The sequence below is a fragment of the Leptodactylus fuscus genome, chromosome 11 (assembly GCF_031893055.1).
Source record: "Leptodactylus fuscus isolate aLepFus1 chromosome 11, aLepFus1.hap2, whole genome shotgun sequence".
In the NCBI taxonomy this organism is placed as follows: domain Eukaryota; kingdom Metazoa; phylum Chordata; class Amphibia; order Anura; family Leptodactylidae; genus Leptodactylus; species Leptodactylus fuscus.
Window position 1 is genome coordinate 28,196,459 of NC_134275.1, and position 72,089 is coordinate 28,268,547.

The 72,089-nt window shown below is 44.0% G+C and overlaps 1 protein-coding gene across 1 annotated transcript; it reads right to left on the reverse strand.

Moving 5' to 3' along the window:
• Nucleotides 1-26,532: 26,532 nt before the first annotated feature.
• ADGRD2 (adhesion G protein-coupled receptor D2) lies at nt 26,533-53,556 on the reverse strand. The gene is made up of 7 exons (XM_075260863.1): nt 53,551-53,556; nt 52,541-52,810; nt 52,320-52,431; nt 51,083-51,202; nt 50,086-50,206; nt 30,334-30,442; nt 26,533-26,553 (listed from the first exon to the last, which is right to left on the reverse strand). Exons 1-7 carry the CDS (start codon nt 53,554-53,556, stop codon nt 26,533-26,535), a joined length of 759 nt encoding a protein of 252 aa, XP_075116964.1.
• Between the last annotated feature and the right edge of the window lie 18,533 nt (nt 53,557-72,089).

Consider the following 72,089-nt stretch of genomic DNA (forward strand, 5'->3'; position numbering starts at 1 on the left):
GGTCCAAACTGGGGTTTTTAGAGGCTCCCTCCACCATGAATTGGTCCAAACTGGGCTGGTTAGAGGCTCCCTCCACCATGAATTGGTCCAAACTGGGTTTTTTAGAGGCTCCCTCCACCATGAATTGGTCCAAACTGGGGTTTTTAGAGGCTCCCTCCACCATGAATTTGCCCAAACTGGGCTGGTTAGAGGCTCCCTCCACCATGAATTGGTCCAAACTGGGCTGGTTAGAGGCTCCCTCCACCATGAATTGGTCCAAATTGGGGTTTTTAGAGGCTCCCTCCACCATGAATTGGTCCAAACTGGGGTTTTTAGAGGCTCCCTCCACCATGAATTGGTCCAAACTGGGGTTTTTAGAGGCTCCCTCCACCATGAATTTGCCCAAACTGGGCTGTTTAGAGGCTCCCTCCACCATGAATTGGTCCAAATTGGGGTTTTTAGAGGCTCCCTCCACCATGAATTTGCCCAAACTGGGCTGGTTAGAGGCTCCCTCCACCATGAATTGGTCCAAACTGGGCTGGTTAGAGGCTCCCTCCACCATGAATTGGTCCAAACTGGGCTGGTTAGAGGCTCCCTCCACCATGAATTGGTCCAAATTGGGGTTTTTAGAGGCTCCCTCCACCATGAATTGGTCCAAACTGGGCTGTTTAGAGGCTCCCTCCACCATGAATTGGTCCAAACTGGGGTTTTTAGAGGCTCCCTCCACCATGAATTGGTCCAAACTGGGCTGGTTAGAGGCTCCCTCCACCATGAATTGGTCCAAACTGGGTTTTTTTAGAGGCTCCCTCCACCATGAATTGGTCCAAACTGGGGTTTTTAGAGGCTCCCTCCACCATGAATTGGTCCAAATTGGGGTTTTTAGAGGCTCCCTCCACCATGAATTTGCCCAAACTGGGCTGGTTAGAGGCTCCCTCCACCATGAATTGGTCCAAACTGGGCTGGTTAGAGGCTCCCTCCACCATGAATTGGTCCAAATTGGGGTTTTTAGAGGCTCCCTCCACCATGAATTGGTCCAAACTGGGCTGTTTAGAGTCTCCCTCCACCATGAATTGGTCCAAACTGGGGTTTTTAGAGGCTCCCTCCACCATGAATTGGTCCAAACTGGGCTGGTTAGAGGCTCCCTCCACCATGAATTGGTCCAAACTGGGTTTTTTAGAGGCTCCCTCCACTATGAATTGGTCCAAACTGGGGTTTTTAGAGGCTCCCTCCACCATGAATTGGTCCAAACTGGGCTGGTTAGAGGCTCCCTCCACCATGAATTGGTCCAAACTGGGTTTTTTAGAGGCTCCCTCCACCATGAATTGGTCCAAACTGGGGTTTTTAGAGGCTCCCTCCACCATGAATTTGCCCAAACTGGGCTGGTTAGAGGCTCCCTCCACCATGAATTGGTCCAAACTGGGCTGGTTAGAGGCTCCCTCCACCATGAATTGGTCCAAATTGGGGTTTTTAGAGGCTCCCTCCACCATGAATTGGTCCAAACTGGGCTGTTTAGAGGCTCCCTCCACCATGAATTGGTCCAAACTGGGGTTTTTAGAGGCTCCCTCCACCATGAATTGGTCCAAACTGGGGTTTTTAGAGGCTCCCTCCACCATGAATTGGTCCAAACTGGGGTTTTTAGAGGCTCCCTCCACCATGAATTGGTCCAAACTGGGGTTTTTAGAGGCTCCCTCCACCATGAATTGGTCCAAACTGGGCTGGTTAGAGGCTCCCTCCACCATGAATTGGTCCAAATTGGGGTTTTTAGAGGCTCCCTCCACCATGAATTTTCCCAAACTGGGCTGGTTAGAGGCTCCCTCCACCATGAATTGGTCCAAACTGGGCTGGTTAGAGGCTCCCTCCACCATGAATTGGTCCAAATTGGGGTTTTTAGAGGCTCCCTCCACCATGAATTGGTCCAAACTGGGGTTTTTAGAGGCTCCCTCCACCATGAATTGGTCCAAACTGGGGTTTTTAGAGGCTCCCTCCACCATGAATTTGCCCAAACTGGGGTTTTTAGAGGCTCCCTCCACCATGAATTTGCCCAAACTGGGCTGTTTAAAGGCTCCCTCCACCATGAATTGGTCCAAACTGGGTTTTTTAGAGGCTCCCTCCACCATGAATTGGTCCAAACTGGGGTTTTTAGAGGCTCCCTCCACCATGAATTTGCCCAAACTGGGCTGTTTAGAGGCTCCCTCCACCATGAATTGGTCCAAATTGGGGTTTTTAGAGGCTCCCTCCACCATGAATTGGTCCAAACTGGGCTGTTTAGAGGCTCCCTCCACCATGAATTGGTCCAAACTGGGGTTTTTAGAGGCTCCCTCCACCATGAATTGGTCCAAATTGGGGTTTTTAGAGGCTCCCTCCACCATGAATTGGTCCAAATTGGGGTTTTTAGAGGCTCCCTCCACCATGAATTTGCCCAAACTGGGCTGGTTAGAGGCTCCCTCCACCATGAATTGGTCCAAACTGGGCTGGTTAGAGGCTCCCTCCACCATGAATTGGTCCAAATTGGGGTTTTTAGAGGCTCCCTCCACCATGAATTGGTCCAAACTGGGCTGTTTAGAGTCTCCCTCCACCATGAATTGGTCCAAACTGGGGTTTTTAGAGGCTCCCTCCACCATGAATTGGTCCAAACTGGGCTGGTTAGAGGCTCCCTCCACCATGAATTGGTCCAAACTGGGTTTTTTAGAGGCTCCCTCCACCATGAATTGGTCCAAACTGGGGTTTTTAGAGGCTCCCTCCACCATGAATTGGTCCAAACTGGGGTTTTTAGAGGCTCCCTCCACCATGAATTGGTCCAAACTGGGCTGGTTAGAGGCTCCCTCCACCATGAATTGGTCCAAATTGGGGTTTTTAGAGGCTCCCTCCACCATGAATTTTCCCAAACTGGGCTGGTTAGAGGCTCCCTCCACCATGAATTGGTCCAAACTGGGCTGGTTAGAGGCTCCCTCCACCATGAATTGGTCCAAATTGGGGTTTTTAGAGGCTCCCTCCACCATGAATTGGTCCAAACTGGGGTTTTTAGAGGCTCCCTCCACCATGAATTGGTCCAAACTGGGGTTTTTAGAGGCTCCCTCCACCATGAATTGGTCCAAACTGGGGTTTTTAGAGGCTCCCTCCACCATGAATTGGTCCAAACTGGGGTTTTTAGAGGCTCCCTCCACCATGAATTGGTCCAAACTGGGGTTTTTAGAGGCTCCCTCCACCATGAATTGGTCCAAACTGGGCTGGTTAGAGGCTCCCTCCACCATGAATTGGTCCAAATTGGGGTTTTTAGAGGCTCCCTCCACCATGAATTTTCCCAAACTGGGCTGGTTAGAGGCTCCCTCCACCATGAATTGGTCCAAACTGGGCTGGTTAGAGGCTCCCTCCACCATGAATTGGTCCAAATTGGGGTTTTTAGAGGCTCCCTCCACCATGAATTGGTCCAAACTGGGGTTTTTAGAGGCTCCCTCCACCATGAATTGGTCCAAACTGGGGTTTTTAGAGGCTCCCTCCACCATGAATTTGCCCAAACTGGGGTTTTTAGAGGCTCCCTCCACCATGAATTTGCCCAAACTGGGCTGTTTAAAGGCTCCCTCCACCATGAATTGGTCCAAACTGGGTTTTTTAGAGGCTCCCTCCACCATGAATTGGTCCAAACTGGGGTTTTTAGAGGCTCCCTCCACCATGAATTTGCCCAAACTGGGCTGTTTAGAGGCTCCCTCCACCATGAATTGGTCCAAATTGGGGTTTTTAGAGGCTCCCTCCACCATGAATTGGTCCAAACTGGGCTGTTTAGAGGCTCCCTCCACCATGAATTGGTCCAAACTGGGGTTTTTAGAGGCTCCCTCCACCATGAATTGGTCCAAATTGGGGTTTTTAGAGGCTCCCTCCACCATGAATTGGTCCAAACTGGGCTGTTTAGAGGCTCCCTCCACCATGAATTGGTCCAAACTGGGGTTTTTAGAGGCTCCCTGCACCATGAATTGGTCCAAATTGGGGTTTTTAGAGGCTCCCTCCACCATGAATTTGCCCAAACTGGGCTGGTTAGAGGCTCCCTCCACCATGAATTGGTCCAAACTGGGCTGGTTAGAGGCTCCCTCCACCATGAATTGGTCCAAATTGGGGTTTTTAGAGGCTTCCTCCACCATGAATTTGCCCAAACTGGGCTGTTTAGAGGCTCCCTCCACCATGAATTGGTCCAAATTGGGGTTTTTAGAGGCTCCCTCCACCATGAATTTGCCCAAACTGGGCTGGTTAGAGGCTCCCTCCACCATGAATTGGTCCAAACTGGGCTGGTTAGAGGCTCCCTCCACCATGAATTGGTCCAAACTGGGCTGGTTAGAGGCTCCCTCCACCATGAATTGGTCCAAATTGGGGTTTTTAGAGGCTCCCTCCACCATGAATTGGTCCAAACTGGGCTGTTTAGAGGCTCCCTCCACCATGAATTGGTCCAAACTGGGGTTTTTAGAGGCTCCCTCCACCATGAATTGGTCCAAATTGGGCTGGTTAGAGGCTCCCTCCACCATGAATTGGTCCAAATTGGGGTTTTTAGAGGCTCCCTCCACCATGAATTGGTCCAAACTGGGCTGTTTAGAGGCTCCCTCCACCCTGCTTTCCCACAACTCTGCTGGTTAGAGGCTCCCTCCACCATGAATTGGTCCAAACTGGGCTGTTTAGAGGCTCCCTCCACCATGAATTGGTCCAAACTGGGTTTTTTAGAGGCTCCCTCCACCATGAATTGGTCCAAACTGGGGTTTTTAGAGGCTCCCTCCACCATGAATTGGTCCAAACTGGGGTTTTTAGAGGCTCCCTCCACCATGAATTTGCCCAAACTCTGCTGGTTAGAGGCTCAATCCACCCTGATTTTCAAAACAAATGTTGGTGCCAACCTCAACTTACTACAAGGGCCAAATTCACTGCTGGTGACAAGCTCTCCTCACTGCATGTGCCAAATACACATGTTTCAAGGTGTTTTCCTACTGTCAGAGAGGTGGTATTGAGTGTGTAAAGTGTGTAGTTGTTAGGCTGTGATGTTGGGGTAATAGAGGGTCTTTGGTGTGTTAGATGCCCCCAGACATGCTTCCCCTGCTGTCCCAGTGTCATTCTAGAGGTGTTGGCATCATTTCCTGTGGTGTCATAGTGGACTTGGTGACCCTCCAGACACGGATTTGGGTTTCCCCCTTAACGAGTATATGTTCCCCATAGACTATAATGGGGTTCGAAACCCGTTCGAACACACGAACAGTGAGCGGCTGTTCGATTCGAATTTCGAACCTCGAACATTTTAGTGTTCGCTCATCTCTAATCTCTATAACAACTGTTAAGAGGGGACTTTGTGCAGCAAGCCTTCATGGTAAAATAGCTGCTAGAAAACCACTGCTAAGGACAGGCAACAAGCAGAAGAGACTTGTTTGGACTAAAGAACACAAGGAATGGACATTATATCAGTGGAAATCTGTGCTTTGGTCTGATGAGTCCAAATTTGAGATCTTTAATTCCAACCACCGTGTCTTTGTCCGGCACAGAAAAGGTGAACGGATGGACTCTACATGCCTAGTTCCCAACATAAAGCATGGAGGAGGAGGTGTGATGGTGTGGGGGTGCTTTGCTGGTGACACTGTTGGGCATTTAATCAAAATTGAAGGCATACTGAACCAGCATGGCTACCACAGCATCTTGAGGGCATGTTATTCCATCCGGTTTGTGTTTAGTTGGACCATCATTTATTTTTCAACAGGACAATGACCCTAAACACACCTCCAGGCTGTGTAAGGGCTATTTGACCAAGAAGGAGAGTGATGAGGTGCTATGCCAGATGACCTGGCCTCCACAGTCACCAGAGATGGTTTGGGGTGAGCTGGACCGCAGAGTGAAGGCAAAAGGGCCAACAAGTGCTAAGCATCTCTGGGAACTCCTTCAAGACTGTTGGAATACCATTTCAGGTGACTACCTCTTGAAGTTCATCAAGAAAATTCCAAGAGTGTGCAAAGCAGTAATAAAAGCAAAAGGTGGCTACTTTGAAGAACATAGAATATAAGACATATTTTCAGTTGTTTCACACTTTTTTGTTAAGTATATAATTCCACATGTGTTAATTCATAGTTTTGATGCCTTCATTGTGAATCTACAATTTTCATAGTCATGAAAATACAGAAAACACTTTAAATGAGAAGGTGTTTCCAAACTTTTAGTCTGTACTGTGTGTGTGTGTGTGTGTGTGTGTGTGTGTGTGTGTGTGTGTGTGTGTCTGTCTGTCTGTCTGTCTGTCTGTCTGTCTATCAATATATATATATATATATATATATATATATATATATATATAGTTTCTTTTAATTTTATTATTATATTACTTATTTAATTTTTTTTTTACTTTTATATTTTACATTAAATCTTACATTACAGAGGGCAGCTGCATCATGACGGGTCCCATAGCTATATACACAGCACTCACTGAGCATATACAGCGTTCAGGAAAGCAGGGATGGTATTAAATGTTCCGACCCTCTCTAGAGGATAGATTTCATGCAGCTGCTTAATACCGCAAGGACATATGGGAACATCCTTGCACAATTAAGATTGAACCACCCAGATGTAAATACTCTATGGGTAGGTCCAGAACTGATTATTAATTTTTTTGCTGTAACAAATCAAGGTTCAACAACAAAACAAACCTCCATATTAACTACCATGATGCTGCAGTTTGTAGGAATATCCCATATGTGGCTCTAGTGTGCTATTGGACCTTAGAAACTAGGGACCACCTTATGGATTTTAGGGCTTTAATTTTAATAGGATTTTTTGATGTGCCATGTCAGATTTGCCATAGAGGCCATAGAGAAGAAAGCTAAAAAAAAATATATATATATTTTAACATTTTTGAAACTACTCATTTGTCTAGGTGTGTTTGACCACAGGTCTTCTATTAAAGTTATAAATGTTGGGTCATGAAATGGAAAAAAAAATAATAATAAAATGTGGGGCATCAGGGGCTGTATACACTGGCCAAAGCTGCTTCAGCAACAAGGAGAGGAGAGTACTACTTCCGCTGTTGATTTTGGGAGGCATTTCGGACTCCCTTTAGGCATCAAGGGACAGCATTTTCTCCGATCCAGCAACCTTCATGTCACCGATAGCGCATAAAAAGAACTCTAACAATGATATATGTGACTTTGCTGAGAAAGGTTAATATAATCATCTTAGGATGTATATGGCTTAGTTATTAACATGAATGGTATTTTATCATTAAAAGCGATATATAAGTGGAAAAAATGTGTCTTTAGGAATACATGAAAGATTTCTGATCAAGCTTGGTCCTCAGCTATAACACCGTCTATATATGAAAACCAGTTCTTTGTTAATTACCAGAAGCCATTATAAAGGTGTTGGGTACCCATACAGCAGTTTCTTAGTAAGTCGAGCCATCCTTAAGAGTCAAGGACAACATCGGCGGACTATCTCTTTGTGCATTCAAAACACACAATGTTACAGCATCCTCTACAATTACCATATTCAATACTGTAAGCTACATAACGAACAAAAGCATGAGAACCAGGTTCTGATCTAAAGACCTTTCCACATAGCTAGATAACAGCTTTGCACAAAAGTAAATAAATATTTTTCAGCCCAATTTCAATTCCCTAAGATTTAGCTAAAACATGGTCTGTAATACATCTAGAATTTAACCAATTCAAATGATCATGGTTTTTAAAAATATATTTTCTGGTTAGATGTAGCAGTTAAAATAACTAGTGAAAATTTCAAATTTCCCTCCTTTGCTATAAAATATTTGTAAATGTAATATAATATAAGAAATAAATAGATAAATTGAGAACTTCCAAATTAAAAAAAATCAGGTTCCATATCTACTATGTGTTTGAGAAGCTTTTTGCACCCCACTAGAAAGTTTTAAAAATTTATCTAAAAGGGTGTAGAAAGGATTCCAGTGCACCAAACCATTACAAAAGTGTTAATAGGGGTTTTCCAGGCAAAAAATAATAATAAAAAATTATCAAAAAAAGGTCTGTTAGTGCCATTAATAGGTTAATAAATACACCCAAATACCTTTAGCAGTGTTTTGAGTTATTTTTGGGTTTCTCTGTGAGCTCCTGGCATTTTCTGCATTTGTTTACATGGGTTTTCCTACAACTACCGTGAAGCCTTGCCCTTTACTCAGAGCTAACTGTCTTTCACTCACTCACACCCCCTCAGTGTTTCCCTAGCTAGCCCTCCCGCTACTAGCACTTCCTAACTAACTCAACCACACCACACCCACTTCACCCTAACTCATGCCGAGAAGACCTGGTCTGTCTTCGGGACAGGATCTTCTTGGCATGGGACTTCACTTGTTCACCACGCCTCCACAATATAACCACAGAGCTGTGCACATAAGATCCATACAGGAATACCAGTAAGTATGATGGGGTGGGGGGTTAGTATTGGTGACTGTTCGTTTCTGGAAACTGGAAAATAGAACGTCACTGTGCCTGTGGTGGGTGCCCCGGCAATCTAGGTAATTTTTGGTACAGTAGGTAATTTAGAAGGTAGTCGGGGAGGTGGGGGTAGATTTACCCGTTCCCTCTGGAGGCATTTTTCAAATACCACCCTTCCAAACGCCATAACTTTTTTATTTTTTCGCTCAGAGCCATATGAGGTCTTCTTATTTGCATGACAAGTTTTTCATCATGGTGATACCATTCTGTACAATATACTGGGAAACTAGAAAAAAATTCAGAATGGGGTGGATTTGAAGAAAAAGTGCATTTGTGCGACTTTCTTATGGGCTTAGTTTTTACAGCATTCACTGTGCAACCAAAATGACATGTCATCTGTTTTTTATGTTTGTGTACGATTATTGGGATACCAAATTCATATGGTTTATTTACATTTTAACCCCTTAACCACTTCCGGACCGCCCATAGAGTATTAATATCCGGGAGGTGGTTGCCTAGTTCTGACAGAACATCGCGATACGCCCAATCAGAACACAGCAGCTGCACGAGATCGTGCATATGCCGAAACAGGGACCCGGCTGTAACTTCAGCCGGAATTCGCAGAGAGAAGGCAGAGAAGTTTTATTACCTTCCCTGCCTTCTCGATCGCTGTGTATACAGTGCTCAGTGAGAGCTGTATAAACAGCTATGCACGCTGCCATGATGAGGCCGCCCTCTGACCCGGCGTTCACCTAATCCGCCGGTGTCAGCGTCTTGCAAGAGTTGCTGGGTCCCACAGGATCCAGATCAGCTCTGCAAGCTGTATATACTCCTGTAACTGGGGCTAAATGTCCCAGCCCCATTTGCAGGGGAAATTAGAACTCTAATACAAAAAAAAAAAAAAAAAAAGTGATCAGATGTCCACAAAGGTCTCTTATGACCTTATGGGGATATAATCTGAAAAATAAATAAATAAATAAAAAAAAGGGGTTTTTTTGTGTTTTTTTTAAATGTAAATACTATAATTAAAAAAATAATATGCCACTATTAAAGGTTATAGTCCCACCCCTGACAACACCATATAAAATACAAATTACCGTAACGGAGAGGAAAAACAATTTTATGAAGTTTTTCAGTAGCACTTTGTGTTAAATAAATTTTAAAAAAAAAAAAGAAAGAAAAAAAAAAGTGAAAAACAGACACAATTTCCCTCCTATTTTGTTTATATTTTCCTGGATACAAAAAAAATTAAAACACATTCAAAAATAAAAACAACATAAAAATAAAGCCATGTGTCCCTGAAAAAAAAATGCAGAAATTATTTGAACGAGACATAGAAAAACATTACAGCCCTCAAAACTGGACATACAAAAAAAAAAAAAACCTAAAATGTGTCTGGTCCTGGACCACAAATTGACCAGATACTGAAGTTGTTAACAAACATCCAAAACTGTGCCAAAATTGTATTTTCTAAAAGCCACCATATTCTGACAGCAGTAACTTTTTTATACTTACGGAGATGAATAGGGTGTCTTTTTTTTTTTGTGGGACCAGGTGTACTTTTTAAGTATACCATTTTGGGGAATTGCTATTGCTTTGATCACTTTTTATTCAATGAAAAAAATGGCGGTTTTGCACTTTTGATTTTTTTTTTTTTCTCGCTACAGCGTTTACCTACAAGAAAAATATTTTTATAGATTTGTAGAGCGGGCACATGGATACCTGATGTGTATGTGTTTCACAGTATTTAAATACTTTTATATGTGTTCTAGGGAAAGGGGGGGTGAACTTAGTTCAATTAGTTTTTGTTTTAAATTTATTTATTTTTTATGCAGTTATTAGACCCCCTAGAGTAGCCTGTAATAGAACATATTGACATGACTGTCATGACAACTAGATGCCAGCTTCAAAGCTTTCTCTGGGTGCCAGCATTCCACGGAAAAATGGCGGTGCCCATGTGCCACTGGTAAAATGGCACCTCTGACAACTTTGACCGAGGCTCCTGTGAGTTTAAAGCCTGCGATTGGTGTGACCCAAACTTTGTGCCGTATTAGTACACCGGATATCGGGAAGGGGTTAAAATCTTAAGATCACTTTATCCTGGACAACCCCTTTAAAACAATATGTTGGTATGCACAGTATTAAGATCGGAGGAGCTCTGACCTCTGAGACACCTGAATAGTGAAAGAAGTAAGGAGCAGTAGCCAATTGGCCTTTTTTCTTCCTGCAAAGCAGATCCTGCAAAGCAGAATTCTAGTCATGCCGAGAATTATAATACAGCTCTATTTTAGTCAACAGCTCTGTGTTGCAGTTCTCTGTACAGTGGATGGTCTGGAAATCTGCTGTAATGTGGCCCTTTCATTCTGCAGGTTGCTAGGATTTTGGGAGTCAGTTCCCTAAGAAAAACAAGTGATAATTAGAGATGAGCGAACAGTGAAATGTTCAAAGTTCGCAATTCGATTCGAGTAGCCGCTCAATACTTGACTGTTCGATCGAATATCGAACCCCATTATAGTCTATGGGGAAAAAATCCTCGTTAAGGGGAAAACCACTAATGACTTGTAAGTCTCCGTACGCCTATGTAGACACACACTCTCCCTAATGTGTATGATTATCCCCTGACCCTGGTCTATAGTCTCTCACTCTGCCAAATCAGTATCCCTGCGCTATGCTGAGGAGGTCCAAAAGACCGAAACAACGCTGTCCATAGCTGGGAATCTGTTCCTTTTGGAATAGAAATACTAATTTGGCAATAAACTCCGCATAATGTCAGTAGGCTTTTTAACTGAGTCATGCATGATGTTAAGGGGGCTGTCCCTAGAGGGCAGCATACAGAGGCACTGTTCTCCTAATTACATCCTGGAGAATAGATTTGCATATTTTTTACCCGGACAACATCCAGGCAGTAAAGTGCACGTTCACGTGGATGCTTGGCGTCTGGACAGAAGGAAGGTAAAATTATGTCTTCGTTGATGTGGAAGGAAGAGACCACTTTAGGTCTAGGGCACCAAAGGAGCTCTCAGCAAAGCTGAGAAGGCAGAAAAATCAGATGGTTGAGGATGGCTGGAGATCAATTCCAGTGGGCCAGAATCGCCAACTGCAGAAGCTGAGAATGGAACTGAGCAAAAAGAACTGCCTCAGAGGTCGAGACCATCATTCTCTGGACCCACATGCAGAACAAAAGAGTGCAAGGAGGCTCTTCCTGAAGGCGAGAGACACTAGACTGAAGAGGGAGAATCTTGGACTCTGGGAGGAGAACCTTGCCCTGGTTCATGTTGAGGATCATGCCCAGGAATTCCATGCATCAAGAAGGCATGAATCAAGACTTTTCCTTGTTGATGAGCCAGCCAAACTTGAGAAGAAGGTTCAAGGTAAACCACAAGGTGGTCAAGTTGTCTGATTTGGAGGGGGCTTTCACCATCAGGTTGTCCATGTACGGATACACAGCAACTCCCCTGGTGCGGAGTATGGCCATGTTAGCTGCCAGCACCTTGGTAAATACCCAAAGGCAAAGGTCAGTCTGAATGGGAGGGCAACAAACTGGAAATTTTGTGAACCTATCGCAAAATGAACAAACAGCTGATGGCACAGTGTGATGGGAATGTGAAGATAAGCATCTCGGCTGTCTATGCACAAAAGAAATTAGTCTGGCTCCAGGGATGCCACCACAGAATGCAGGGACTCCATGTGGAACTTGCAAACACATACGAACCTGTTGAGCGCCTTCAAGTCCAAGATGGGATAAAAAAAAAGCCATCCTTCTTAGGAACGGTGAAAAGGTTGGCATAGTAGCCCCACAAACTCTCTGAAGCAAGGACAGGGATGATTTCTCCCTGCGGCTGCAGAGTGGAGACAGTCTTGAATAAAACGGCTACTCGAGTGGAGAAAGAAGGCAAACTGGACAGAAAGAACGCAGTCGTCTCCCCCCCCCCACCCAAGAGACCCGGAGTGAGGTAAGGCTTTCATGGAAATAGTGGGCCTGAAGACCTTGGTGCGGCACTGCCAGGCAGGTCTGGGGTTGAAAGAGGGCTTCTTGGATCGGCAGTTCTGAGAAGACAGTCCTCCAGAGTTAGAGGTGGAGCCATGAAAGGAGAGAAAACGCTGAGAGCAGCTGGCAGAGGATACCTGGTGCTTGGGATGCCTCTAGGGAAAAAGAGATCTCTTTCCCCCAGTGGCCTCAGAGATAAATCTAATCAAGGTCTTTGCCAAAAAGACAGCCCTGATCATCCCGAGAAAAGGAAAGAGCCACTACCAGCTTCTTGGAGGTGGACTCTGTATTCCAAGAACATATCCAAACATATGGCGGATAGCCACTGCATTGGCAGCCACCTTGGCAGATTGGTGAGCTGTTTCCAACAAAGCATTGCATAAATACTTGGAAGTGTTCAAAATTTGTGAGACAAGCAGCTGGTTGTTCCGGAGAGCATCTTCATCTGACAAATTTGCCTGGAGCTGTTAGGCCCAGGTATTGCAGGCCTTGCTAACCCAAGAGCCCACAAAGGAAGGCTGCAGGGAAGAGCCAGCTACTACAAAAACAGCTACTACAAAACAGGATCACTAAGAGAGGCGGCGTCCGCTAAAGGCAAAATAGTAGCCTTGGAGATCTAGCGGGATCTCATAGGATCCACCACAGGATGCTCTAACCGCTTGGAAACACATTTGTCTGAGGGAAAAAGAACATCCAACTTTCTAGTAGAAAACAGTGGGCAGTCTAGGTAAAGCCACTGTTGCTTCAACATGTAGTCAAACGCCCCATGGTTGGGGAAGACCAGAGGAGCGCGGTGACTGATGGAAAGAGATGTCTTCTTGAGACACAGATTCAGGATCCTAAGATATCTGAAGAGTATCTCTAACCACTCATATCAGCTCCTGTGTAGCGGCAGATATAGATGTGCCTGGATGACACCTGTGTCGAAGTCCGTGGCGTCCCCAGGAGAAGCAGACCAAGCAGGGGGAGACAGGGATCCACCTGTCAGAGTGGAGCTGCAAGCCGAGGCCCTATCTGGGGATTCATCAGGTGAAGGGGAGGACCAGAATTTGTGGGAAGACTTCCTGGTCCTTTTGTGGGGACAGCTCCTAGAGTTGGAATGTGAACTAGGAGGATACACAGGAGGAACTCTAGAAGTTGCCGACAGAGCAGCGATCTGGGATGGCAGCCGTTCCAAAGTTTCCACTAAAGACTAGTTTAGTCTGGTAAGGTCGCCTATAGCTCGGGAGAGAGACCGCCCAATCCTGAGAGGGCTGACCTGAAGGTTCCTGAACTGGCTGAGGCAGGAGGCAGAGAGAGCATATGGGCTCAGACTGTCTGCATGGCAATCTCCTATTACAGCGGACACATGTATAAAACGTGGCAGAACCAGAGGCCATCGAGTGCACTGACTTTGCACATCCATTTATTACATGGATAGCTACTCATTTGAATGACCACTGCTTAATGTAACAATTCTTCCCAGTAGCTGCTGCCGCAGAGAATATGCTTGCACTTAATCACCCATATTGACTATGTATTCCTGTTTCTTGCAAAAAAAAAAAAAAAATTGCAACTTTGTACAATTTGCATTACCTTGGCCACTTTCCTGAAAAGAGGGAGTGATGAAGGCATGCAGGAGGTGGAACCATTACACACACCAGATTTACCATCGTTTACAACACAAAGCTGGCATGAATGACAGGGGAAACAGCTATGAGATAACATTTTCCACAGGCTCACAGCCCAGCAGGGGGTGCAATGAAGTCCCGCATAAGTAACTCTAGTCTTACAGAAACAAATGCATGCTACAGAGACATTCATAAAAGTGCCTGCAACTTAAGAGTTTTCTCTACTTCCTACATCTCCATCTCTGTTTACCACTCTACTAGGGTTCTCTGTTCCAACAACAATTAAGACAGACATACTCCTAAATCCAAACCATCCAGTTCTTTCTCCAAGACTTTCTTTGTGGTGCACAATTACTCTGGAATGAAATAGCCTGCGTAATCTAACTACTCAATTTCTAACTACTCAATTAAGTTTCGCTTTAATTTTAAATAAGACAAAATACATGAGCTGAAAAGTAATGCAGAGACAAAAACTGCACAAATTTGGTAAACAGTCGGAACAGATGCTTCTTATTCTACATAAGACATTCACTCTTGGCTTTCATTGTAAACTTTTGTTTCTAATTTTATGGAACAAAAAGAAAAGAACCCACACAGTATGTTTTACAATAAAGGTGAATTTTTTTTTTTGTTCTACTGGAATAAAGGAAATGCATGTAAATTCTGATAAGCGTTAATTTGGATACTTTATGTAAAAACATCCTACTAATATTATAAATGTTTGTGAGTTTGGATGTTTGTTCCTCAATCACGCAAAAACGGCTGAACGGATTTGCATGAAATTTGCCACACACATAGATAGGAACACTGATTAAAACATAGGCTACTTTTGTTCCCGGTAAATGATGTCGCTACACGACCTCAGTGAAGGAATTTAGGTTCACACTACACTAAAGGACCTGTGATGTCATCACAGGTCCATGAGCCATTCTCAGATAGGATCATTCTAGGCAGTGGACGGAGCTACATGCTATTTGGTGGGTGGAGCTATACAGCATGAAGGTGGACAGTGTGAAAGCTGAAGAAAATGGAGTCTCATAGAAGACCAGGAGACTACAGAACATGCAGGCAGTGTGTGGGCAAGAGGACTATATCGGGTGTAGAGTTTCAGTGACTACTACAGGGAATGTGTTGTTCTGCCTCTGATGGGGGAGGGGGGAGAACTTTGGCACATTTCAGCAACATCCATTCAGCCCTTTGTAACACAGAAACTGCTCAGTCAGGCTGCTTACACAACCGTAGTGGTTTCTGCGGTCCGCAATTTGCGGATCCACAACACAAATTTCACTATAAAAACTCATTCTGCAGACGTCCGTGCCCAACCACAAACTGCATCCGCAACGTTCCGTATGTATCAGGATCCGCAAAAAACAAAACACATTACAAAACACACATGTTGACATCCGCAATTGCGGATATACACGGATGTATGTTCAGTGTATATCCACATAACTGCATGTGCCCATAGACTTGTATGGGACAGTCCGTGCCGTAAAAACACGGCCATTACGGACATGCGGTATACTGTCCGGACCACGGTTACAGCACGCCACACTACGTACAAAATCTACGGTGGTGTAAGAGGCCGCATAAAAAACAGTGGGTCCGCAAATGGTCCGCAATTTAAAACCAGCATTTGTGGACCATATGCGTCTTAAACTACGGTCATGTAAGACCAGCCTCAGTCACATAACCAAACCCCTGTAATCACAATTGCCCAATGTAGCAGAGTTTAGGCAGCGCTGTAGCACGCCTCTATAGGCTCTCCATATGCAAACATGTACATACAGCTGGGTATCCTATGCATATGCAATGATATAGTAGTGCCGAGACGCGGGAGTAGGCTGATCGAACTGTGGCAAATTTCTGCAACATCCGTTCAGCCATTTCCAACACAGAAGCTGCTGAGACACTGACATAAGAACACTCCTCTAATCCAAATGGCCAGATGTAACAGAGCTCAGGCAGCGCTGTGGCACAGCTGAGTACGTTCTCCATATGCAGAGATGTACATACAACTGAGTATGCTGCGCATATGCAGCGATGTAGCAGAGCCAAGTTGTGGATGATCAGCCTGCTCCCGCAACAGTAATTGGCTAAATAGAAGCAGCTCAGCGCCAACACCAACACGCGGACAAAGTCGCGGGCAGATGCTAGTTCACATATAAATGTAAAACTGCATACTGAATAGTTGTTTTATTCCATATAGTTTGTTCCTGTAGTCATTTACAAATTCATGCATTTTGACATTATTACTGAAAATAGACATGGAATGGAATGGTACAGTAGAAAAATAGACAAACATACCGTTAGTATGAAAAGAACCGGTCCCACAAAGGCCCAGATAATGTCACTATGTGCATTCAACCAGCAGTGTGTATCTGCCATATACTTATTAAAAGAGGTTGCCAAGGTCACACTTACAATAATGACTGGCATGCCTGTAGAAAAGGAGAGAAAAGCAATTAATAACAATGGTAGATATCTTGTTTTTTGCATTCCTATAAAATCATAAACACAAAAATAATTCAAAGTGGTTCAGCCATTTAAAGCTAGGTTCACACCTGCACCTACTTTTTTTTTTTTTTTTTTTTTAAGTCTTATTTTATTAAATTTTTGCAAATTTTTTACAAGTACAACTAGAAAACAATATCAGAAAAGTAATTGAGAACAAAAATCCACAGTCTAAACTTGTAGTCGAAAAGCGTTAAACAACACTACATTCTGAGTCCAAGAAAAAGAATACAGCAATTATACAGAACAACAAAAATACACATATCAAATTGAGTATCCTGATGAATTGTTCTTTTATACAATCCGCTTATTGTAACCTAAAACAAAATACAGGGAATTGAAAGTTAAGGCACATAATCTCCGGGTAGAAGACAGAAAATATTAGGGGGGAGGGGGGATCAAAATGAGCAAATATAATCAGTATTTCCATCCACAGTATCCGACAGTGCAGTTCAACACTCAAATCTACACCTACTAAATATGTCTTCAGCAGGTCTAAGATTCAACAGACAAAGAGGTTTTCCTATATTGCAGCCACGGGGACCATACTTTCAGAAATTTATGATGCGAGAAGTTAGCCCAACTCAACAATTCTTCGAATCTCGCTACCAGATCCATGGTCGACAGAAATTGTGACATTGGTGGCGCTGAGGTCTGTAACCAGTACAAAGGAATGAGAGACTTAGCGATTTCTATCATGTGGGTCTCTAGGTTAGATTTAGAGGAGGTGAAAGTAGTTGACGGTACAGATAGGCAAACTAATGCTGGTGTCAGTGGTAATGTCTTAGACGTAACCTCTGAGATCACGTTTGATATTTGTGTCCAATATCTTTCAATCTTGGAGCATGACCACCAGATATGTGATATTGTGCCAGCTTCAATCCCACACCTCCAACAAAGATTTGAGGTAGCTAGGCCATGTTCAAAAAGCCAATATGGCGACCTATACCACCTGCTGAGCAGTTTGTAGTGCATCTCCTGCAACCTTGTACACGCTGTGAAACCATGGGAATGTTTTAGAACAAATTCTCTTTCCTCTTCTGAGAGGCTAATGTTAAGGTCTTCCTCCCATGAATGCAGGTATTTTGGACACATAGAATCCGCCATTGCCTCTACATACTGCTTACAAACTTTAAGAGAGCGCAATAGGCGTCTATTGGCAAAAAGAGCCTTTTCAATTGGGAGAGATTCTCTAAACAAGTTGGATCTATCAGGGATATTTTGGAGCACTTTACTAAAGTGTGCACAATGTAAGAAAGACAACGGGTAATTCGGGATCATATCCTGTAGCTCTTGTGGAGTGATCGGGGACGTTAAAGAGAAGAGATCTCCTAGTCGTTGGCCTTCTAATCTAGACCAGAAATCTTCATAAACAGAGGTATCTCTGGATATCAAATACGGGGTGAGTTCTGCTGGTAAAGCTTTTGTCGTTCTTAAATGAAGTCTAGTAGACATGTCAAGCCAGATCGTACAGGGTCCCAGTAAAAGTGGGTCAAAAGGAATCTTGCGAAACATCTCGCGAGTGGGACCTGCACCTACTTGACATTCAGAGTTTCTGTCCCCAAATCCGCTTGAAAAATGCGTTTTGGAAGAATGTTCTCTGGTCAGATGAGACTAAAGTAGAGCTTTTTGGGAAAAGGCATCAACATAGAGTTTACAGGGAAAAAAAGTGGCCTTCAAATAAAAGAACACAGTCCCTACAGTCACACATGGCGGAGGTTCCCTGATGTTTTGGGGTTGCTTTGCTGCCTCTGGCACTGGACTGCTTGACCGTGTGCATGGCATTATGAAGTCTGAAGACTATCAACAAATTTTGCAGCATAATGTAGGGCCCAGTGTGAGAAAGCTGGGTCTCCCTCAGAGGTCATGGGTCTTCCAGCAGGACAATGACCCAAAACACACTTCAAAAAGCACTAGAAAATGGTTTGAGAGAAAGCACTGTAGACTTCTAAAGTGGCCAGCAATGAGTCCAGACCTGAATCCCATAGAACACCTGTGGAGAGATCTCTTGATGGCAGTTTGGAGAAGGCCCCCTTCACATCTCAGGGACCTGGAGGCACTTTGTAGTTTGAGGCCCCAGTGGGTTATAGTCAGCCCAAACCTAATATCCCATATCATATATGATATTCTGAAGCAACGGGTGATCACTGTAAAGATACTGCTGTCAAAACTGTCTGTTTCATTACAAAACAGTAAAAGAAGATATGAATTACTGAGGTGACCCCCAAAAGGAGTTCAGTCATGCACATTGTAAAGATAGAGCAGAAGACAATATACTCAACTTCACACACATAATGAAACTACGAGGATAACAGTCATAGCTGCTGTTATGAGGGCCAACTACTAAGGGGGGGGGGGGGGGCATTTGCATTGTGATCTAGGGTGCAATTAGTGATAACTATGGATGATGGAAGGGGGATCTGGAAAACAGAGTGTACTTTATTACATAATGCCGGCATCATTGTAATTACTTTCCTCATACGCTCTGATGTCACAGTGTACACCATGATTTTTGTGTGCACATTATCTGTGCTACTCTTCCAGTCATGAAATTTACATCATTATAGTATACTAACTTAAAAAATAGAAGCTTACCCCATCCAGTAATGTAGTAAAATGTCATTCTTCTATCTTCACTCATGTTAACCGCAACAACCTTACTCCACAATAGTAAGCCTTCGACCAACATCCACGCAAAAGCCGCCATAAAAAAAAGATGAAGACCCGCCGTAACTGTTACACATGCAACCTAATTGAAAGGGTAACAAAGGATTAAAAAAAAAGTTCAACATTTCCATTTTATTGAGATATCTGAACTTACTTCCTTTTGACTTTCTACAAGCCTTGGACTCTCATGACCCCATGGATAACTCACAGGTTGCCCTTCCTTGGACCACATTAGCTTAAAAAGTATTTTTATTTTGTTGTATTACACCATATTATAGCTAATTCAAGCTGATCCCAAGTGACATAAAATAAATGCATATTCTCATTCTAGAACCTTGAAAATGTGACCAATATAGGGTGAGAACTTTGTAAAGATTTTTTCCAATACAGTTAATGGAAGAAATAAAGCAGCACAACTTTTTGTAATAATACATAATAAAAGAGCTGTCTATTGTAACTAGGAGCATTTGCATTAAAAACCTACAGCAGGTGACATCTATGGAGTATAACAAAAGCTGTCTATAGTTTTAATGGCAGCGGTCTGCCGATATTAGATAAAAACATAAGAGAACAGAATGACAATGTAGAATTTTGCTCATATATTCCATCAATTATCTGTCCTATGTATAAGAGTTTCATTTTTTTCATAAGCAAAAAAACAAAAACTGTTATTCTCTACAGAACCTCCATTGATGTCCTTATCGCCCCCTATTCATGCCAATTAAATAACTACACCATTAGCTTTCTTTGTCTTGCCATATGTATGCTCCCACGGTAGGTCTATGGACAATGAAGCAGAACATTAATGGAGTCAATTACTTCACTTCACCAAACCTGCCATCCTGCTGCAACAAAAACTCACAAAGATGAGGTGTTGATCACTATAGACATTACTGAAGTCTATTATCTTAGCTATGGAAAGCCTATCACTGTCAATCTTTACATAAGCACACCAGGTCAATGCCCCAGGAAACACTCAAGCACAAGCTAGCTAAAAGTAACTTGGGGGAAGGAAAGCCCCCCCCCCCTCCCCATTGGGACAAAATACCAAACATATCATTTAGACATCACACAATATTAAAAACGTATATTATATACCTATAATGTATAGGTATGTGATGAAAGAGGCCACTGCTGTGATGATGCACTCGATAGTCCTTGGTCTGTACAAAATTTAGCTAGGTGGTATACGTAGTCACAGGAGAGTCTAATGCTCTTCAGGCAAATAGAATCACTTGCCCCAAGATGAATGACGTCATGGTGGGAGAAGTGTAATGACTCAATACACAAACGTATAAAATCAAAACCCAACTCAACCTGATGAAGTCTCAGGCTTTTAAGTGAAATCTCATGACTATGAAGACGGTATAGAAACAGGAGACTTGCAAAATGTGTCATCTTTATCATCTTTTGTGGTCAGCTACTTCTTGGAGTCAGCAGAACATCTTCATTTAGACGTAGGCTTTCTTCTTGGACATGCCAACAAATTTCATGAATCATAATGATTCATGACTCAGGTGCCATCTTAGGTATACAGAAATTCAAAGAACACATAACATATATCCAAATGGAGTCCATAGTTCCAGTAATTGAGGTTCTTTCAACGTCAAAGTAATATCTGCATAAATGCTATGACACAATGTTTCCCAGTAGAACATCACATTACTTCTCACATGCGTTTGAGTCTCACCAGCTTAAGAGATGATACCCATTCACATTCATCTGTTCACATGATGTTTAAGAAACAAGAGGTAGACTTTTTCCATTTTTCTATTTCAACTCTGATGCTCCCATCACACTGTAGATGCTTTTGACAGTGGACACTCTGGTGAACCCCATAAAGCCTGCTGATTTGGAAATGCTCTGTCATCTAAGCATCAGAGCTTGGCTCTAGCTGCACAGATCCTAAATTTTTTACCTCGCAGGCCCAACTGGAACCACAACAGGAAAGTGACACCCATTGGCTGCACCAGTGGGTACAGTCGTACCTAGGTCCAGGAGTTGCCATGTGAGTTTTATCTTGTCTGGCCTCAAGCATAATGTCCAAAGGGTGTTCAGTGCTGCCGGTGGTGTTTTAACACCTAGAAGGACAAAACTGTCCATAAAATAGCCACCATTATTTCACTAGGAAAGCTGTCTCTGCTTTATATAACTATGTCACTTTCCTTGGATATGTGAGTCTAGGCAAAGACACATGGCTTTCACGGCGCACTGGGTCAATGTTTTCAGTGACAACAGTCACAGTTCATATACGTTAGAAGTAGTGTTGAGCGAATAGTATTCATCGAATACCCCCGCCGGCATAGGAATGCGTGTAATCGGCTGAACACCAAGGGGTTAAACGCTTCAAAGATTTGATGCGTTTAACCCTTGGTGTTTGGCATTCCTATGCCGACGAGGTATTCGACGAATACTATTCGCTCAATACCAGTTACAAGTCCAAGAGTTAGTTCCACAACGTTTAGGCAGACCCCGTTGCAACACCACACAACACCCATCCACCTTGTGTTGCTTCCACTCTTCCTCCTTCATTTCAGGAATGCAAGGTAAAATGCTGCCATGTGGTTTTACGGTTAATGAGCCTGGATCAGAGAAGCTATACAGTGGAATAGGTGCTCTGCTGTATCCTGCAGCATGTATGCCACTGGATGACTCCTTGCCAACTATGTCAGCATTTCCATTGACAATTGCACAAATACTGTTGCACTCTAAATTGGGTCGAACACCACATTACCCCTGTATTGCGCATTTGTTGAAATGGGTGATGCACTGTTTTATTAACATGTACATACAGTGGCTTAAAAGAGGTGATGCTCTTGGCCATAACAATATTTGCACGTTTCAGCCATTAAAAACAGTTCACTTTTGCACTGCCTTATGAGCAATTTTTCGACAAAGTGGAATTTCAGCTTAAACATGCTGGACCATCTGTGAGAGCGGCATTAGTCTGTGAATAATCACTGCATACAGCAGACCACAGGGACAAATAGTTATTTTAAGATTGCCATTAGAGGATAATAAGGGAAATGTGTCATCTTCTCAAGCTCTTTGAAGAGGCCACCAAATTTGTCAGCAGGGACAACTGCAGGATCAGCGAAGTCATCCCTTTATTCTATATCTTACAGGAAACACACTCATGCAACAAGGGATGGGAGAAGAAAAGCTTCTAGTTAAATCTCTTTATCAACGTCATTGCTTTGGGTTAATGCAAGGGGAACTGGAGGAGGATGAAGTCTAGGTCAGGTCATTATGGTGGAAGAACTGGGACTTTTAGACTGGAAGACTGGCCCTTGATATGTCACCGGCACAGCCAGGGCTGACCCTTATTTCTTTCAAGAGGATTGATGATTATGATGATGACGACGACTGGCCAAGATGACCAACCAAAGCAGGCTCCTGGGTCGGATCAGTGCACAAATTTTCAAACATTGCTAGTCTGCTTAGAATAACAGCACTCTACATGTATGTTCACAAGTAGGAATTTGATAGATAGATAGATAGATAGATAGATAGATAGATAGATAGATACTGCCAAAACACTGAAGATTATACAGTGTTTGCATTTAAGTTTTTTTTATGATCTAATGTAAAATACTAACCTTATTACTCTCAGCCATCTCACTGAACATAAGCAATGTTTCTGCAGCAGCCAGAGCCAATATCAAATTCTTGTGAACAGTTGTTCTCTCTGATTTAGGTATTCTGAAATGAAAGGCAATTTAGTATATAATGGAAATACTAGAAAAAAAAAAGACAATGAAAAATGGATCATTGTTTGCCCAGTTGTTATAAAAACCATTATATACAGTTCATCATAGTATCCTTAGAGAATGTATATAAAAGTTTGATAAAAATCACATATTCCTGTATAAACTGATAATCCTTTAGAAAAAACCTAGTACAGAGAATTTATGGAAGAGTTGGTGCAGCATTTTAGTGGGCGTCAATTACAAATAGCCAATGACATGACAAGGGTTTTCTCAATCCATTGTAATAGGAATACAGCTTCCTAGAGCTGGAAATTGAATTTTATTTTCATCTAATACTAAGTGACAGATATCTTCGAGTTCAAGTATATCCCAAGACAAGTAGAGCTTTGACAAGGAAAGTTTATCAGTATTGAAATTGGTGGGGGCACGGAACCTGGCTCCTCCAATGATCCTCTTGAAGAGACACTAGTTTTCTCAGCCCTGTGGAGTCTTCACTGCTTACCATTTACTTCATTATGGGGATAACGTTCATCCTTAGGGAGAGACCACCTTTTCAGGTGTGTGGAGACTTATACAGCCATAGTTGCTCCACTGCAAGGGAACATGGGAAGAATCTGTAAATCTGTCTCCCAAGATGTAAACAGGGAGACAGTGCCTCTGTTATGCTGCCCTCTATGGGAAGCACCCTGAACATCATGCCTGACTTTCCCAGAAGTCTTTACTGCATGATGCGAGGTTATAACCAAATCAATTTCTCAGCTACAGACGACACAGTTTCTATCTGGTTGGACTTTTTCAGCGCAGCCTAGAGAGAACTGATTTGGTAGAAGTGAGGGGCTGAGAGACCAGATTATGGGGATAACTTCCATCCTTAGGGAGAGACCAACTTTTCAGGTGTGTGGAGATTTATACAGCCATAGTTGCTCCACTGCAAGTAAGGGGGGCTCAAATTTCTCATTATAAAACTTAGTCGCCAAGTTTCTCTCCGGGCTGCCACCACCAGAGATACTCCTTGGCTCAGGCAAGAAGTCTGCGCCTGCCCTGGTTCCCCAGGACAGGTCAGCTGAAAGAGGGGAGAGACCCATTACAGGCCTCATCCCCAGACACCGTCAGGAAGCGTCCCAAAAGGGTACAGCATCCCTTCGTCGACACACAAAAAGGTGACAGAGTGAAAAATTAAAAAAAACGTGGAAAAACACTTAATATGTGGTAAAGTGCCCTAACTTGGCGACTGGTAATCCTGAGTACCCTTGGTGGTGGCAGCCCGAGGGGAAAACGGATGTGTTGGGTAGGGCCATCCTGCTCCGGCAGATGGCCCTTTCGGATACTCGACCCCACTCGGTCACCTTTTGGTCCTTGTGGGGAAGAGTTTGAGTCAGGAACCTCTCTCCCCTTTAGGGGAAGGGTGCGTTTTTTGGCAAGCATCCTGGGCACGTTTTTTTTTAGTGTGGCACCCACACTTTTTTCGTGCACTTGGTGTTTTTGATTTGGCACAGACGGAGACCTTCGATAAAAAAAAAAAAAAAAAAAATTATAAAACTTAGTATTGTAATATTGTAACATGCTAGCTAAACCCTGAACAGAATACAAATCACATCATGACCTCTGGGATCACCCAGAGGTCATGATGTGATTTGTCACAATATCACAGAAAAATAAAAAAAAAACTGGACATTTTGAGTACAAGTTTCAGAATATGGTCAGTCAACTGATAAGGCAAGAAAGGAAACTTCTACTACTAAAATCAAATATTCATGTACCAGTTTTATCTTCAAGGAAAACTTATTTTTCACAATATGCCAAGATGAGACCTTGGCTATTATCAACTAGCATCAAGTGGATACCTACCCAACAACAAGAAATAAAATGAAAGTTGCTACAAGAGCACATAGTGATACTCCACAACCAATAAACGTCAAGGTCCTCAGAATCCACTCTTCTTCTTCACTTCTCTGTATGCATGTAGAAAGAAAATGTTACATGTCAATGTATCAGCTCTTAAACGGGGGTGGAAACCACTATGAAACTAGTTAATTCACTATTCATTCAATCTTAATTGTGTATATACATAGTACAATTTAGGAATATTAATAAAAAATTATATATTATGACGATTATATATATTCTATTTTATGTTTTGGTTTATTTTAACCTACTAAGTGGCATCAAAGCATTTTAGGGAATTTAAATATTGATGCCCTACCCTTAGGATAGGATATAGGCATAATATTGGTGGGGTTTGACATCTGGGACCCACACTGATTAGCTGTTCAGGGGGCCTCTACATTGGAGAGGGGCTCGGACTGGGTATTGCAGATAAGCCCATTCACTTGAATGGAACTTTGCTGAAAGCAGGCCATTTGACAAATTAATGTGACGTCGTGCCCTGCGAAGCAGAAGCAGAGCTCAACTGCTTCAAGCAACTATCTTTGGGGGTAGCTGGAATCGGACTCAAAAGATCAGATTTGCCAGACCCCAGGTTGCAGACAAGACCAATTTACAATATAAACAAAAGAGAAGACGATTCATGTCCATCACCAACAGCTCAGTGTCCAAGAATTATATAATATATTTTACTAATATGATTTCATTACCTGAACATCATAAAGTTGGAACAGGACAGCAAAATTGGTGGTGTGGTTACAGAAACAACTGGTTGCATTAGGGAACGTATTTTTAACATAGCACCCAACACTGGACCATCCCCCTCCATTTTCTGACCTGAAACAGAGAAACATTAAAAATACAACACATCAGGTAACATTAAAGGAAGCCTATCAGGTCCAAAATGCCTCTCACAGTTGTGCTAAAAAGTTCACATATCCTGGCAGATTTTTGCTGCCCATTCTTGTCAAAAAGTCTCCAGTTCCTGTAAATTCCTGAGCTGTCTTGCATGTGCTGCGCCCTTGAGATCTCCCCAGAGTGGCCAATGATATTTAGGTCAGGAGACGGAGATGGCCACTCCAGAATTTTCACTTCCTTCTGCTGTGGCCAATGACAGGTCTACTTGGCCTTGTGTTTTGGATCACTGTCATGTTGGAACATCCAAGTATATCCCATGCGCAGCCTCCTGGCTAATGAGAGCAAATTTGCCTCCAGTATTTTGCATTCATCTTTCCTTCAACCTTGACAGAGTTTCCTCACAATCCAGAAACGTCAGTGGCTAGAGGAGAGATGCAACAGTCTGTCTAGATCACACACACACACACACACACACACACACACACACACACACACACACACACACACACACACACACACACACACACACTGATTATAAGCAAACAGGTTACAGGCAAGGAAGTTACCCTTTGTGTCAACTTCTGGGCATGTTATCAGGCCAAAATCACCAGAGTATGTAAACTTTTGAATAGGATCATTTTGATGTTCTTGGTTGTCTTTATGATTTAAAAAGAGAAAACAAAGACATTTGAGAGTAAATGGCTTTAATCAACCACTCACCATGAATGGAGAGAGAGTTTTTGTGTTCTCACTCATATTATCTGAAAAAAGGCCAAAAAAAACCAAAAATCTGCCAGGGTATGTACACTTTTTAGCACAACTGTAATATGGTCACAAACTGTAAGGCGCGAGCCCACAAACACTATCATTATATCATGTCAAACATTTGCCACAGAGCACCGCCATTCCTAGTTACACCACTGGAAGGCCTGTTGGTAGAACCAAACAGAGTTAACATAATTTCGTGGATGAACCAGTTCCAACATGTATCAAGCCCCTTTGGAAAAACTTGTGTGGCCATGATCAACAATTTTTTTTTTTTTGATGGGGGAGGCAATACAAATATGAGACTCAAGTTCTAGATTTCAAGTAAAGCACCAAATAATTCCAGCACGACCCTACCAGGAATCTGGCTGAAACCTTAACAGTGGATGTCCTGGTGCATTTTCTCATATTGCTGACCCTATAATCTGGCCTTGAATTGTTTTCACAGGTACCAGCAGAATACTGAAGGGATATGACAAAAGAAAATGATGTGGCATACTATCAGAACTAAACATGAGACGATAACCGGGCTCGAAGAGCATCATGGAGACATAAAGGTCTACGCATAAGGTCATGAGATATGTAGCAGTCTCACTCAAACAATTCCTTATTGTCCTTTGATCAACTCGGCTTGAGAAAAGTTCAAAATGGCTTTCATTAAAAAGATTTTTGGGGAAATAATATTGAAGGTCAACCCTTCAGGTAGACCACCATCATGATTCTTCCCTTACATTTAACTTTGGCATAAACCTTGAAGCCCTCAAGTGTATACTCAGAGAGGAGTATAGTGCCATAGTATTTACGAACAGCAAAGGAAGGGGATATTGCCCAGATAAGTAGAAAAACTGGTCCATGTAGAGATTTGTATTAACCCAGGTTATACTGTATATGTTAAGAGACTGAAAGCTTTCAACACAATGCTACTTCTACACTTCATTCCAGTAGGAAGATTAAGAAGGATAACCTTGACACTGCCGCTGACCCCATCAATTATGGCAATGAATGAAAATATACATTAGATGGAGAACATCCAATCATTTCAAATAAATCCCTGAGTTCTCAAACACTTATATCTCCATTTTTAAAACATGTCATACACATATGACAACCCTCTAATAGGCCATGATACAAACATCGACCAGCCATAAAATTAAAATCACTTGCCTAAGATTGCACAGGCCTCTCTCGTGCCAGGAATATTGTTTTAACCTGTAAAGGCATGGACTCCATAAGATCTCTGAAGGTGTCTCGTAGTATCTAGTTCTAAAACATTAGAAGCAAATGTTTGAAAGGGGATTTTTGGGCAAATTTTGATATTGTCAGTGACTCCTTGCCCTACTAAAATGGCACAAGAGGAGGAGTAGTGGAGGACTATCATGTTAGAGCCTGTAACATCCCTTAGCAGCCTCCTATGAATAAGGCAGTGGGACTGAACTGCAACTGCTACCCCCATCTGCAAAGCTGCTGATTGTAGATGTTTCCAGTTAATAAACATTTACTTGGTTTTCACTGCAACTCTGGACTCCTGAATCATTTCCTGCATCACCATCAGGGCCCTCCTGAACAACAACACACCAGCTCAGAGTAGGGAGGTCCCCTCTCCAACTAGGAGTGCCCTGGGGAAAATACTACCACTACCACCACCATCATCATCAGGTAGTGTGCAGGACCCTTCTTGACTGTGTCCGGCCCTAGAGTGAAATTGGAGTGTGTGAGGAGTCTCCACGGCTTATCAGGTGGCACAGCCAGTGTCACTACTACTCCCATCCCCCGGTCTCCTCCATCGGGTTGTGGCAATTTAACAATCACTCCAAAAAGGATGGTATTCCAGTATTCCCTGTAGGTATAATGGGAGCAGAAAGTCCGCAGAGGAAACCTCTGTGGACTTTCTGTGAAAAGTGCTGCAGGAAAAAAAATGTGATGCATTGCCGCTAAGTTTTTTCCCGCAGTGATTTTTGGCTGTAGTCTGCTACGTGGGGCCTTAGCCTTAAAGGGAGTCTGTCATCAAAACCACACCCTATATAGAAATAGGTTTGTGTCACCTATCAAGTGGAGATTTTCCTTTGTGAATCTGTGCCTCCTTTGAGATATTGGCATTTTTGCCAAGAGGTAAGTGACACCTTTTTTCTCCAAAAATGTCTCAGAAACGTAGGCAGCAGTTCACAATGGGACAAAAACATTGGATTCAGGTGAACCTAACCAGTCTGTAGGGACAGGTTCGTATGATTGGCTCTGGTGTCAGACCCCCTGTACACATCAACCTCAATAACTAAAAAGTAAATCACTTGCCTTATTTATTATTATTATATTTTATATATTATTATTATTATTATTATTATTTATATATCCTACCCCTGGAGAGGCAACATGGGCACAAGATAGCCAGTGTTATTTAAGACTATACAAAAAAAAATAATGTACAATTTTCATATATTTTTCGTAGACATTGAATAAAGATGTGAAATTTTTCGCATTTCCATCACTTTTTTAATGCTGCTATTATATAAAGTTATATGGAACGTGTTGCCTGCTTTGTGAAAGAACAGTACTTCTGAAAGGCCTTATGTTTATAAGCCGACGAAAACAGAAGAAAAACAGTACACAGTGTTATCGGTCTGCAACCTCTTGCTGTTTAACATCTTATAGGTTATTTGTGTGGAACATTAGGACTAGAAGGAATGAAGATACTCTGCCATCTACTGGCTGCAATGTAGAACTTGTCAGCAGTCTTTGCAATGTATTTAACGCTAACCACATAAATACAAGCTCTTTTTATTACTACAATACATGTTACCCTTAAAATAAAAACACTTACCCCATACTGAAATTCCAAAAAACACAGACTGGATTGGTTATGACCTTGTCTGATTTATCCTGTCAAACATTGTAACAAACAACACTTAGCAAATGTAATACGGAATGTGAAAGAAAATAACAGTTGGGAACATTGTAAATTAAGTATCTGAATATGAGGAAGCATTATAGCAATATGTGTATCATGTAATGGCGATGCATAGTCATGCAATGTAAGTTCCAATGCTACTACATTGCAGCTAATGATTCTGAATGTGGTAGTTTTTCTATCACCAAGGTTCCATGACCAAGATTCAACAGTTGGGATAAATCCAACCCAGCTGGATTTCTGCACAACCACATTTTAATAATGTTAGGTGGGCTTATTGGTGTAAAAAGTAAAACAAAGGGGCCCCAATCGACCATAACAACCCAGGGAGTTTTATTTTTCTTCCTTTTACATGCTGTACCTAGAGGTTCCAGACTAGTTTCGACATTGGGTCATGTGATCAGAACAAGCACTCAGCCCTCAGGTGGCGCTGTCTCCTTCCTCTGCTCCAAGTTTCACAGGTAGGTAGCTACCTGTGCTATTCAGACTAGCTAGCTAGTGGTGAAAAGCGGAGAAAATGCTGAATGCTGGCTCTGATCACATGACCAGGTATCCGAACCAGCCTGAAGCCCCTAGGTATTATTAAGGCTGCATGCACACGGAGTTACGCCGGGCTTGTAAAAATACTCAGTCACAGCCGTACACGCGAGCGCTGCGGACAGCTCCCGAACACTTCCCATTCACTTCAATGGGAGCGCTCGTAACGCCGGTGTAACGTCGTGTGTACGGCTGTGAATGAGTATTTTTACAAGCCCGGCGTAACTCCCTGTGCATGCAGCCTTAATGCTAGGTTCACACCTGCACCCCATCTCTGTTCAGGGTTTCCACCCCAAAACTGCTTATGAAATTGTGGAGAGAAAAGTACTGCAAGCAGGACTTTTGTCTCTGCATTTTTCTGCACTTTTTACGCAGCTCATGCCATTTTTTAAAAAGCAGAAATCTTGTGGGAAATGATGCAGTTAACAGCTGAAATCCATGACTGCGTGCACCACTTTATTACAAACATGTACCTGCCATAAAGTGCCTACTTTGTAATACTCACAGGTATCTCTTTGTGCCACAAATAATACTGCACAGATGTGCTTATTTCCTTGTCTCTGACTAATACGGTCGAAGATATAACAGAGGTTCCAAGGTAAGAGCCCATGTGCCTAGAGAAAACAAAAATAGATGACTGATACATACAATATGGAGAGATCAAAAACCTGACCATTGATTATGATCTAACCACAGGGTTATAAATAATTTGCACAAACTGTACCAAGGTTATTTACAATGCTTGAGTGATATATAGCCATTGCTTGGAATGACAACCAGTAAAAACAAATATAGTTAAAGAGGTTTTCCAGAACAGATATTTATGACCTAGCCAAAGGTTAGATCCTGACAGTCATCTGTTTTAAGAATTTGCAGCACTTGGGTGAGCTCAGCTTCTTCTACTCAAACTAGTGACATCAAGGACATTGGGCTGCAGCTCAGTCCCACTCAAATGAACAGGATTGAGATGCAAGATCAATCTCAGCCACTAGGCAACGTACGGCACTATACTTGTATTTGGTGAAGAGGCCATAGCACATACCCAAATATTGCCAACCCTTTAATTAGCTTATTTGTGGGAGTCCCGGGCGTTGGACTCAACCCATTTGATATTGTTCATCTATCCTAAGGACAGAACAATATAATCCCAGAGAACACCTTTAAAGAAAAACAAACCCCACATTACTATTTTTTTGTTTTGTTTGTTCCTGAGTTTGTGCGTTCCAAATGGACTTTTCTGTATGTCAATTTTAGAGGGATACCCAGCAGACCCAATTATAGTCTATGGGGTCCACAGGTTTTAAAGGGTAGCCGCTTTTTAAGCAAATAGGGCTTCCGTTGTTTGGGTCTCCAGGTGTACCCTAAGAAACCTGAATGTTAGTGTGAAACTGGCATTACTAGTTTGCCATACCTTGCAAATTTTCCAGTAAAAAAAATTACTTGTTAGAGATTGATTATTCATTTTTTTAATAATTTTCACTGTCATTTATATTTATCTTCAAACTTTGCTAAAATGCAGAGGCAACCCCCCCCCCCCCCCCACTATGACCTCCAGACCATATTGTAATACACCTGAGGAAGGTTCTGATGAACCAAAACATCTCATCACTGCACCTAGGGGTGTAAAACATCTGAATTCCACGGTCTGTTTATGTCTGAATTAATATGAATAATTTGTTGGAATAAAATCGTTTGAAGACTCAATATACTGGGTGTATTGTGGACTTATATCTTATAGGCATGGCTCTGAAAGGTCCTCCACAAGCACAGCCCACAAAAATGTCTGGAACAGAAGATGCATAGAAAAGCATTACAGAATTCACACCCTAAATGCACCTGACTCCATGACCTAGTAGTGTAATCTAGAGCTGGTATTGTGTACGCAGTACTGCCCAATTATGGCCTGGAGACAATGGAGACTGATTGGAAAGTGGAGACCATGTCTGACTACTTGTGTGGAGACATAGAAAGACCAGGTCAAGACTACTTGACGCTGGTATGAAACCATGGTCTGTTTAGAGGGTTGATCCCACCAATAAGAATGTCCTGCAATGACCAATTAGACTTTTGCTTTGAGACAAAGACAGCGGGGGGGCCAATGTCTGTTGTGATTGGTTTTGGTGCGGTACCCGCTCTGTTATCCATATAACAGAGTGTACAGAGCCATGGCCAAATTGTGATCAGGAAATGAACGCGAGACTGGAACAGCATGAGACTGGCACAGTGAGTCAAAATGGCGACCCGGCTACTAGTGAGTAAAAGTAATATACTGTACGAAACTGAAGCCTATGTGGGCTTGTCAAGAACCGTGAATTGTGCCCTCTACAAAAAAAAAGCTATCATATGTAGTGCTTAATGGTAACAGTTGTTACTGTTCAGCCAAGTCTGTGCAAGTTACTCTGCCATTTTTGTCGGGCCTCAAAGGTGTTTGCAATTCATAATAGCTATGCTACAGCAGGACAAGGACAGAAGGAACATTTTAAGTAAAGTCAGCAGCTGATGGAAAAGCTGAGATGGTGGCATATAAGATGTAAATAATGTAAACACTTGATCTACCTGCAAGATTCAGACATACAATGTGTGGCTATGACCTTTATGAATGTAGTTTTCTTACTGTTGCGGTAATCTTAGATGACAAAGACAGCAATGGAGGCGTCAGATTATGAGAACATGATATACACTTTTCCTACAATGCTATAACAACACCAAGGAACCTTAAGTGCCATACCGATCATCAGATCAATAAAGCACTTACAGTAGTTCATTTATACAGAAAAAAACCATCCACCTTAACAATGTTTTGCCCCTGCAGCTATTATTCACATTATATTACAAAGTTGTTCTTTTTACAACATAGTATCAAAATTTAGAAGAAAAAAAAAGAACAATTTTATTTGTGGCCATTACATTGCTTCTTACATCCATAAAGCGTTAGTATTACTACGAAGAGTGAAGGTCAAGTGCCTCCTAGTGTTCAGTCTACATATTACAGCAACTTTTTTTTTCTTTTCTCAAAGCATCAACTCAGTACCATTTAAAGAGCATCTCAGTAAATCCACAGGAGATTGGATAACTTGTAGATTGGTGGGGGGGTCTTACCACCTATCAGGAGAACAGAGCAGTGGTTGGCAGTGTGAATACCACTCCTTTGATTTCAATGTAAGCCTTGGCAACAGTGGATTGCAGTATTTCCCTGGCATTACCATTAAAATGAAAATGTTTGTCTTTTGTACCGTGTTAGCCAGTGGGTATGAAATATAAAAAACAAGAAACTTGGAAGTCTTCAGTAGGCGATACCTTTTTTAATAGCTAAATCATAATGATGACAGAATATAACGTTTCGAAGCTTCCTGGCTTCTCCTTCAGATATATCTAAAAACACTTTCTAAAGGCTGCATATTTATGTACAACTGGACACATAGGGATAGGACACATAGGGATAGGATTCCAGGAGGGAGGGGGGAGAGGCTTATTACTATATATATATATATATATATATATATATATATATATATATATATATATATATATATATATATATATATATATCTCCCTATATTATAAAAATGAATTTCTGTCTGTCTGTCTGTCTGTGCTCTAATGCGAACCAAACGACTGGACCGATCTTCACCAAATTTGGTACAGAGATACTTCAGATATCCGGGAAGGTTTAAGACGAGACTCCAACTCGCTCGGACGTACCGTTGCTGAGATACAGCATTTCAAACACAGTGCCCCCCCCCCTTAGCCAATACAAACCTGCAAGACTTTCACTCATATTCCAACTGCAATACACACGGTCACTCCACATGCACAATACAACACTGATATCCAAACTGAGATACACGCATCAAAGGATTAGATACACAGATCAGCACACAGTATCACACACCAGAGGATTAGATACACGGGTCTGCACACAGTCCCACAAACCAGAGAATTAAATACGCGCTTCTGCACACAGTTCCACACACTGAAGGATTTGATACGTACGTCTGCACACGGTTCCACATACCAAAGGATTAGATACAGGCGTCTACACACAGTTCCACACTCCAGAGGATTAGATACGCGCGTCTGCACACATTTGTACACACCATAGGATTAGATACACGCATCTGCACAGAGTACCACATGCCTTAGGATTAGATACACGCGTCTACACACAGTTCCACACTCCAGAGGATTAGATACGCGCGTCTGCACAGAGTACCACATGCCGTAGGATTAGATACACGCGTCTGCACACAGTTCCACACTCCAGAGGATTAGATACGCGCGTCTGCACACAGTTGTACACGCCATAGGATTAGATACACGCGTCTTCACACAGTACCACATGCAGTAGGATTAGATACGTGCGTCTACACACAGTTCCACACGCCGAAGGATTAGATACGCGCCTCTTCACACAATACCACACAGGGGAAGATTAGATACGTGTGTGTGCACACAGTACCACACTTTGAAGGATTAGATACATGCCTCTGCACACAGTACCACAAGCCAGAGAATTAGATACGCGTCTCAGCACACAGTACCACATGGGGGAGGATTAGATACGCGCGTCTACACACAGTACCACATGCCATAGGATTATATACGCGCGTCTGCCACAGTACCACATGCTGGGGGATTGGATACATGCGTCTACACACAGTTCCACACACTGTAGGATTAGATACGCACCTCTTCACACAATACCACACAGGGGAGGATTAGATACACGTGTCTTAACACAGTTGTACACGCCATAGGATTAGATACACGCGTCTGCACACAGTACCACATGCCGTAGAATTAGATACGCGCGTCTACATACAGTTCCACACTCCAGAGGATTAGATACGCGCGTCTGCACACAGTTGTACACGCCATAGGATTAGATACACATGTCTGCACAGAGTACCACATGCCATAGGATTAGATACGCGCGTCTACACACAGTTCCACACTTTGGAGGATTAGATACATGCCTCTGCACACAGTACCACAAGCCAGAGAATTAGATACGCGTCTCAGCACACAGTACCACATAGGGGAGGATTGGATACGCGCGTCTACACACAGTGCCACATGCCATAGGATTATATACGCACGTCTGCACACAGTACCACATGTCGGGGGATTGGATACATGCTTCTACACACAGTTCCACACACTGTAGGATTAGATACGCACCTCTTCACACAATACCACACAGGGGAGGATTAGATACACGTGTCTTCACACAGTTGTACACGCCATAGGATTAGATACACGCGTCTGCACACAGTACCACATGCCGTAGAATTAGATACGCGCGTCTACATACAGTTCCACACTCCAGAGGATTAGATACGCGCATCTGCACACAGTTGTACACGCCATAGGATTAGATACACACGTCTGCACAGAGTACCACATGCCATAGGATTAGATACACATGTCTACACACAGTTCCACACTCCAGAGGATTAGATACGCGCGTCTGCACACAGTTGTACACGCCATAGAATTAGATACACGCGTCTGCACACAGTACCACATGCAGTAGGATTAGATACGCGCCTCTTCACACAGTAACACGGGAGGATTAGATACGTGTGTGCACACAGTATCACACTTTGGAGGATTAGATACATGCCTCTGCACACAGTACCACAAGCCAGAGAATTAGATACGTGTCTCAGCACACAGTATCACACGGGGGAGGATTAGATACGCGCGTCTGCACACAGTACCACACGGGGGAGGATTAGATACGCGCGTCTACACACAGTACCACATGCCGGGGGATTGGACACGCGCGTCTACACACAGTTGTACACGCCATAGGATTAGATACACACGTCTGCACAGAGTACCACATGCCATAGGATTAGATACACACGTCTACACACAGTTCCACACTCCAGAGAATTAGATACGTGTCTCAGCACACAGTATCACACGGGGGAGGATTAGATACGCGCGTCTGCACACAGTAACACACGGGGGAGGATTAGATACGCGCGTCTACACACAGTACCACATGCCGGGGGATTGGACACGCGCGTCTACACACAGTTCCACACGCCGTAGGATTAGATACGCGCCTCTTCACACAATACCACACAGGGGAGGATTAGATACGTGCATCTGAACACAGTACCACACAGGGGAGGATTAGATACAGGCCTCTGCATACAGTACCACATGCCAGAGAATTAGATACGCGTCTCAGCACACAGTTCCACATGGGGGAGGATTAGATACGCGCGTCTGCACACAGTTTCACTTACTGGAGGATTAGATACGCGCCTCTTCACACAATATCAAATGGGGAGGATTAGATATGTGCATCTGCACAAAGTACCACACCAACAAGGATTAGACACTTGCATCTAAACACAGTACTACACGGGGAAGGATTAGATACAGCTTTACTCCAGGTATCCATAACAACTGATCACAGGTTTTTCACTGACATCCAAAATGAGATACACATAATCACATGATGCTTATGGACATACACACAAACCACATACAAAATACACCAGTGCAAAATTGGACAATTCTTATGGGGCCAGTACACAAACATAAATTGTAATATACCCGTGCGAAGCCGGGTCCTCCCTCTAGTATATATTATATATATATATATATATATATACATACACACTGTATATATATATATATATATATATATATATATATATATATATATACACACACGGTATATATATATATATATATATATATATATATATATATATATATATATATATATACACACATATACACAGTATATATATATACACAGTATATATATATATATATATATATATATATATATATATACAGTATATAGATATATATATAAATAAACAATTCCCAGGTTCTTTATCTTTCTGGCTGTCTTAGTTCAGTGATTTGTATAGAATGACATAAACCCATGTGATGCATTCATTCCATTATCCAGAGTTTTAAATAGGGTCATGCATTTGTATTCATGAATCAGTCGCTGTTTTCTTGATTCTGTCAGCGGTCAGTATGTGAGGGCAGGTTTTGCACCTTTTTTTTTTTTTATGTAGATTGTGAGCCCCACATAGAGCTCACAATGTACATTTTTCCATGCAAACACGGGGAGAACATACAAACTCCTTGCAGATGGTTTTTTGCCCTTGGTGGGATTTGAACACCAGGACCCAGCGCTGCAAGGCTGCAGTGCTAACCACTGAGCCACCGTGTGGCCCCTGGTTTTGCACCTTTTCTGTCCACATGGAAATGTTCCTTTATTAGTTGGAGATGACAGTGAGCTGCTCACAACCATATTCCTGAGGTTTGGTGGCTGTCTATAGCAGAGGACAGGGGGGTCTGGAAATATGGATTTTAGACAGTGGTCTTTTTGCAGTAGTGGATGTAATTTGCGTGTGATTCCTCTCAGCGTCTCCAGGTGTGGGTTATATGTGACGACCAGGGGCACCCGATTGTTTTCCTGTTTTGTATTGTATTTTAATAACTCCGATCTTGGTATTCTGGTGGCCCTTGTGGTTTGGTTTTCAACTGTTCTTGGATGGTAACCCTGCCTCAAGAATGTGTTTTTGAGGCCTCCAAGGTGTTCGTCTCTATCTGCAGGGTTTGAACATATGCGATGATATCTGATGGCCTGGCTGTAGACAATGGAGTTCTTCATGTGTTTCAGATGAAAGCTATCCCATCTTAAGTAGGTAGGGCGGTCAATTCGTTTCCGATACAGTGATGTCTCAATTTTGTTGTCCTGTATCTTGATGACTGCGTCCAGGAAGTTTATTTCAGAGAAGGAGTGATTGAGTATCAGGTGGTCCAGAGATCTGTTCAGTGAGAGTCCCAACACATGAAATGATTGGTCTCCCTGGGTTCCCAGGTTTGTGCAGTTTTGGAAGCATATAAAAGGTCCCCGTCCTTGGACTTGCTGATATGAGGCCGCTTAGGCCTTTGGCTCCTTCAGATAGGCCGGAGGAATACTCCTCTGTGGGGTCTGAATCCAACTTGGAGTGTGTCAGTCAGTTGTCTGTGTGCTTCCTGTATGTAGTCTGATGTGTTCATCATGACTATGGCACCACCTTTGTCGGCTGGCTTAATGATGATGCAGCTTTTAGAAAGTGTTTTTAGATATATCTGAAGAAGAAGCCAGGAAGCTTTGAAACGTTATATTCTGTCGTCATTATGAGTTAGCCATTAAAAAAGGTATCACCTACTGAAGACTTGCAAGTTTTTTGTTTTTTACATTAAAATGAATGGAGCAATGCACATACTGTACGACCAACCATTCAACCCCCTCTCCATTCAGAATGGGAACAGAAATCCCCCATCCAACTGATTGTTGGGGGCTTGACCAAATGGGCCCCTACTTATCTGCAGATGATCCTGTAGCCTGTGGATAGGGAACAACTTGCAGAAATGACGCTTGTAAATCCTAATTCACATGACTGTGCTTTCTGTAGGCGTTCTATATAGACAACACATGGACAAACTGTATTTCATATGTATATTCTGACATAATTCTATTTTCCCTCACAGTTTCAGAGGAAAAAAAAAATGGAAGAAAGCACTACTTTAGTCAGTTTTCAGACAGCACATTCCCTGAAAAGTCACTGGCCTTGATTCTCTATACCTTGTATGCCAGTTTTCAGAGTACCAGGCATAAAAAATGGAAAGTTCCAGCAACATTAGCTTCTCAGAAGGCAGGAAAGGCTTTTAATAGAAGGTTTCCTGCCCTCAGGGAGCAATGTGGTACAGACACCACCATGTCTGGGGAGGAGTAATTGAGTAGGTCCATAAGCCAGACCTCCAAGCCCAGGGGACTATGGAAGTGAAGTTTCTGTCACCAGGGATACAAGGACTGCGAGGTGAGGTCACTAGTTAAAAGGGCAGAGATGGGCAAGATCCACTCTGTATCCTGTGGTAGAGGTGGATACAGTGGTGTAACTACCGCCAAAGCAGCAGAGGCAGCTGCCACAGGGCCCGGGAGATTAGGGGCCCGGTGACAGCTGCTACCGCTGCTATCATTATACTCGGGGGTCTTTTTCGGACCCCCAAGAATAATGATTGGGGGACCGGGAGAGGTAAAAAACATAAAAAACACTGTTACCTCTCCACGATCCTGGCCAGGCCTCCTTCCTCGTTGACTGACGTCTCTGACGTCACATGATCCCGGCCTGCATCCCGAGTCATGTGACGTCCGACGTCATTGATGAGGGACGGCAGTGGAGAAGACAGCGTAGGAGCCGGGTACAGGTAAGAAACTGTAGGTTTTTTTAGGTTTTTATTCCCCCGGGTCTCTGATTATTATACTCTGGGGTCTGAAAAGACCCCAGAGTATAATAATTGTTTATGGGTGTCCAGAGTGGGACATAATAGTGTGTGCAGGGGCCACTGAGGGACATAATACTGTGTGCAGGGGCCACTATGGGGGATAATACTGTGTGCAGGGGCCACTATGGGGGATGATACTGTGTGCAGGGGCCACTATGGGGGATGATACTGTGTGCAGGGGCCACTATGGGGGATAATACTGTGTGCAGGGGCCACTATTGGGGATAATACTGTGTGAAGGGGCCACTATGGGGCATAATAGAACGCTCAGGAATGCGTAGGAGGGGGTCGGTCGAGGTCTTCAGCGTCGGTGTCGGTCGGAGGGGGCCATGTCAAAAGTTTGCCATGGGGCCCCGCCATTCCTAGTTACACCACTGGGTGGATATGAGGGACCAGACAGTAAATTGCCAGAGGTAGTAGTTAGAGATGAGCGAACACTAAAATGTTCGAGGTTCGAAATTCGATTCGAACAGCCGCTCAATGTTCGTGTGTTCGAACGGGTTTCGAACCCCATTATAGTCTATGGGGAACAGATACTCGTTAAGGGGGAAACCCAAATCCGTGTCTGGAGGGTCACCAAGTCCACTATGACACCCCAGGAAATGATGCCAACACCTCTGGAATGACACTGGGACAGCAGGGGAAGCATGTCTGGGGGCATCTAACACACCAAAGACCCTCTATTACCCCAACATCACAGCCTAACAACTACACACTTTACACACTCAATACCACCTCTCTGACAGTAGGAAAACACCTTGAAACATGTGTATTTGGCACTTGCAGTGAGGAGAGCTTGTCACCAGCAGTGAATTTGGCCCTTGTAGTAAGTTGAGGTTGGCACCAACATTTGTTTTGAAAATCAGGGTGGATTGAGCCTCTAACCAGCAGAGTTTGGGCAAATTCATGGTGGAGGGAGCCTCTAAAAACCCCAGTTTGGACCAATTCATGGTGGAGGGAGCCTCTAAAAACCCCAGTTTGGACCAATTCATGGTGGAGGGAGCCTCTAAACAGCCCAGTTTGGGCAAATTCATGGTGGAGGGAGCCTCTAACCAGCCCAGTTTGGACCAATTAATGGTGGAGGGAGCCTCTAACCAGCCCAGTTTGGGCAAATTCATGGTGGAGGGAGTCTCTAAAAAACCCAGTTTGGACCAATTCATGGTGGAGGGAGCCTCTAAAACCCCAGTTTGGACCAATTCATGATGGAGGGAGCCTCTAAACAGCCCAGTTTGGGCAAATTCATGGTGGAGGGAGCCTCTAACCAGCCCAGTTTGGGCAAATTCATGGTGGAGGGAGCCTCTAACCAGCCCAGTTTGGACCAATTCATTGTGGAGGGAGCCTCTAACCAGCCCAGTTTGGACCAATTCATGGTGGAGGGAGCCTCTAACCAGCCCAGTTTGGGCAAATTCATGGTGGAGGGAGCCTCTAAAAACCCCAGTTTGGACCAATTCATGGTGGAGGGAGCCTCTAAACAGCCCAGTTTGGACCAATTCATGGTGGAGGGAGCCTCTAAAAAACCCAGTTTGGACCAATTCATGGTGGAGGGAGCCTCTAACCAGCCCAGTTTGGACCAATTCATGGTGGAGGGAGCCTCTAAAAAACCCAGTTTGGACCAATTCATGGTGGAGGGAGCCTCTAACCAGCCCAGTTTGGACCAATTAATGGTGGAGGGAGCCTCTAACCAGCCCAGTTTGGGCAAATTCATGGTGGAGGGAGTCTCTAAAAAACCCAGTTTGGACCAATTCATGGTGGAGGGAGCCTCTAAAAACCCCAGTTTGGACCAATTCATGATGGAGGGAGCCTCTAAAAACCCCAGTTTGGGCAAATTCATGGTGGAGGGAGCCTCTAACCAGCCCAGTTTGGGCAAATTCATGGTGGAGGGAGCCTCTAAACAGCCCAGTTTGGACCAATTCATGGTGGAGGGAGCCTCTAAAAACCCCAGTTTGGACCAATTCATGGTGGAGGGAGCCTCTAAACAGCCCAGTTTGGACCAATTCATGGTGGAGGGAGCCTCTAACCAGCAGAGTTGTGGGAAAGCAGGGTGGAGGGAGCCTCTAACCAGCAGAGTTGGTGGAAATCAGGGTGGAGGGAGCCTCTAACCAGCAGAGTTGTGGGAAAGCAGGGTGGAGGGAGCCTCTAACCAGCAGAGTTGGTGGAAATCAGGGTGGAGGGAGCCTCTAACCAGCAGAGTTGGGGGAAAGCAGGGTGGAGGGAGCCTCTAACCAGCAGAGTTGTGGGAAAGCAGGGTGGAGGGAGCCTCTAACCAGCAGAGTTGGTGGAAATCAGGGTGGAGGGAGCCTCTAACCAGCAGAGTTGTGGGAAAGCAGGGTGGAGGGAGCCTCTAACCAGCAGAGTTGTGGGAAAGCAGGGTGGAGGGAGCCTCTAACCAGCAGAGTTGGGGGAAATCAGGGTGGAGGGAGCCTAGTATTAGCAGAATTGTGCAACGCTTATGGTGGATGAGTATGAGGATGCGGAGGAATTGGAGAGGTTGAGTACAGACATGGAGTTTCATGTTGGGGTGCTTTACACAGGTGGGCACAAAAATGAAGGCTCTATCCAGTGGTGGTTCATTTTTATCAAAGTGAGCCGGTCGGCACTCTCAGCTGACAGATGGGTGCGCTTGTCAGTGATGATGCCACCAGCTGCACTGAACACCCTCTCAGATAGGACGCTGGCGGCAGGACAGGACAGCACCTCCAAGGCATATAGGGCAAGTTCAAGCCACAGGTCCAACTTCGACACCCAATACGTGTAGGGCGCAGAGGGGTCGGAGAGGACAGGGCTGTGGTCGGAAAGGTATTCCCGCAACATGCGTTTATACTTCTCACGCCTGGTGACACTAGGACCCTCCGTGGCGGCACTTTGGCGAGGGGGTGCCATCAAGTTGTCCCAGACCTTAGACACCCTCGTTTGTGTGGACCGGTGAGAACTTGGTCACCTACTGGAGGAACTGCCCTCCCTGCCGCCAACGTCACATGCTGGAAACATCTCCATCATATTCTGCACCAATTACCTGTGGCAAGCATTGATGCGATTGGCCCTCCCCTCTACCGGAATAAAAGACGAGATGTTGTTTTTATACCGGGGGTCAAGGATAGCAAAGATCCAGTACTGGTTGTCCTCCATGATTTTGACAATACGCTTGTCGGTTGTAAAGCACCCCAACATGAACTCAGCCATGTCTGCCACAGTGTTAGTTGGCATGACTCCTCTGGCCCCACCGGAAAGTTCAATCTCCATTTCCTCCTCATCCTCCATGTCTACCCATCCGCGCTGCAACAATGGGACGATTCGAAGTTGCCCGGAAGCCTCCTGTATCACCATCACATCATCGGACAACTCTTCTTCCTCCTCCCCCTCCTCCTCCTCCTCCTCCATTAAACGCGATGAAGCGGACAGATGTGTGGACCTACTCTCCAGCTGTGACGGATCGGATGCTATCCCTGACTCCTCTGTGTGATCTGAGTTATCCCTGATGTCAATCAGGGATTCTCTCAGAACACACAAGCGCGGGATTGTAAGGCTCACCATCGCATCCTCAGAGCTCACCCTCCTTGTGGACTCCTCAAACACCCGTAGGATGTCACAAAGGTCTCTCATCCATGGCCACTCATGGATGTGAAAATGAGGCAGCTGACTTTGTGGCACCCTAGGGTTTTGTAGCTGGTATTCCATCAAAGGTCTCTGCTGCTCAACCACTCTATTCAACATCTGAAACGTTGAGTTCCAGCGTGTGGGGACGTCGCACAAAAGCCAGTGTTGTGGCACATGCAGGCGTTGCTGGAGAGATTTTAAGCTAGCAGCGGCTACTGTCGACTTGCGAAAGTGGGCGCACATGCGCCGCACTTTCACCAGTAGCTCTGGAACATTGGGGTAGCTCTTTAGGAAACGTTGCACCACTAGGTTGAAGACGTGGGCCAGGCATAGAACATGTTGGAGTCCGGCAAGCTCCAGAGCTGCTACCAGGTTCCGGCCGTTATCACAAACGACCATGCCTGGGCCCAGGTGCAGCGGCTCAAACCATATTGCCATCTCATCGAGGAGGGCATCCCTCACCTCGGAGGCAGTGTGCTGTCTGTCCCCCAAGCTGATCAGCTTCAGCACGGCCTGCTGACGTCTACCAACGCCAGTGCTGCAACGTTTCCAACTCGTAGCTGGGGTCAATCTAACAGCGGAGGAGGAGGCGGTGGCGGAGGAGGAGGCGGTGGAGGAGGAGGAGGGGGGTGTTCTTCTCGTGTCCCTGCCAGGAATGTTAGGCGGGGAGACGAGGTACACCGGGCCAGTTTGGGAAGCAGTCCCAGCCTCAACTACATTCACCCAGTGTGCCGTCAGTGAAATGTAGCGTCCCTGTCCGCATGCACTTGTCCACGCGTCGGTGGTCAAGTGGACCTTTGTGCAAAGCGCGGAACTAAGGGCCCGCCTGATGTTGAGTGACACGTGCTGGTGCAAGGCGGGGACGGCACACCGGGAGAAGTAGTGACGGCTAGGGACGGCATAGCGAGGTGCCGCAGTTGCCATCAGGTCCAGGAAGGCGGGAGTTTCAACAAGCCGGAACGCCAACATCTCCTGGGCCAGCAGTTTAGCGATGTTGGCGTTCAAGGCTTGCGCGTGTGGGTGGTTAGCAGTGTATTTCTGCCGCCGCTCCAATGTCTGAGAGATGGTGGGTTGTTGTAAAGAAGCGCCTGATGGTGCCTTTGATGGTGCAGGAGAAGGAGATAAGACAGGAACAGGGGAGGATGAGGAAGAAGTCAACAAAGTGGCGGAGGCAGATGAAGTGGTGTCCTGGCTCGTCCTCTGGAGTGCATCACCAGCACAGTCAGCAGTGGCAGTGGCAGAGGCAGAGGCAGTGGCAGTGGCATGAACGGCAGGCGGCCTTTGTCCTGCCGTTGCTGCCTGCCACTGATTCCAGTGCTTGGATTCCAAATGACGGCGCATTGAAGTGGTGGACAGGTTGCTCTTCTCAGAGCCCCTAATCAATTTCGAGAGGCAAATTGTGCAGACAACACTATATCTGTCCTCGGCGCATTCCTTGAAAAAACTCCACACCTTCGAGAAACGTGCCCTTGAGGTGGGAGTTTTTCGGGGCTGGGTACGAACTGGAACATCTTGGGAGATTCCGGGTGTGGCCTGGCTTCGCCTAAGCTGCTGACCTCTTCCTCTGCCTCTAGCTACCCTTTTTGGTGCTGCACCTGCCTCAACATCCACACTACTTTCCCCGCTTGACATCCCCCCTGTCCAGGTCGGGTCAGTGTCCTCATCATCCACCACTTCCTCTTCCAACTCCTGTCTCATCTCCTCCTCCCGCACAATGCGCAGGTCAACTGGATGCCCTGACGGCAACTGCGTCACATCATCGTCGATGAGGGTGGGTTGCTGGTCATCCACCACCAAATCGAACGGAGATGGAGGAGACTCTAGTGTTTGAGCATCTGGACACAGATGCTCCTCTGTTAGGTTCGTGGAATCGTGACGTGGAGGGGCAGGTTCAGGGACAATGAAAGGAGCGGAGAACAGCTCTGGGGAGCAGGGACAGTTTGGGTTATTGTTCTGTGAAGCTTGGGAATTTTGGGAGGAAGGAGGACAAGACTGTTGGGTAATAGGAGGAGAGGAGGCAGAGTCTGACTGGCTGCTGGACAATGTGCTGTAAGCGTTCTCTGACAGCCATTGCAAGACCTGTTCCTTGTTCTCGGGCCTACTAAGGTTTGTACCTTGCAGTTTAGTTAATGTGGCAAGCAACCCTGGCACTGTGGAGTGGCACAATGCTTGCTGCCCCACAGGAGTAGGCACGGGACGCCCTGTGGCTTCACTGCTACCTTGCTCCCCAGAACCATTCCCCCGACCTCGCCCACGGCCTCGTCCATGTCCCTTTCCGGGAGCCTTGCGCATTTTGAATTCCCAGTTAGAAACTGGCACTATATACCAGTAGCAAAAATTGTGGGTGCACGTAACCCCAATATATTCTTTGAATTACCAGTCAGAAACTGGCACTATATGGCAGTAGCAAGAAATGAGGGTATTTATAACCCCAATATATTCTTTGAATTACCAGTCAGAAACTGGCACTATATGGCAGTAGCAAGAAATGAGGGTATTTATAACCCCAATATATTCTTTGAATTCCCAGTCAGACAATGGCACTATATACCAGTAGCAAGAAATGAGGGTATTTGTAACCCCAATATATTCTTTGAATTCCCAGTCAGACAATGGCACTATATACCAGTAGCAAGAAATGAGGGTATTTGTAACCCCAATATATTCTTTGAATTCCCAGTCAGACAATGGCACTATATACCAGTAGCAAAAATTGTGGGTGCACGTAACCCCAATATATTCTTTGAATTACCAGTCAGAAACTGGCACGATATGGCAGTAGCAAGAAATGAGGGTATTTATAACCCCAATATATTCTTTGAATTACCAGTCAGAAACTGGCGCTATATGGCAGTAGCAAGAAATGAGGGTATTTGTAACCCCAATATATTCTTTGAATTCCCAGTCAGACAATGGCACTATATACCAGTAGCAAGAAACGAGGGTATTTGTAACCCCAATATATTCTTTGAATTCCCAGTCAGAAACTGGCACTATATACCAGTAGCAAGAAATGAGGGTATTTGTAACCCCAATATATTCTTTGAATTCCCAGTCAGACAATGGCACTATATACCAGTAGCAAAAATTGTGGGTGCACGTAACCCCAATATATTCTTTGAATTACCAGTCAGAAACTGGCACTATATGGCAGTAGCAAGAAATGAGGGTATTTATAACCCCAATATATTATTTGAATTACCAGTCAGAAACTGGCACTATATGGCAGTAGCAAGAAATGAGGGTATTTGTAACCCCAATATATTCTTTGAATTCCCAGTCAGACAATGGCACTATATACCAGTAGCAAAAATTGTGGGTGCACGTAACCCCAATATATTCTTTGAATTACCAGTCAGAAACTGGCACTATATGGCAGTAGCAAGAAATGAGGGTATTTATAACCCCAATATATTCTTTGAATTACCAGTCAGAAACTGGCACTATATGGCAGTAGCAAGAAATGAGGGTATTTGTAACCCCAATATATTCTTTGAATTCCCAGTCAGACAATGGCACTATATGGCAGTAGCAAGAAATGAGGGTATTTGTAACCCCAATATATTCTTTGAATTCCCAGTCAGACAATGGCACTATATACCAGTAGCAAGAAATGAGGGTATTTGTAACCCCAATATATTCTTTGAATTCCCAGTCAGACAATGGCATTATATACCAGTAGCAAAAATTGTGGGTGCACGTAGCCCCAATATATTCTTTGAATTACCAGTCAGAAACTGGCACTATATGGCAGTAGCAAGAAATGAGGGTATTTATAACCCCAATATATTATTTGAATTACCAGTCAGAAACTGGCACTATATGGCAGTAGCAAGAAATGAGGGTATTTGTAACCCCAATATATTCTTTGAATTCCCAGTCAGACAATGGCACTATATACCAGTAGCAAAAATTGTGGGTGCACGTAACCCCAATATATTCTTTGAATTACCAGTCAGAAACTGGCACTATATGGCAGTAGCAAGAAATGAGGGTATTTATAACCCCAATATATTCTTTGAATTACCAGTCAGAAACTGGCACTATATGGCAGTAGCAAGAAATGAGAGTATTTGTAACCCCAATATATTCTTTGAATTCCCAGTCAGACAATGGCACTATATACCAGTAGCAAGAAATGAGGGTATTTGTAACCCCAATATATTCTTTGAATTCCCAGTCAGAAACTGGCACTATATACCAGTAGCAAGAAATTAGGGTATTTATAACCCCAATATATTCTTTGAATTACCAGTCAGAAACTGGCACTATATGGCAGTAGCAAGAAATGAGGGTATTTGTAACCCCAATATATTCTTTGAATTCCCAGTCAGACAATGGCACTATATACCAGTAGCAAAAATTGTGGGTGCACGTAACCCCAATATATTCTTTGAATTCCCAGTCAGAAACTGGCACTATATGGCAGTAGCAAGAAATGAGGGTATTTATAACCCCAATATATTCTTTGAATTACCAGTCAGAAACTGGCACTATATGGCAGTAGCAAGAAATGAGGGTATTTGTAACCCCAATATATTCTTTGAATTCCCAGTCAGACAATGGCACTATATGGCAGTAGCAAGAAATGAGGGTATTTGTAACCCCAATATATTCTTTGAATTCCCAGTCAGACAATGGCACTATATACCAGTAGCAAGAAATGAGGGTATTTGTAACCCCAATATATTCTTTGAATTCCCAGTCAGACAATGGCATTATATACCAGTAGCAAAAATTGTGGGTGCACGTAGCCCCAATATATTCTTTGAATTACCAGTCAGAAACTGGCACTATATGGCAGTAGCAAGAAATGAGGGTATTTATAACCCCAATATATTATTTGAATTACCAGTCAGAAACTGGCACTATATGGCAGTAGCAAGAAATGAGGGTATTTGTAACCCCAATATATTCTTTGAATTCCCAGTCAGACAATGGCACTATATACCAGTAGCAAAAATTGTGGGTGCACGTAACCCCAATATATTCTTTGAATTACCAGTCAGAAACTGGCACTATATGGCAGTAGCAAGAAATGAGGGTATTTATAACCCCAATATATTCTTTGAATTACCAGTCAGAAACTGGCACTATATGGCAGTAGCAAGAAATGAGAGTATTTGTAACCCCAATATATTCTTTGAATTCCCAGTCAGACAATGGCACTATATACCAGTAGCAAGAAATGAGGGTATTTGTAACCCCAATATATTCTTTGAATTCCCAGTCAGAAACTGGCACTATATACCAGTAGCAAGAAATGAGGGTATTTATAACCCCAATATATTCTTTGAATTACCAGTCAGAAACTGGCACTATATGGCAGTAGCAAGAAATGAGGGTATTTGTAACCCCAATATATTCTTTGAATTCCCAGTCAGACAATGGCACTATATACCAGTAGCGAGAAATGAGGGTATTTGTAACCCCAATATATTCTTTGAATTCCCAGTCAGACAATGGCACTATATACCAGTAGCAAGAAATGAGGGTATTTATAACCCCAATATATTCTTTGAATTCCCAGTCAGACAATGGCACTATATGGCAGTAGCAAAAATAGTGGGTGTATATAGCCCCAATTCTATTGCTAGGGGACTTGCAGGGTATTTCTGGGGTGAAGGTGGGGGGGCACACCGTTGGAACGGGGATTTGGGGTGTATATATGGGGTATACGGGAATACACTGTCAGTGTATTCCATTCAGGATCCTGGGAAAGCTGGGTTGCGGCGATTGAGCCTGTCAGTGCCACGTTACACTGACAAGCTTCTCCCTGGAATTTAGCTCTTATAAGAGCTGTTGGTTGTCTTCTCCTTCCTATCCTAACCTGTCCCTGCCTACCCAGAATCTAAGCCCTAGCTAACTGGACGGAAACCTCCGTCCCCGGTGAATTGCAAGCTCAGAATGACGCGAAGCTGGGCGTCGCTGTTCTTTTAAATTAGAGGTCACATGTTTTCGGCAGCCAATGGGTTTTGCCTACTTTTTTCAACGTCACCGGTGTCGTAGTTCCTGTCCCACCTACCCTGCGCTGTTATTGGAGCAAAAAAGGCGCCAGGGAACGTGGGAGGGGAATCGAGTAATGGCGCACTTTACCACGCGGTGTTCGATTCGATTCGAACATGCCGAACAGCCTAATAGCCGATCGAACATGAGTTCGATAGAACACTGTTCGCTCATCTCTAGTAGTAGTCACAACTGATAAGAATTCATATGAAGTGCATGTGGAAGAGATGTAGCCACTAGCTGTGAAGTAAAGTGATCTAGTTCTGTAATATTTATCTATAACTGTATACATATGCAGTGCAGATTTATTATGCCTTAGAATGCCAGTTTTATGGAGTACAAGGCATAAATGGCAAGTTTTGTACAAATTGAGGTTTTTTTGAACAAAGAAACTGCAACTTTTTCCTTTCTGCACTGTCCTCACAACTTGCCTGTAAAGGGTCATGAAGAAGGTATGCAATCTGGTGTAAACAATAGGCAAAATCTGCATGCACCTTGTCACATGAGGCACATCCATCCCTGGCTCGGGGCTATGAAGACAGGCATGAGTAACTACAGTCTTCTTAAATCTGCTCCAATTTTTCTGCAACAATGTCCCTTTTGTTGACATTAACCAGATGCATAGTTATAAGGGGTGCAGAGGTTGCAGTTGCTAGCAGGCCTTGCAATAGCTAGGTCAATATATATTGTAAGCCGATGGCTGGTCAGGTAATGGAGGGGGTGTACATCTCACCCAGACTACTAAGGTGGGTGAGATGAGAAAACTTCAGAAAGAACGTTTCTCAGCAGATAACTATTGTCTGCTGACGGTTATTTCAGAGTTCCGGTTACTGGGCTGGATTTTTAGGAATGGCAGTTAAGTTGGTAGTGGGACCTGTCATTCCACCCCCCCCCCTACAGTCCACACTTTGTGATTGTTCTTGCAGCAACTCAGCTGTTTAGAGTCTCCTCGTTAAGGGAGGCTTAAGAAGTCAGCTCCAGCAGCAGACTGGGGGCAGAGCTTGGCTGGAGAGCCAAAGAAAGGGGTCATATTTTTGGAGATGTGACCTGAGTGATTCAACTGGCTTTTTTATTTCTGTTATTCTAGGTGAGGTAACTTATTCTATATTTAGTTAGAGCCTAGCCGGACATGTATTTATTTTAGTATTTTTTTCTTTTGTTGCTGCACTATATTTTTGAGTGAAACCTTTGTTTTGGACTAAAAAAACTAGACTTGTGTGTATATGCCACACCACCTAGCAACCCCAGAACTTAAAATGTTTTGGGAGAGGCATTGGAGGCTATTGTAGAAAAAAATTAAATGCTATAAAATATTCAGAAAAACAACAAAAAACCTTACTTGTATCCTCCATCTGAAGTGTATGTTTCTTCATGTATGAATTTGTGACTCTGGTCTCCAAATAAATGTTGGAAGGAGTTTAAACTAGACCATGTATTCACCACAACAACCTCCGTTGGACCTGAATGGTAGATTTAATGGGAAAGACATGAGTGCACAGAACATGAAGAAAAAAAAATATCCTAAAAAACATTTAAGGGAATCTCTCAAACATGTTCAAGATTGCAAAAACAATCTGTCTTATTTCCAGAAACAATACCAGACTAGCCCACATATGTGTCAGGTGCTGCATCGTGTATTAAGTTTTGCAGGTCAGATGTGTTCACTTAAATGGAGCCGAGCTGCAATACCAAGCACAGACATGGTGCAGTTTCATTTATTTAAAAAAAAGAAAATTCTGACCTTCTAACCCGGTCAGCCCATTTACATTTTCACTTTATAATCATAAACCACAGTCAACTGGTCTTGCATAACGTTACACAGTCTATGAGAAATTGTTCTAACTTTGCTTCAACTTTTGAATTAAGCTTGCATTCACATGGTGCATTTCTGTAGCAGTTAAAACAGTTTGGCTGCAGTTTTTGATTGTCCAAGTCAAAATATCTGATAGGCTACATGCAGGTTTGAAGTGGTTTTTCTTGCACCTTCTTAAATTTACTGGTGAAACTCATTTATTTCACCAGTAAATTTAAGAATGTGCAAAAAAAAAAAAAGAAAAAAAAAGCCACATCTAATCTGCATGTAGTTTTTCAGATATTGACGTTTCAACTGCACCAAGTACTATGTTGGAGAATCAACTTGATAAATTTTTAACTAGGTCTCTAGCTCTGGACCCAGCATGTTCCCTATTACACAGACAACTCATTGATTCCGATGAGCACCATCTTAATATCAAATCCAGATTTATCTTCTCTGTGATCTAGTTCATGTGGATGTCACATATGTGATTGATGATTCTTCCCCACTATGGCCAGAGTCCAGGCAGTGTGGAGCTTACCTTCTTTTATAATTTTCTTAAGATCTTCCTCAAGAATTTCTATTGTATCCACTCTTTCAGTAGTGTTCACTTCGTAGATATGTCTGCTCACATTTAGATCCACCTGACTCACAGCAATTTCTAAGGAAGATAAGTCAATGTCAAAATCATAACATACATTAAAACTAGTAATGCTGGGTTCACACCTGCGTCTGGGGTCTCCGTTCTGTGGTTTCCGTCTTCTGCATGCCAGAAGACGGAAACCACAGACCGGGTCCGGCCGTGCGCGGCGGTGAGCGTTTTGCGCTCTCCGCCGCGAAACCGGATTTTTTTATACGGACACAGAGTACTGCATGTCCGACTCTGTGTCCGGATTATAAAACCCGGTTTCGCGGCGGAGAGCGCAAAACGCTCACTGCCGCGCACGGCCGGACAGCTTTCTCACCCATTCAAATGAATGGGTGAGAAAGTCTCCTGCAGGCTTCCGTCTCCTGCATCTGTTTTATGCAGGAAACGGAAACCTGCAATAAGGACCGACGACGCAGATGTGAACGAGCCCTAATTTATATTTATAATCAACCCAAATTTACTAACTGGGCCTAGAAAGTGGGAAAAAATGTACTTTGGCTTGGAGTACGATTTCACATCTAAGCTCATGTTCCTTTGCTCACAACCGTTTATTTTTTATTTTTTAGACAGTAGGCAGAGATTGACAGGAATGTAGGGGGTCTGAGGATGCCATGTTTCATCAAATTAACTATAATTCACACCAGAAAACTGATATGAATTGTATCAGAAATCTACGCCAGTCGCTGACTGGCATAGATTCGAGTTCAGGCGCACCTACAAGCACAGGAATTATTAAAAGGCAGCAACTTCATAGTAATTCTGATGCTTTGCGCACCTATCGGGGAATTAAGACTGGCATAGTAAAAACAGTCTTAATAGATTAACGCAAACAATAGGAGAGTCTTAAAGGAGAAGGCACATTGATCTCCTGCATGGATCAGCTGTTTGTGGCCACTTCTGTCACCCATGCTATACAGAACAGGGCGCTGGAAGCAGTTCTCCTCCATGCCCTGAACAGGGGATTGGCCACCCCTTTAAGATCTATAGATGCACCACACATAGTTCCATATGGCCCAATGTCTCTGCACGCAAAACTCAAGGTTGTTATGCCATCATGAATGTAACATTAAAGGCAGCCTATGAAACACTAAATTTAATACATACATATATAATAAAATTATTCACTGACCGATGTTCTTGTGTTGCATAAAGACTTCTTTTTTCTCCTCAGAGAGAAGTTGGACAACTTTAGAAGCCATCTTCTCCACGGTCTGAATTATTGTCATAGGCCCTTTGATAATCTACAATAAAATGATTCCCTTAGTTCAGTTTATTCAAGATGTTGTCGCAATCACCACAACATTGTTTTCAGTAATATTAAAAAATTCTCCCAAAAAAAAATAAAATTACCGAAGTGACTTCTGACCACACTTCTGGGTTATGTTGCTCAAGAAGTTCCCCTGTGACTTGAACAAAACTGTAACTAAGTTCTAAGTTTGTTTCGCTGCTGTCCATATCCACATCACTGACTTTCTTTAGAAACTGGATGATGCTTAGCACACTCTCCGAGTCCAGAGAACTTTCTTCCATTTTCAGACCTTTTTCAACTCCCTTAAGACACATCAAAGCCTCGGGTGCTCTTAACTGAGCAATGTCACTAGCAAGAGGGTTTTCAGAAATCTACAATACAAAATTCAATATTTTATGAAAATTTTTAATTCCATCTATAAGCTAATACAAGTTGATCCCCATTGCTATACATTTTTTTTTTTACATATGTGCCCAAAGATTGGCAAACCCCTATTTTGGACTGTTGGTATGCCAGAATGTGTATGGCTTGATAAATTCCCTCTATTTTTAGAATAAGGCCAAATGAGTTAATATGTTGGTTATACAACAAGTCTATATTTGCCAATATTATAAGATGGGCTTCCAGGAGTATGGGCGCATAAATTTTGCATACAAGTTCCCTTTGGAAAATGGAAGGGTGGGGCACTGGCTTTTTCTGACTTGTGAATGTGATGACAAGGTCTGTTTTCAGGATGAGGCCACATCACATATAACAGCTTTCCTGGAAGCATTTCGCTAGGCCTGGAGATTTACCTGCTCTTCTGAGACTCTGGGAGGTCTCCCAACTTTTCAGAAGTCTCCCAGATGTTAACAATTGTGTCATCTTATGTTCACATCTGTGTTGAAGACTCTGGAGACTCCGACGCAGTCTGTCTAAAGTCACGGATCAAAAAATCCTGCAAGCCCACTTTTTATTTCCAATGAAGTCATAAAGACAACAACAGATACCCAATAGACCCCTTTAAAGTCAATGGGGACCCTCAGGAACTGTCAGGTGGATCAGTCTTTATGGTATAATCTGTTCTTCTGTTTCTATGACAATGCACATATGAGCATATCCTACAGCTTACAGCCATCATGGCAGGCAGCATTCTGTCAAAAAAAAAAATATTGCATGGGGGCTTCCTTACTGTGTGGAAGATAGGAAACTGAGAATTAAACAAAATTATATATATAATATATATATATATATATATATATATATATATATATATATATATATATATATATATATATTTCTTCTTTTTTTTATTTATCCAGTCAAGCCCTCAGATGGTGCAGACAACCCAGACTACCATCCCATTGTCCCTCCTTGGGAGCCATATAATCTACTCCATTACTGAAAGATGCAGAATTATAATGAGTTACATTATTATATTATAGATTCACGCTACGTGCAGGAACCTATTTCATAATGTATTTAGCTTCCAGGATGCAGTCTGTAAAGTCATGCTGCTATGTGTGTACTGCACCAACTAAAGTCGTGAAATAAAGTCTACATTACAACTTTTGGGAATAGTGAAAAGAAAGTATTATTAGACTCTATATGACAGCAACAAATTATAACAATGGAAAACAACCACAAGCATAAACCTTAACTTACCACACTGCAGTTTGTGATTGCTTTCACTCGGTTAGCGAAGGTTAGCTTACGACTGTCAGTGCTGAAATTCTGCAATCGCTCATAGATCTCTGAGAGAATACAACACAGAAAAAAAAAAATATCAATCAATAGCTGTATTCATTACTAGAGATGAGCGAACAGTGTTCTATCGAACACATGTTCGATCGGATATCAGGGTGTTCGCCATGTTCGAATCGAATCGAACACCACGTGGTAAAGTGCGCCAAAATTCGATTCCCCTCCCACCTTCCCTGGCGCCTTTTTTGCACCAATAACAGCGCAGGGGAGGTGGGACAGGAACTACGACACTGGGGGCATTGAAAAAAATTGGAAAAAGTCATTGGCTGCCGAAATCAGGTGACCTCCATTTTAGACGAATAGTGGATTTCAAATCCGGGTCATATGAGAATGTGAACTTTGTGACTATGAGACAGGGATAGCTGTACAGGCAGGGATAGCTAGGGAGAACCTTTATTTAGGGGGGAATGTTATTAAAAATAACTTTTTGGGGCTCTATCGGGTGTGTAATTGTGATTTTTGTGAGATAAACTTTTTCCCATAGGGATGCATTGGCCAGCGCTGATTGGCCGAATTCCGTACTCTGGCCAATCAGTGCTGGCCAATGCATTCTATTAGCTTGATGAAGCAGAGTGTGCACAAGGGTTCAAGCGCACCCTCGGCTCTGATGTAGCAGAGCCGAGGCTGCACAAGGGTTCAAGCGCACCCTCGGCTCTGATGTAGGAGAGCCGAGGGTGCACTTGAACCCTTGTGCACCCTCAGCTCTGCTACATCAGAGCCGAGGGTGCGCTTGAACCCTTGTGCACACTCTGCTTCATCAAGCTAATAGAATGCATTGGCCAGCGCTGATTGGCCAATGTATTCTATTAGCCTGATGAAGTAGAGCTGAATGTGTGTGCTAAGCACACACATTCAGCTCTACTTCATCGGGCTAATAGAATGCATTGGCCAGCGCTGATTGGCCAGAGTACGGAACTCGACCAATCAGCGCTGGCTCTGCTGGAGGAGGCGGAGTCTAAGATCGCTCCACACCAGTCTCCATTCAGGTCCGACCTTAGACTCCGCCTCCTCCGGCAGAGCCAGCGCTGATTGGCCGAAGGCTGGCCAATGCATTCCTATGCGAATGCAGAGACTTAGCAGTGCTGAGTCAGTTTTGCTCAACTACACATCTGATGCACACTCGGCACTGCTACATCAGATGTAGCAATCTGATGTAGCAGAGCCGAGGGTGCACTAGAACCCCTGTGCAAACTCAGTTCACGCTAATAGAATGCATTGGCCAGCGCTGATTGGCCAATGCATTCTATTAGCCCGATGAAGTAGAGCTGAATGTGTGTGCTAAGCACACACATTCAGCACTGCTTCATCACGCCAATACAATGCATTAGCCAGTGCTGATTGGCCAGAGTACGGAATTCGGCCAATCAGCGCTGGCTCTGCTGGAGGAGGCGGAGTCTAAGGTCGGACCTGAATGGAGACTGGTGTGGAGCGATCTTAGACTCCGCCTCCTCCAGCAGAGCCAGCGCTGATTGGTCGAGTTCCGTACTCTGGCCAATCAGCGCTGGCCAATGCATTCTATTAGCTTGATGAAGCAGAGTGTGCACAAGGGTTCAAGCGCACCCTCGGCTCTGATGTAGCAGAGCCGAGGCTGCACAAGGGTTCAAGTGCACCCTCGGCTCTCCTACATCAGAGCCGAGGGTGCGCTTGAACCCTTCTGCAGCCTCGGCTCTGCTACATCAGAGCCGAGGGTGCGCTTGAACCCTTGTGCACACTCTGCTTCATCAAGCTAATAGAATGCATTGGCCAGCACTGATTGGCCAGAGTACGGAATTCGGCCAATCAGCGCTGGCCAATGCATTCTATTAGCCCGATGAAGTAGAGCTGAATGTGTGTGCTAAGCACACACATTCAGCACTGCTTCATCACGCCAATACAATGCATTAGCCAGTGCTGATTGGCCAGAGTACGGAATTCGGCCAATCAGCGCTGGCTCTGCCGGAGGAGGCGGAGTCTAAGATCGCTCCACACCAGTCTCCATTCAGGTCCGACCTTAGACTCCGCCTCCTCCAGCAGAGCCAGCGCTGATTGGCCGAATTCCGTACTCTGGCCAATCAGCACTGGCTAATGCATTGTATTGGCTTGATGAAGCAGTGCTGAATGTGTGTGCTTAGCACACACATTCAGCTCTACTTCATCGGGCTAATAGAATGCATTGGCCAATCAGCGCTGGCCAATGCATTCTATTAGCGTGAACTGAGTTTGCACAGGGGTTCTAGTGCACCCTCGGCTCTGCTACATCAGATTGCTACATCTGATGTAGCAGTGCCGAGTGTGCATCAGATGTGTAGTTGAGCAAAACTGACTCAGCACTGCTAAGTCTGCATTCGCATAGGAATGCATTGGCCAGCCTTCGGCCAATCAGCGCTGGCTCTGCCGGAGGAGGCGGAGTCTAAGGTCGGACCTGAATGGAGACTGGTGTGGAGCTATCTTAGACTCCGCCTCCTCCAGCAGAGCCAGCGCTGATTGGTCGAGTTCCGTACTCTGGCCAATCAGCACTGGCCAATGCATTTCTATGGGGAAAAGTTAGCTTGCGAAAATCGCAAACTGACAGGGATTTCCATGAAATAAAGTGACTTTTATGCCCCCAGACATGCTTCCCCTGCTGTCCCAGTGTCATTCCAGGGTGTTGGTATCATTTCCTGGGGTGTCATAGTGGACTTGGTGACCCTCCAGACACGAATTTGGGTTTCCCCCTTAACGAGTTTATGTTCCCCATAGACTATAATGGGGTTCGAAACCCATTCGAACACTCGAACAGTGAGCGGCTGTTCGAATCGAATTTTGAACCTCGAACATTTTAGTGTTCGCTCATCTCTATTCATTACATTTCATACACTTTTCATAAACTTGTAGGACAATTTTATGGCCCAACTTGTAGAAGATCCAACTAGAATTGATGTTCTGCTGGATCAGATCCTTTCTAATAATGCTGGACTTGTTGGAAATGTCACTGTTGGTGAAAGCCTTGGTAAAGGTGACCATAATGTAATCAGATTCCACTTAACCTGTAAAAGAACAAAAAGGTTGGGAGAGCAAATTCTGACTGGACAGAAGGGAGCACTGTGGCTACATTGGACAGAGGGGAGCACTGTGGCTACAGAGGACAGAGGGGAGCGCTGTGACTACAGTGGACAGAGGGGAGCGCTGTGGCTACAGTGGACAGAGGGGAGCGCTGTGGCTACAGTGGACAGAGGGGAGCGCTGTGGCTACAGTGGACAGAGGGGAGCGCTGTGGCTACAGTGGACAGAGGAGAGCGCTGTGGCTACAGTGGACAGAGGGGAGCGCTGTGGCTACAGTGGACAGAGGGGAGCGCTGTGGCTACAGTGGACAGAGGGGAGCGCTGTGGCTACAGTGGACAGAGGGGAGCGCTGTGGCTACAGTGGACAGAGGGGAGCGCTGTGGCTACAGTGGACAGAGGGGAGCGCTGTGGCTACAGTGGACAGAGGGGAGCGCTGTGGCTACAGTGGACAGAGGGGAGCGCTGTGGCTACAGTGGACAGAGGGGAGCGCTGTGGCTACAGTGGACAGAGGGGAGCGCTGTGGCTACAGTGGACAGAGGGGAGCGCTGTGGCTACAGTGGACAGAGGGGAGCACTGTGGCTACAGTGGACAGAGGGGAGCGCTGTGGCTACAGTGGACAGAGGGGAGCGCTGTGGCTACAGTGGACAGAGGGGAGCGCTGTGGCTACAGTGGACAGAGGGGAGCGCTTCCCAGGCATTGCATAGGTGTTTGACACTGTCCCTCAGACATTTAATGGGTAAAATCGGGTCTATTGGCTTGGAAAATATTGTTTGTAATTAGATTGAAGACTGGTTAAAAGATCCTCATATCCAGAGAGTTGTGGTCAATGACTGCAGCTCAGACTGGTCCTTTGTTGTCAGTGGTGTACCCTAGGGAAATTTCTCTTGCCCATCACCCCAGGGCTGTGACATACTCCCAACCCCCAGGCTCCCACTATTCCCTCTCTCCTACCTTACCATTACTACATGCCACTATTAAGTCTATAACCATTCATTCACTTGAATCTACTATGAAATATCCCTAGTGCTAGCCTCACTGCTTCATACCCAAGTCATGCCACATTCTGCCATGGCTGTGCTTCACTAAGGGGGCGTTCACACTTGCGCCACTGTCTGCCCTTTGTGATTCCACCGAAAAGCCAGGAAAAACTGCTTGGGGACAACTTGCCGGTGGTCAGTTTAAAAACCATTTCATTTCAATGGGTTTTTAAAGCAAAATGCCAGTGTCTGTAACATCTCCGCCGTGAAACAGTTTTTTGTTTGTTTCTTTTTACACATGGACACAAAGTTGGACATGTAGGACTTTGTGCCTACGCAACAAAAAAAAAAAAAAAAAAACACACCGTTTCATGGTGAAGATGCTGCATACGGACACTGGCGGTTTGCTTTAAAAACCCATTGACATAAACGGGTTTTTAAACTGACCAGCGGCAAGCTGTCCCTAAGCAGTTTTTCCTGGCTTTTCGGTGGAATCACAAAGAGTGGACTATAAATAAACTGACAATTTTACAATACAAAAGGACATTGACAAAGTACACAATGTCAGAGAAGTTCCATAAATAGATGTTAGTGGAATACTGCAGAGCTAGTGCATACGGTGGAACAGTCTGAGCTGATGCAAATCAATTGAGATCTTTCCATAGAAACTGCAAAAAACAAAATAACATCAGAGCTCTGTCTGTGTATAATGAACAATTGAGGGACAACAGCAGTACAAAAATAAGTAATGAAGCACATAATAGATATGCATGTCAGGGAATGCCTATGGACAGAAGAAAACCAACAGTGGTCCAAACATTGGTTCAAGAACAAAACAGGTTGGATATGTGGAGTGAACGGGATTCTGCGGGACATATGACATTTTTTTTTATCCAAATTGGAAGGTCTATCAAACCCCCTAATCTTTTCTAACATTTGTTGATAATTTTCTTTGAAACTTTTACAAGCACTTGCTAATGTATAAGTTGGTATATCTGAAAATAAGCGCGATCTATTTATATAACATGAATGAGTTTAATGGATGGGTGAGCAGATAGTAACCTTTATAGCATCCGTAAAGCTTACCCTTTTCAAGGCAGCAAACAAAAGGTAATGCATCTGAACACGTTGTGTAATTGGTGTCCCCGTCACGGTTTTGCAGAAATCGGCATTTTGAAGAATCTCCTAAATGCAGTAAAAAAAAAAAAAAAAAAAAAAAAATGCACCAGGTTACTGCTATTTGCTGCAATGCAACTGTACTTTGTGGTTTCAAGCTTCAAGCGTATAACCAGTGCACCAGTGGAAGATGCTACCCATTTATAATGGGACACACCTTCTCCCAGCCTGTGTGCTTTGCGTAAAACATATGCAAACCCACGCTATGCCCCCTTTTGGCAAAGTGGTGTGGGTTGTGCAAATCCATGCGGTTTTTTGTTTGTTTTTTTTAACAGCAGAAAGCTGGCATAGAAGAAGAATAAAACTTCCCCATTAATTTCAACTTCGCTATTCATATATTCATTTGGATGGACTATTAAAAAATAGAGCATGTCTTACTGTTGTCCGTTTTCATGGAAACTTCAATAGATGGCATGTCTTTGAGGGATCCTTGAAAATGGGTCTCAGACTGATGCAAAACTGCCATGAAAAAAACAAACAGGCTCCCTGTACTGGACTGTAGCATTAGAAAGATCATGGCTTCCATTTGAAATGTCATTGCTCCAAATTGGAAAATTGTTATAATCCATAAACATATGGCCTATAAAGTCAACAAAGCTCCATCTCATCATTTATTGCATACACTCGGTCGGACACAGAGTTGGCGTTATACTGCTTTCTCTGGCATAGTACCCAGATATTTAGTGATCCCATAGAACTCATCTCTTAGCTGGACAAGATGGCAAATATTTCCACCATTGCATCTGCTGGAGGTTAAAGGGGTTTCCAGGCCCTAAAATATTTATAACCTATCCTAAGTATAAGTCATCAATAACAGAGACTCCTCAGCATTTCTTAGCAGCTAAAACAAATAGAATGGAGCTGTCTGCTTCTTGATGTATTCTCTGTGTAGTGGCCAGATCCGGTACTGAAGACCAGCTTCTAGTCAATTCAACAGAAGTTAAGTTACAGTGACTCACTTCAGCCACTACACAGAGTGTGGCATTGTCTGCTTCCTGTACTACTATCAGTCACTCCTGCCCTGTTGATGTGATATTGGTAAACTCTCTTTATGATGGCTTATTAAAGGGGCTCTATCAGAAAAATTATGCTAAGAGCCCCACATATGCGTGAATAGCCTTTAAAAAGGCTATTCAGGCACCGTAAATGTTATATTAACCCCCGGTCCTGTTTTTAAATAAAAGCATAAAAACATATATGCAAATCTTACCGAACGTGTACCGGGAGCGGTGATGCATGATGCCGCGTCATCTTCGGGCACGCCTGCCTCTTCTGTCTTCTTGGAGCGATGCCCTCTGGTCCCGTCTCTTCTGCCGGCTTCCTATTGGTCTTCTTCTGGCTTGAGGTCTTCAAAGCTCGCGCCTGCGTAGTAGCGCTTCCCTCCGGATCGCTACTGTGCAGGCTCACTCGCCATTTTACTTAATGGCAGTTCGCGAGCGTGCAGTACACTCGTGTAGTTCTACGGGGACTGGCAAGTGAGCCTGCGCAGTAGTGCTCCGGAGGGAGACGCTACTACGCAGGCGCAGGATTTGAAGACAAGAAGACGGAAGAAGACACGGAACCAGAGGGCGTAACTACAAGAAGACAGAAGAGGCAGGTGTGCCCGAAGATGACGTAGCATCGTGTATCCTCGCCCATGGTGCACGTTCAGGTACGATTAGCATATATGTTTTAATGCTTTTATTTAAAAATGGGACCGGGGTTTAATATAACATTTACGGTGCCTGAATAGCCTTTTTAAAGGCTATTCACGCATATGTGGGGCTCTATTAGCGTAATTTTGCTGATAGAGCCCCTTTAATATTTTAGCCCAAAAAACCCTTTAAGGCTGAGGCCCCAGGTTGCAGAAATGCAGATTTTTTTTTTGCAGATTTTGCTGCGATTTTATGCACCAAAGCCAGTAGTGGATTGAGCAGAAAGTAGAAATATATCTTTCTAAATATTTCACATTCCTTTTGTAGTCATTCTTGGCTTTGGCTCAAAAAACAAAAAAAAGCAGCAAAATGGGGCCTCCACCCAGATCTGAGTTTAACACATATGCGGCTGAAGCGAGGAGCTGACACAGGTTCGCCGCAGCTTCGCCGCTGCCGCCTCTATTGCTGACACATATGCGGCTGAAGCGAGGAGCTGACCTGTGTCGCTGAGTCGCATATGTGTCAGCGAGAGAGGCGGCAGCGGCGAAGCAAGGAGCTGACACAGGTCAGCTCCTCGCTTCAGCCGCGTATGTGTCAGCGTCAGCGAGAGAGGCGGCAGCAGCGAAGCGAGGAGCTGACACAGGTCAGCTCGCTTCAGCCACTGAAGTGAGGAGCTGACCTGTGTCAGCTCCTCACTTCGCCGCTGCCGCTGGCTACCCGGCAGTGTAGACGCGATGTGATGACGTCACATCGCGTCTACAACTGTGCGCCAGTAAGAGAGAGAGGCGCGCAGAGAGCAGCGGGGGAACGAGGAAAAGGTAAGTGTAATGTGGATTATGTGGAACGTGAAACTGGGGGCAGATGAAGGAGAGGACGGCATGACACTGGGGGCAGAGATGGAGGGACATGAATCTGGGGGCAGAGATGGAGAGGACGGCATGACACTGGGAGCAGAGATGGAGGGACATGAATCTGAGGGCAGAGATGGAGGGGACATGAATCTGGGGGCAGAGATGGGGGGCATGAATCTGGGGGCAGAGATGGGGGGCATGAATCTGGGGGCAGAGATGGAGGGGACATGAATCTGTGGGCAGAAATGAAGGGGACATAGATCTGGGGGCAGAGATGGAGGGGACAGGAATCTGGGGGAAGAGATGGAGGGGACATGAATCTGGGGGCAGAGATGTGGGGACATGAATCTGTGGGCAGAAATGGAGGGGACATGGATCTGGGGGCAGAGATGGAGGGGACATGAATCTGGGGGCAGAGATGGAGGGGACATGAATCTGGGGGCAGATGAAGGGTGTATATGAAGCTGGGGGAGAGACTGAGGGGGGACATATAATTTACGGGTGACTGTAGGAGGATTATACAGTGTGCGGGCACATGAAAAATTAATGAGTGGGCGGAGTCAACATAACAGTGGGTGGGGCTAAATTTCCCGCAGCGCGCAAAGCGGCACTGTGATAAGTTGACAGCTGATTTTGACTGGTTACCAACGTATCCCGGCAAGGGAGGCCAAAAACGCAATGTGAATAAGCCCTGAGGATTTATTAGGAGAGCTCTTATAGATGGTGTTGGCTCTCTATAGGCGCTGTCACACGTAGCAGATTTTACCTGCAAATAGAATCTGATTAAGCCTTGTAATGCTGCTAAATAAAGGGAAATGTAATACAGAATTGGTATGACGCAAAATAAGGTTGTTTTAAAATGACGGGGGGCCCAGACACTTAGGCTGTATGGGGCCCCAAAATTCCTGATGGCGGCCCTGCCTCCACCCAAATGTAGCATTACATGGTGGCCTTTCACATAATTGTCAATCCACATAACTGTTTGATAGGCCAAACATGTGGGTTGGGGAAAACAGAAGGCCTTCCCATAGGCTTGAAACATGCATTTCAGCCAAGATCAGAGGTGGATCCAAGAAGAATAAAAAATCCTTCACTTATATGTCACATAGCTTCATAATCTACTCTTATGCATCAAAAACATCATGTGTGATTTGAAGCCAGCGGCTGATTTTTCAGAATGAAAAATCAACGTGGGGACATGTCCCAATTATACCAGAGTCTTGTAGGAAACCATGCACCTGTGTCTGAACAGGATTCTAGTCTCTTGGTGTAACCAATATGCAAACCAGAATACCTCCTACAAAAGAAAAAGAAACCAATGTGTTGTGGAGTTATTGCCCATTGCTCATCATTGCAGAATATGTTAATGATTGGTTATGTGAGAGGCTGTTGACAAAGGTCATGAAGACTACTGTGTTCTGATTTGGTTTCTTGAAAGCCAGGCATTGCTCTATAGGGAACTATCTTTCCAAAAGGTGGCACTAGAGCAACAAGTTTTCTTTTTCTCTCAAGAAATAATGTATTTAGATATACTTTCCCAGAATTCATAGCAGAGCATGCATGACCTGTAAGACTTTTCCAGCCCCCTAATGATGATAAGTCATCAGTATGCGGTCAGTGGGTGTCGGTCATCTGATTCCATGTGCTGGAAGCTACAGCACAGAATGAGGTCATCAGCTGCTCTGCTCCTTTGCATATCATAGACACAAAGCTGCAATCTCGTCCACTCTATATGTAGTAAGGGAACTGGGTTACCGCAGTTCTATACAATGCTCCTGGAGCTGGAGTGTGGCCAGATGGAAAACACGGATGGAAAACAAAGCAAATAAAAAAACACACACACACTCACACGGTGGTTGGGAAAACCCTTAGGCTGAAGCCTTTATGTTGCGGAAACGCTCCTTTTGTTGTTGCAGTCAGATTTACCTGCCTTTTTTGTGAGGATAAAGCCAGGAGTGTATTGAGCAGAAAGGAAAAGTAAAAGAACTTCCTATATATTTCCTATTCCTTTTATAGCCACTCTACTTTTTGGCTAAAAAAAAAACGCAGCAAAAAAGAAAAAACTGTTTCCATAATGCAGGGCCTTAGCTTGGGTGTAAATAAAAATATACCTCTTAATTGACAACAAGCAGAGATTAGGAAAATGCTAATTATATTAGAAACTTCTAGAACTAAAGTTGTCAATCAGGAAAATTCCTCCAAGCTGCTAAAATTGAATTCTAGAAACCATACGGCTCCATTCCCACGGAGTAACGCACCGCTCATTCTGACAAGTAAACACGTGTCAGAGTGAGGCACTTCAAAACAGATCCCGTTGACGTCAATGGGTGCCGGCTTACATGCGCTACCCATTGAACTCAACAGGAAGCTTTTTTACCTATTGCTTTCAATGTGATACGTGCATAAGACCGGCACCCATTGAAATCAATGGGATTCTGTTTTACAGCAGTCACTCTGACACGTGTTTACATGTCAGAATGAGCGGCGCATTACTCCGTGGGAACGGAGCCTAATAAATTCCCCAGGGTCATACCTCATACCTGTACACACAGAGTTGACCTTGATTTTCTTTAGTGTAGATTCAATATCCAGCTTGTCGGTGTCCCATCCAAAAACAACGTCCGGTTCCATTTTACCGCATAGTGACAACTTTTGTATCTGGTTTTGGCTGAGAACTTTTGCCCACACATTAAGACCAGTGATATTACCACTAAAGGATTCCTTTTCTTTGAATGTCCCCCCATAAGAGTCTTGGTCTTGTCCAATGATAAAAATGCCCCCCTTGATTATGTTCTCTAAAGCAGGGATCTTTGCAGAGGTTTTCCATTTACCATCAGTATATAGACTCATGGTTTGATTCCGTCTTTGCCAAGACATGCAGATGTGATGCCAATGCCCATCATTAAAGAACACTGAAAAATATCCTGAATGATGGCCATGAATTATGACAGCGAATCGGACAAAGCCATCTTGATCGCTCATTCCTCGCAGCTGGAGTTCATTATTGAAGCTCTGCACCGCATACGAAAAGACAGTTTCAACATCCTTACTTGTGTTGCCCCATTGGATATGGGCACAGACTGTAATTTCATGAAACGATGGAAATTTTGCTAATAACTTGGCATATTTAGTGTCTGTCCTGTGCTCAAAAACCAGTGCAGTGAATGGTAGTAACTCTGAAAGAGAGCAAAAGAAGCTATGAATAAAATGGAAAAAAAAGTCATAATGAAAGAAGAACGAGGATTACACAGCCTTATACAAGATAAAAACAGAATCCCCTTATCCTTTGGCCAATCCTATAAAAAGGGGTAATACTGACCACCCATTGCAATAGGGGTGAAGCTATCCTGGTCCTAGTCCTGGCTCTACAGGGACTCAATATCAATCCCATGAATCTGCCTGTTTGGTATGTACATTATCAGTTGTAGAATAGGACCTGGGTGGGGTGTATGAAGATTGTGGACCCCACCAGGTTAAAAGTCAGGCCTTTAAAATGAGTTGATTATAACTATGAAAGGCGCCCTGGCTAATCGCTATGATGGGAGTAGACACACACCACCCACACTATGATGCTGCCCCAGGGCTGGCTCAAGGTTTGTGAATTCAAAATTGGGTGTTTTGTTTTTTTTTTGCTGAAGGAGACTTACTGGAGTGGAGTGTAATACAGTCCATTCCATACAAGTAGATACAACCTGTTCAGACATCAGAAAGTAAAGAGGAATGAAGCAGGCATCTGCCTCGGATTCTTCTTTATTTTCTGCCCCTTCTTTATTTTCAGTATTCTGTTGCAGCTTTCCTCCTCTGATTAGGCCCAAATGAATGAATATAATGAGTGGGGAATCTCAAGCTGCAGCCTGTCACCTCAGACCCCAGAGTATAATAATCAGAGGTCCAGGGGAATTGATTAAATATAGCAAAACAGTTATACTCACCTTACATTGCTCCTCTTTTGCCTTGTGACTGAGGTCCTGCTTCCCAGACATGACTGCTGGAGGCTGTGACTGGGCCTCCGTGGTCACGTGGGGGTCAAAGACTTCATTACGCCGGCGTGCCCCATATGACCACTGGGGCCCAGTCACAGGCCCCAGCAGTGAGGCCTGGGGAGCAGGACCTCAGTCACTGGCCTGAAGAACTCCGGAGTGGATGCTGAGCTCAGAACAGGTGAGTATAAGTATTTTTTTATTATTTTTATCTCCCCTGGGCTAGGCATCTATTGGAAAGGGGCCTGGTGATTGCTAGGCCCCTTTCTATTAGCAGTATGTATAGTGGTTGGGGAACCAGGTTTCCCCAACCACTATCACGGTGGTCCGGGGCCATGACCATTTTCAGCTGGCCGCACGGCCCATACCCTACGCCACTGTCGAGTAGGCCCCCTCAAGAGCTTTGGACACCGGCACTTGCTGGGTAAACCGGGTGCTGACACTGGCCCTGTGCTGCCCCCTGCCTATGTGAAGACAAGTTGCATACGTCATGCATTTACAAGAACATTTCAAATTCTACCACCACTGCAGGCCACTTAAGTTTCTGAGAGATCTGGGAGACACAGGTTTGCCAGGAGGATCAGGCTCCAGTGCAAAAGCCCAAAAATGTCATAATATAATCCACTACTGTATATGACTGAATATTAACAACATATAGACTGCTGTCTAGGACTCAATTGTACCATATATAATGGTGTTTGTAGGATTGGACAATAAAATTAGCTAAATAAAAACAACTTCATTATTACATCAAATACATTTAGAAAAAAAAAAAAAAACTTTAATGTCTTCTAAAATGGCGTACACAGTCATGGACACCACAACCATCCACAACAGGTCCAAATGAGTATAATAAAGACTGAGGCCCATTCCACAAATAAAAACCATTAGAAAAGTTTAGATACAACTTTCCATTAAAGACAAAAACTATACATGTCGTGCAGTTTTTGCTCCACGATGCAAGTTAAAGGGATTCTACCATTAAAACCCTTTTTTTGTGGATAAGACGTCAGAATAGCCTTTAGAAAGGCTATTCGTCTCTTACCTTCAGATTTGGTCTCCGCTGCGCCGTTCCTTAGAAATACCGTTTTTTACCATTATGCAAATGAGTTCTCTCACAGCGATGGGGGCGGGCCCCAGTGTTCAAAGAGTGATGGGGGCATCCCCATTGCTGCCAGAGAAGCGTCTCCAGCGCCGCCTCCTTCTTAGTCCGCAGTGTCATCTTCAATGTCTTCTTCCGGCGCAGGCTCATAACTTCTAGGCCTCGGGCCTTGGGCAGAGCAGACTGCGCAAGCGCACAGGCCACTGGAAAATGGCCGCTAACAATACTGTGCAAGCGACCATTTTCCAGTGGCCTGTGCAGTCTACTCTGCCCAAGGCCCAAAAGTTACGAGCCTGCGCCAGAAGAAGACATTGAAGTTGACGCTGAGGATGAAGAAGGAGGCAGCGCTGGAGACGCTTCTCTGGCAGCGGTGGGGCCCTCCTCCATTGCTGCAAGAGAACTCATTTGCATACCGGTAAAAACCAGTATTTCTAAGGAATGGCGCATAGAATCCCTTTAAAGGGAAGTGGTTACACTGAACATGCAGTTCAATTTGCAGGCAGCATGTTATACAGAAAATATCTGCTCTCAAGATACTTAGGAGTCCAGTGGGCGGTCCTACACTGATTGGCATCCTGTATGAACGTATGTACAGTGATAACGGTCAATCTCCTGGAATTTATCGACTTTGTGAAATTTTACACCATTTAAAAGAATATGTCTGAAGTTGCACAAAAATGATCAGAAAGTCACAAGTTTCATGATAAATTATATGCAAATTGTCAATCGCTCTCCTAGATTTTTTTTTTTTTAACATTTCTTATGATGCTGAGGGAGTCAAATGTGTTTTCACTTAAAAATTGTTTGTTTTTTTAAAAGGCAGGCACATTGTACTGTGTTTCTCCGAAAATAGGACGTACCCCAAAAGTAAGGCATGGCAGACATTTTGCTGCCTTGCCTAATATAAGGTGCTCCCCCGAAAGTAAGACGTAGTGAATAGAAATGAATGGAAGTAGCCGGCAAGCGGGGGGTTAATCGGCGTGCCGGGCGCTTCCATTCATTTCTTTGGAAGCGTGTGTGGGCACCGACCGGAGGCATTAGCGCTGGATGTCTGCTGACACCAGGCAGCTATGGCGGCCGCCCGACTCCCGGGTGGCCAGCATAGTTAAACACCCGGCATCCTGCCGGGTGTTTAACTATGCCGGCCACCCGGGAGTCGGGCGGCCGCCATAACAGCCTGGTGTCTGCTGGTGTCATTGAAGGGCATTAACCCTTCTGGCGCCGGTGATCGCCGGCACCTGGAGCATGCTCCAGGGCCGACGTCACTTTGGCATGACAGCCGAGAGCCTTGTAAAGGCTCCCCGGCCTGTCTGCAGTGCTTTTCTTTTGCAGGCTGCTCTATGCAGCCTGCAAAAGAAATGACGATTTTTTTGCAATGCAATGCAATTGCAAAGGTCTGATCACTAATGCATTTCATTGCATTAGTGATCAGACCTTTGTAATTGCATTGCATCACATCACTAATGCAATGCAGACCTTTGCAATTGCATTGCAAAAAATCCTCATTTCTTTTGAAGGCAGGTTGCCTGTCTATAATGTATTACAGGGGGTTAATAAATGTATATATATATTATGTATTAAAAATTCAAATCAACCCATTTCCCTAGAACACATATAAAAGTATGTAAATACTGTGAAACACATACCGTACATGTTAGGTATCCCTGTGTCCAAAATCGCCTGCTCTACAAATCTATTTTTATACTGTACAGTATTTAATAAATGTTAATTTTTATATTTAGCAATATATGTGAATTCTTCTTTGAAAAAAAATAAGACACCCCCTGAAAATAAGACATGGCGCATCTTTGGGAGCAAAAATTAATATAAGACACAGTCTTATTTTCGGGAAAACAGGGAAAATAACATCGAAAAATGCATCTCCACTTAAGTAAAAAAGCATTTTTTTTTGTGCAAACAAGATAAATCTGGCAATTTGTAAATTGTTCAATAGATTATGCTAAAAACTTGGCACAAGTGACTTGATAAATTCTAGCAAAAGGGTAGGACTGCCCCCTGGACGTGGGGAACTAGGCCAATAAATGAAAAATTTTATTGGCTCTGTTCTCAAAAATCTATACATCTACTCAGCTCCTCCTGCCCAGACATGCTGCCTGTACATACTATTTGATCCACAATGTGACAGGTGATTTTTTAGCTATATTCCTACCAAAGGTGTATGCAAGGGGGCGGTCTCACAGTTAAAACTACCCCCCCCCATCCCCACAGCGCCTGCTAGACTTTGCACATTCACAGATTTCGGACCCCATGCTCCTCCACTCACTCTTAAATCTGTACAGTCCGGGTGCCCCAACTTCATCTCTATCTGCATCTAAGCTAAATGTGTACTGCTTTGTTATGGAAAGAATTCTGTATGGGGGGCATTAAGAGGGCATTTTACTGTGGGCAGTAAGGGTATATTATACAGCATGTGGTCTCTAAGGAGACATTATACTGCGTGGAGGCCACCGAGGGGGTATTATATTGTGTGGGACACCAGGAATAGCACTGGTATTGTGAGGGGGCAGACAGGAATAGACACCCCAGAGCCATCAGCAAAAGGGGGACATGACTTTGGGATGGGAGAACCAATAACTCCTGCAGTTTCTTCTTTGTGCAGTAGCTGTGTGACTATATACAGACTGGTTCAGCTTTAGGATTATATGTGTGTATTTCCAGCCTTGGGAGTATATAGTGTTTAGTGTGTTACTGTAGGGAGGGAGGTGTTCTTATCAGGCTTCTTTTTCTCTCACCACAAAGCTTGAAAGAAACATGTCTGTAGTATCAGAGAGTATAATACTGGGGATTATCACCTCACATAACACTGCTGTGACCACATTCATATTAGACAGCACTACTAGTGTAGTATCACCACTATACTGTATATGAGGCAGTATTACCTCAGGATATATACAGCCACTGAGTCCGCTCATGTATTTACCACACACACTACAAACATGGCTGACCTCTTCATATATACTGCAGTATTACCTCAGGATATATACAGTCACAGAGTTCCCTCATGTGTTTACCTAACACAGCGCAGACATGGCTGATATATCATATATACTGCTTTATTACCTCAGGATATATACAGTCAAAGAGTCCCCTCATGTAGTTACCTCACACACTGCAAACATAGCTGATATATCATATATATTGCAGTATTACCTCAGGATATATACAGTCACTGAGTCCCCTCATGTATTTACCACACACACCTCAGACATGCATGATCTATCATATATACTGCAGTATTACCTCAGGATATATACATCCACTGAGTCCCCTCATGTATTTACATCATACACTGCAGGCATGGGTGATATATCATATATACTGCCATATTACCTCAGGATATATAGTCACAGAGTCCCCTCATGTATTTACCTCAGACATGGCTGATGTATCATAGATTACTGCTGTATAATGCAGATTGTTCATGAGTCCTGGGCACTGAGGGCCTCTCTATGGTGGAGCTGGGAGGTCACATGTAATGAAAATTGAGTGGTGAGAGAGGGATAGCAATGGTACAGAGTGGTGAGGTTAATGGAGACTGCACTGATAATCCCTGTATATGTCTCCATGTCTGTGCCAATACTGATCATGCTGGAGATAGGTTAAAGCTAATAATTTCTATGTAATTTCTCAGGGCTGTATACAGGTCATACTGTGTATACCCATACTGTATACAGGTTATTTTTAATTGGTGGGGGGTTCTTGGCGTTGGTTTAAATTTTCTGAGATGGGGAAACATGGTGGTTAGTTTCCCCAAGGGGCCAGGCGGGAAATGGATGTGATCAGGAATGTGACTAAACATGAGCAAATTTTGTGTGGCCCGAACCTCCACTTCCCCCTAGTCCTGCATACCCTTGGTTTCTATAATGCGACAGCTGCCACAAATGCGAAGTTTTCATCCAGTAAGATCTTACCTGGCATTTTCTCTTTTTTCAGCCAAATTGGATAATGAATTACATTTGCACTTAGGTCCAGTACTTCCTTTGTGTTAGACAGAAGAGATGCAAATTTGTACTCGCAGTATTTTTCAGCTTGTCCATAGGCATGTGGTTTGCTGACATACTCATATACTGCACGAGGGGCTTCAATGAAATTAAGATCGATGGCAGAACCTGGAAATCAAAGCATTGACAGAGACAACTTTATACCTGGAGAGAACATGTAGCTCCTTGCAGACCAGTGTAGATGCAACATATGACTTTGCATAGCATGGAAGATTATTCATCATATTTAATATGCAGATGAAAAATTGGACATGACACATACCTACAATAAAATATAGGTTGTGAAAAAAGGCCTGGGTAGGAGCCTAAAGGGGTTGTCAAAACCCAAATACTGATGATGTATCCACAGGATATTCAATTACTATTATTAATTGATGGATGTACAACATCCAGATCCTGCATCAATCTGCTGATACAACTTCCAGAAGCCATAAACAATTGAATGGGAGGAAAAGCTGTAGTTCCCCAGCATCACTGCTACTGCTAGAGACTTGAAATCCTATTAATATTATAAATGTGAAAGTTTGTGGGTTTGGGAGTTTGGATGTTCGGATGTTTGTTCCTCAATCATGGAAAAACAGCTCCACCGATTTGGCTGAAAGTTTCCACAAACATAGTTTATACACCCGATTGCGCAATAGGCTACTTTTCGTCACAATAACGCACATACGTTTGTGCCAGGACCCCCACAAAACCCAAACTCACACCACCATCTCTGCAATCTCACACACTTTGGACCATAGCAAGCCACAAAATTCATATTGCCCTCTGCAGCCTAGCCCCTAACCCCACACAATCACATATACATATACTTTACCACTTTGCCCCTCACCTTAACGATACTCCAGGAGGCTCTCTTTAACGCTCCGGAGCAGCCATGTTTGCCGAACCCCAACCCCTCTGACAATCCGCGACACCGCCCACCCATGTCAATACCACTAGGAGGTCTAATAAATGCAAAAAAAATTTAAAAAAAGTAAAAAAAATAATAAAAAAGGATTAAAAATTCAAATCACCCCCCTTTCCCTAGAACACATATAAAAGTAGTTAAAAACTGTTAGGTATCCCCACGTCCGAAATCGCCCGCTCTACAAAGCTATAGAAATATTTTCCCTGTTCGGTAAACGCCGTAGCGGGAAAAATGGT

Excerpts from the sequence above, each read along its gene's own strand:
- ADGRD2 (XM_075260863.1), bottom strand. Across the intron at positions 51,203-52,319 it reads TATGCAACACAAGAACATCG|AAATTGCTGTGAGTCAGGTG; the intron begins GTCAGTGAATAA and ends TATCTTCCTTAG. Across the intron at positions 50,207-51,082 it reads TAAGAAAATTATAAAAGAAG|GTCCAACGGAGGTTGTTGTG; the intron begins GTAAGCTCCACA and ends TCTACCATTCAG.